We start from the raw sequence: 72089 nt of genomic DNA on the forward strand, positions 1-72089 counted from the left end.
GCTCCTCACACCACCTACAGCTAGCAAATTCAATCCATTTAACAGCTTTCCAAGAATGTATTGGGGGATGATTCCTTCAGGATCTAAGGAAAAAAGCAGTATCCTTTTCTTTATCTGCTCCTTTTTCTTCATCTTCATTAGTGAAGCATCTCTCCTAGAAAATAAAAAAAGAATTATTCTTTGTCTCAGTTCCCAACTCTACTGCTTCTAAGCCTGCCTGCAAACAATCCCACAGTTGTGGTACTATCCTGATTCCCACATTTTAGTATCGGTGATTGATATCTCTAGAAGGAAAAAAAAAATGTGTTCAAGTTCAGCTTGTTGAGACTTGAGACCTCTAAGACAGCCATCTCTTCCCACCACTCTACAACATTACTGGCTGAAATAAGAACCAGTCCTAACGACACATGAAGGCCACTAATTGCTCCAGGATTGGGTCAGTAGCAATTGCTAATCCTGTCTAGGTCCTGGTATTCATGCACAAGCAAGTATTAAGAGACAGGAGACAAGAATGAGGCACTTTTTTTGAACCAGCACCAAGTAATCAGTTTCTTTTAGGTAAGAAACTTTCCAGCCTTCAAACCCAAATGGTGATTTTATGTTAAGCATAGAATCATAGAATCCTTTAGGTTGAAAAAGACCTTTAAGATCATTGAGTCTAACCATAAACCTAACACTGCTAAGCTCACCACTAAACCACGTTCCTAAGTTCTACATCTACACGTCTTCTAAATACCTCCAGGGATGGGGAGTCAAGCACTTCCCTGGGCAGCCTGTTCCAATGCTTGACAACCTTTTCAGTGAAGAGATTTTTCCTAATATCCAACCTAAACCTCCCCTGGTGCAACTTGAGGCCATTTCCTCTTGTCCTATTGCTTGTTACTTGGGAAGAGAGACTGACACCCACCTCGCTACAACCTCCTTTCAGGTAGTTGTAGAGAGCAAGAAGGTCTCCCCTGAGTCTCCTTTTCCCCAGGATAAACAACCTCAGTTTAAACTGCTCCTTGTAAGACTTGTGCTCTAGACCCTTCACCAGCTTCCTTGCCCTTCTTTGGACACTCTCCAGCACCTAAATATCTTTCTTGTAGTAAGAGGCCCAAAACCAAACACAGTATTCAAGGTGTGGCCTCAGCAGTGCCAAGTACAGGGGGACAATCACTTCCCTAGTCCTACTGGTCACACTATTTCTGACACAAGCCAGGATGCTGTTGGCCTTCTTGGCCACCTGGGCACACTGCCAGCTCATATTCAGCTGGCTGTTGACCAACACCCCCAGGTCCTTTTCCACCAGGCAGCTTTCCAGGCACTCTTCCCCAAGCCTGTAGCGTTGCATGGGACTGTTGTGACCCAAGTGCAGAATCCAGAACTTAGCCTTGTTGAATCTCATACAATTGGCCTTGGCCCATCAATCCAGCTTGTCCAGATCCCACTGTTCCTACCCCCAAGCAGATCAACACTCCTGCACAACTTGGTGTTGTCTGCAAACTTACTGAGGGTGCACTCGATCCCCTCATCCAGATCACTATAAAGATTTTAAACAGAACTGGACCCAATACTGAGCCCCGGGGAACACCATTTGTGACCAGCCACCAACTGCATCCGTCATTCCATGTTCTGCTGGAACCGTTCTCAGTGAAAGGGAGCCAGGTCCGAGCACAACTCACCCACACTGTCATGCAAGCAACACCAGACCGGGAGCACCAACTTTCTGTAACCTACGTATTTCAACTTCCAAGTAGCTGTAGAAACTCTATTAGTTCTCTCCTGAACAGATTGAGAATCTCTTTCTTCTCGCTAGAAATCTTATCTGAATATAAAACATGTTAGTTATAGACTGGCCATTAATGCTCATTTATTCTGTCTTTGACTGAGTTACTTTTCTCCCTTCTACCTCCAAAATTATTTAACAGCAACAGTTATATCCTGTTTGAAATTTTATTTTACTAGGTTAAAAAAAAGGCACATGCCTTTGTCTTATTCTCCTAAACCAAACTTCTGCACCTCTGTCATCCTTTGGACTTTTTTCTGTTCTTGTTTCAATCTAAAGTAATCTGTATAAACAAGAAGGAAATAGAATTAAATACAGTATTTCAAAGAAGATCTCAGTAATGCTTTCTACACTGGCTGTAACACTTCACTAATCCTACCAGGAATTCTTGTCAGATAAACCCTCAGGTTATACTTACCCCTTCCATAGCTTCATCCCGTTGGCAGGATTTAAAATTAGAAGCTACTATTTTCTTAACACATATTGGTCTGGAAGTGCAGGGCAGAATACAGGAGACTCCTAATTGTTCTTACTGTCTCAAATATAGGTGCTAAATTTGCTATTCTTCAGTTATCTGGTATTCTTAACTTCATGAAGCTACTAAAAAATCCTTACTACTGGGCCCTCAATTACATCTGCTAGACATTGTTCTTGTATAGATTGAGAAAACTAATTGGTTCTATCCTTACAATTTCTGAACCTTGATTTTTCATTCTAACTTTGTAATTTCTGCTTCTTCATCTTTATTATCAATCTGCCAATGCTCCATCTCACTGCCTTTATTCAAAATTAGAGCAAAGTACTTTTTTCAGCCCTATTAATTTTTTATTTCTATCTCACCTTCATTGGTTGCTACTTTCATTTTTATCTGAAGGTAGAAAATCTTGACTGTTACTTTTTTTCCCATTTGACATATGCTCCTGATTTACAAGACACAGTTTATTAAACCAATCAGTTCCTTTTGCTCCGTTTCTCATGGAATCTTTATATTAATGATAATACACAATTGTACATTACATATTTGTACAATTATTTTGGAACCTTCTAAAATTTTTGCCCATTATTTCATTTAAAAATTCCAGACTGTTATAATTTGCATCTCTAATATATTGCCCACTCCTCGAGATTCACATGCCTAAATTCTGATTTCATGTAATGACATAGATTCCTCAGAGTAGTTTTATCCATCATTAGAAATCTCCCTTCATATCCAAATCTGCTGCTGGAGGCCCATACCAGATTCCTGGTATTCTCTGAAAAAGCCTCATAGTACTCTTCCTCAAGATGACTCTAAAGAAAAAAGTGAGAAGGAAAAGCAAAGAGAGCAATGCAATTCTTATAAAATGCTACTCAATACTCTTTATTCCAATGAATTTTTCAATATCCATGTTACCATGATTGCTATTTCATTATAGTTCTGTTCTTCAATAGAAGTTTTAGTTCTTTCATTTCTATTGAGATTTTCTGCATGATAGTACACCATCATGCAAATACAAGGAAACAAAACACATGCAAACCAAAATAGTTTATTTCAGCTACTTTTGGTGTTGGCCAGTAAGCATTATGTACAACCCTCTTCTATCTGCACTGATCATCTAAATGTATTCTTGCCACTTAAAAGCTTTACATCTGCATTCTGTTGACCTCTCTACTAGCAAAAGCACTTTCCCAATGATTTTGCTGCTTCATGCTAAGCAAAAAATATCAAGTTTTTCCTAAATGTCTTCCCTCACAAGAAAAGCTGTTATTGAACAAGTCTGCCTTGAGCCAGAAAAGCCAAAAGCCAGCAGAAAAGCATCACTAGTGGATGCTTTTTTGCAGATTTGTGACTACTTCCCCTGAAGCACAGCTACAGCACAATGTGTGCGCTGGAAGAACGTACTGCAGCCATGCATTTTTTTTCATGGGAGTCACAAGTGCCGCAGCTAGGATGGATGTGGATAGAAGAGGAGATGCTCATATCAGAGCACTGCTTGCTATCCTCTGCATCTTCTGAAGAGCAGGTGGCAAGCCAATCTGCTTGTGTCAGCTGAATCAAGACTCAAAAGTTTGGAGGGGGTCTAGCTGTTGAAAAATCCTCTTTGAGAATAAAACCTACTGGACAATTATTGCAAAGCCCCTTTTTACAGTGTTACTGAATATGCTCTCTTAGACCCCTAAGCATTTTCAAGTTTGGGTGAATCTTTCTTAAAGCAGTGTCATGCTGTGAACAGCAAGCAGTTGGTGGACAACTCCGCCTTCCTTCAGGACCTGTTTCAGTCCTGAATCGGTGTGGTGTATCCTGGAAGAGACAAACTCCAAGTTCTCTCTCAGAAGCCTTTTAATTCTTAAGAAGTTGACTGTAATCCATTAATACATACATTTTTCTGGTCTTCACCTAGGAAACTAGATTCTAGCTTTCTCTCCTCTTTATTGGCAAATTGCTGTTATTCCTCCATTTCTTGTTCCGTAGCAAATCAAATCAATGAAATTCTATCACCTGTCTTAGGTCAGATTAATCCTTGTCTGAACTTTAAAATTGGTACCTATTGGTCTTAACAGTCTAAATATGACCTTTGTCATATTAGCCATAGGGTGAAAATGTTTCAGGTATTAAACTAGGTATTACGTTTCAGGATTCCTCCACTTAATTTAGCCATAATAGCACGGTCTAGCTGCCTTCTATTTAATTATACCCCAATTATGTGTGTCACCCAGTTCTCCTAGGCTTTTTATGGGCATTCTTTCCTTTGCAAAACCACTGCACATTCCCAACTCCGTAGTCAACGCCGCTGCCTGAAAGCTTCCTTAACTAACATCCACACAAATTGACTGGAGGGATGTTCTGGGGGAGGCTTCTTTCTTCCACGCAGAGCGGGGGTACTCCTGCCTTGTGACCACCCATGGAGTCCGGGTGGGAAGTCGTGCAAATACAGAAATCCACTACCTGCAGCTGTTTTAAATCCCACCTACCCGTAGGACATACTGACTGAACCGCCTGTAATTTCGAAGTAGCTGGATAGAACACACTTCATCCCTCCAGGCTAAGCCCCAGACCTCCACCCGCAGCCCCAGCCGAAGCGGCAGCGCGCCCTTAAGTCCGGTCTTCCCGTGCCAGAGCCTCCTCCTTGTGAGGGGCCACCGCCGCCCCTCCCGCGATTTTTATCGTCGAAGAATTAAAAAGGGCGGTTTGGGCGCGGAACCCAGCGGGGCCGCCAGGCCCAGCCCCGCCCCCCGGTCGGGCGCGGGGGCGGCACCGCGCTTATCCCGGGCCGGGGCCGCGGCCGCGGGGTCCTTGTGCCGCCCGCCGCCGCCGCGGGCAGGTGAGCGGGGCCGGGGGGCGCGCGGCGGGGGCGGGGCGGGGGGCGGCCGTGACGTCACGCCGGTGGCGGGTGGCGGTGGGGGTGGCGGAGGCTGTTTCCCCCCCCGGGGAGCCGGCGGCGTTGCGGTACGCGTGTGCTTCAACAACGATCTTGTGTCCGGGCCCCTTAGCGCCAGGAACTGAGGAAGACCCCAGAGTTTTCGCAGTAATGACGTTTGAGAATGCTGATGACGTTTCCAGGTGAAGAAAGGGGAGAGATGTCGGTGTCGGGCACTCGCTGTGTTTCCCCGTGTATCTCACTTGTGCTTGACCGTGAGGGGTGCCACCACGGAGGGCGGGTCCCGCTCTCCATGGCCCCTCTTCCAGCTCTTACCTGCCGCGTTTCTGGAAGCCGAGCTGAGCGCTGATGTGCGGCCGCGGAGGGTTCCTCATTTCCACGTGGTGAAACAAACCCGAGTGGGAATTCAGTCAGTCGTATCTGCTGAGGCTGTAAGAGAATAAATGGGAAATAATACTTGGGGTTGGGTACCCTCGGTGTGTGCGAAAGGGGGAATAGCTACGGAAAGCTGGGGGACGGGGCGTGCTTACTCCATGAAGGTAGGGCAAGCTGTAGAAACATAGCACTGTACACGATGGGCGGATTTATGGAGGTGGTGACAGTGTGAGACCAGAAAGAAAGTAATTTTCTGTGAAAGTGCCACAAAAAAATCTGGGAAATGTAAAATTGGAATTTCATTTACATTGAAAGGCAAGATGCAGAGTTGTAACTGTTAGATCACTCCCCTTGTGAAACAGAGCAGTTGAATTTGACAGAAGAGAAAGTAGGAGCCAGCCACAAGAAAGCAGATGTCAAAAAATACTTTGTAGAAGAGTTTCCAGCTATTTTACACTCATCTTCCCACTATGCTAAACCTACTGCCAAGAACAAGCAGGTGAAAATCAAGACCAAGACTATCCACTCTTTAGTCACGGTTGAAAAGTCAACTACAAGGTTTGAGTTTTGATGCCATAGGTCTCTTGTGACAGTTTTTGTTGCACTTCCGTTCCCTGGAATTATAGTGTTGATAAGATTGTCCTTATCAACAAATGATGCTTCAGCAAGAGCTCAGGATCTGAGTGACTTGTAGTACAGGAGGCTTCTGTTGGAAGGGGAGCTCCCCTTTAACTAGGGAGACATTAGTTCTGTTTCCCTCTGACATCACCTGTAATTTTACACTGTAGATACACCTATTACTCTGGAATTCGATATGCTTTATAGGTGGAGCCCAAACAAACATTTCGCGTGTCAACACAGATGTTTCTGTAGAAGACCAATGAAATCACTCAGAACAGTAACGCTTCAAGTCCATCACTAGATGAGATGAGAAAAATATAGACAACTTAAAAAATGTTTGTTCACAAAACACTATGCTCGCTTGTTAACCTTTTATGGGATATTCAGTATTGAGGAACATGGGAGCTGCTCTTGGCTCAGATTTGATAAAAGCAGAAGAGAAATTTCTATCTTAAATTTTGAGACTTGGGGCAAACCAGAGCAATTAAGAGTAAACATGTTGCAGTAACACTCTTGCATTGTCTTCCGGCGCATAATCAAGCAGGGCCTTAGTAACAGCCTTACAATAGTCATTCAAATAGTTATGTAATAATTTTCTATACAGTGTTTGATAGAAAGGATGCTTCAAAATTGTGTTTGTGGTCTCAGCAAGGGCCTGGTGAGAGATAGCCAGTAGAACATGGCAAAAGTAGAAGTTCTGTTCTGTTGTAGTCAGTTGATGTTATACTGGCAGTACAGATGGATGCATTTACCGTGTTGGACTATTTTGGACTCATATGGTCCAAAAACCAGGGTCAGGGTTCAGTGATCAGAGTTCATTCTGTCCTTATGAAATGTTGGGGGTAGTGTATAACTGAACTGTGGGAGCAAGAACTGAAACCTGGGTGAGCACACAACTTCCAGAAAAAGCCATGCTGCTTCTAGTTTTTCCTCAATTGGTCGATCATTTACTCTTTCTCCATTCTGGCTTGGATTCAACTGCAGTGATGCTGAATTAGCTTGTATCCCACCCACTCCATGGGTACCCAATGACTTTCATATGTCCTTAGTCAAATCTGTACTGTTAATACCCGTTTTAGAGGTTTCTAAAAAAAATATTTTTGCGCATTTATGTATTTTAATTTCTTTCTAAAGCCTTTTTTTTAGTGTCTACATTGAACTTAAAATCAGAAATGAATAAGTTACTATATTTGTTTATACTGTAGTCTGTGAGCCAACAATGTTAAATGTAGTGGTTTTCCAGCCAGCAAATAATTTTCTGTTACATAAAAATGGGGATGGAGGAAGAGGTATCAGTGGGATGTTACAATGTTTACCTTGATCAATGTAAACATCCTATTAGGAGAAAATTCTGAATCATGTAGGACATAGACTCAGTTCTCATTTGACAGGGATTCCACCACTGATGGATACTTTTTTTGTCATGTCAGTTGATGACATCATTCATTTCATACGTGCTTCACTTTAAAGAGCTTTATTTTTTAATCAAAATGTTAAGTGGCATTGGTAATATACTTTCATAATCCCCGTGGGCCAACTTAAGTTTGGGCCAAGAATGTTTTTGCTTGTGCCAGAATTTTCACAGTCATTCTGTTAGCAGGGAGCCAGCTGATCCTCCCTGTTAGTGGGGAGCCACCTGGTCCTTGGAGACCAGGCTGGTGGTGAGAACATACGGTGAGGGGCTGGAGGAAGGGTAAATTCCAGATAGCAGCTCACACGTGGTTTAAAGTGACTCTTTGACAAGCCCTTAGTAAAACTGTATATGCATGACACCTGCACAAGCTATTAAGCCTCTATTTTCCTCAAAGAATGGAGATGCATTTGTTTACAAGGTCCATTTCCCACAGAATAATGAGTGGCATCAGTTACCTTAATCACATGTCAGCTTTTCAGTAATCTTGCCAGCAATTTATCTGGCTGCTGAGTGTGCAGTTGCTTGTGTTTGGGGAATTTGAATAATCTTAAATCTCTTCCAGTCCTCTGGATTTCCCTAGTCTTTCAAGAGTTACTGAAAATGACTATCCAGAGGCCAGAGGGAATTTCAGGTGTTTTTTTAAAGAATGTTAGGTACAAGGTGATATCTGGCTTGTTAACCTTAAAAATGTTGGTAGATGATACAATCTCTTGATCATCAGGTACCTGTCAGTGATCAATATATCCAAATTAATCCCCATATCATGTGGGGGTTATTATTGGCACATTTACTATGGGTATCGACATTTTATCTCTAATTTCAAACCAGTTTTTCTACTGGCTGTAGTAGTCTGTGTTCCCAGTCTGAAGCCCCCGTAATGATGCAAAATCCACTCATTTCCTTTACCCTGTGTTGGAGGCTGAACGAATTATTCCAAGTACTGCTCATTGTTTCTGATTCAGTAGCCTGAGGGAAGCCCTTAACATGGCCTTCTCCTGGCCTCTGTCAGCGCAGCATGCTTCTCAGGCATTGAGGATTTGTCGTCCTTGCTCTTATCAGCAACTTTTGACAATTAATAACTTTTTTATACAGACTAGCATGACACCATCAGCTTTGTCCTTCTTACGCACCTTCTAAGCAGGGATTTTAGTATCTGAATCGTGCAGACTATTTCTTTCATTTCTTTCATGTTATCAATAAAATCTCTTTTCAGTGACAATTTCCAGATTTCCCTGTATCTTAGTCAGGCACCAGTCATCAGGATATAAACAATTCTATATTAATTCTCATGATGTTCTTCGTCACATTGGTTTCGTTTGTGCCATGCTGAGCAACATTTAATACAGTGCTTGCTTCCTTTGAGCTCCTAGTTTACTATCCTTCCAGCTTGGGCTCCACCTATGAAACTGTCTTTATTTCAACCCATGAGTTTTTGCACTTTCACCCTTCCGATTCTCTCCTCCATCCCACTGCAGGGGGGAGTGAGCAAGCGGCTGTGTGGTGCTCAGCTGCCTACCGGGATTAAACCATGACAGTCCTTTTTGGTGCCCAGCATGGAGTTTGAAGGGTTTGAGATAAGGACAGATTTGACTGGAGTGTGTGAGACCAAATCTATACGTGTTACATCGGCAGAGCTTGCCATGGGGCCTGCTTGCCTTACTGCATGTTAGAGTCTAGTGCTTGCTCATGTCTGCTTTTGGCATTTGCTTTTTACTGTACTCCTTGTCATCCATAATTCTGAGCAGAGCTGTGCTTTACACCAGTCCACCCCTATATTCTACCCAGTGCTTCAAAGAAGGAAAACAAAAGTGTAGTGGGTAGTGTATAAAAGGTTTGCTCATATAAGTACACAGCTGAATATATAAAGTCAGAAAAGTCTGGACTTGCTGTACTTTATGATCTTGGCACTGACTATGGCAATTATGATTTGTTTCTTGTAGGTACTTGTTCTGGTGCTGGAGAAGAAAAATTTACTCATTAAACAAGTAGTAACCTGATTGAGGCCAATAAAAGCTGTATTCAGTTATGGATTACTGAATACTGATTTTAGCGTTTAAATCTCTGGCTAATGCTAAAAATCTTAAGATCAGCCAGCAATGCTGGAGTGCTCTTGCATTCCAGAGAAACCACTACTTGCTGTAGGCAGGCAGGGTCAGCTGTAGGAACAGACTAACTAGGGAGCTGCAGGTGGCAAACATATCACTAGGGCCATGAAGCCCACCTGGCCTTTGCCAGGGCTGGAAAATCTGAAAGAAACTTGTGTTGGCATGGCTGTGTAGATGAGGGGGGAAGAGTTGCTTTCCCCAGGCACCTCCAGGTCTCAGGAAGGAGCCATGGCTGCCCAGGTTTTGCTTGCCAGCTCTTCAGCTGCTCACTCCGCTGTTTGTTCTCCTCACTGCTGGCTGCTGCCAAACTGAGAGAGAGAGACCAGAAGCCCAGGTTGGACTCTCTGCAGAGGATCGGGAGAGCCCAGACCTCTGGTAGCAGTCTTCTTGGCTAATGCTGCCAAAAATACTTACCACTTACCCTTTTTTGAGCTTCTAAAAAGTAAGCCATACTTATACAGAGAAATCATCTGATCAGCCACGTTGCATGGATCCTGAGGCTTCCTTGGACTCCAGCGCTTGTCCTTTCAGCCCTAATTATCTGGCTGAATAACAAAGGTCCATAAATATGTAGGATAATCTCATCACCCCTTACAGGCAGTAGTGGATGGCAATTGCCAGCAGCTATCTTAGCATGACAGAGAGAGACAAAAATGTTTGACTCTGTGCTGTACCAAAATAGGCATCAGGTATATCTACAGAAAACTTTTTTCCTAAACTGAGAAATTGCCATGATTAGAGAAATCAGAGCTGTTTTTTTTTTTTTTCTCCTCCATGCAGGACATGATAGGTAGAAAAGATTTCTGCGCTTCAGGACAGATACTGATGACTGACCTAAGCTGCCTTGCCTATGTACTGGAAGAATGGACTGTTGTGGACTATCTGAAGAAATACTTTTTTCATATGGTCATTGTCTCACTGACAATGAGTGCAATATTAGTTTTTTTTATAGTTCCTTTAACAATCCTCTTTTTCATTTATCTTACTAATATTTTACTTTTAATATATCAGAGGAATGGTGAGGTAAAAGCAGATCCCTTGAGTGATGTCTGGGATAGTGCAAGGAAAACTATAGCAAGCTTTTGGGATATATATGCAAGAATATGGCATGGTAAGTATGACATGACTCGTCTGAAACTTTGAATTGTGATAAATAGTAAATACGCATAAGTTTTGTGGGGTTTTTTTACTTCTTTCAAATGGATTAAAAGAAATAACATTTACTATACTTTGTATGGCATCTAACCTAAAAGCTTCTGCCTCCAAGACTAACTGCAATATAGAATAAGCAGAATGAAAGGCAGAAATTAGTTTATATAGGTGCATTTATCTGTATATAGTATCAGAGTGAAGCGCAGTGTTAATGTTAGTTCTAGTAATGTAACTCCAAGAGAGATGTGTGTGGGGTTTTTTTGGTTTTTTTTAACTTTAGTAGCCGCTTAAAACCCACTTAGTAAAGGGTCAAAACACTACTAGCTGGAAATGTGATTAGTGTATTTTTAGTTGGCAAAACCTACATTGTGTTATGACAATCAAAATAATTTTAAGAGCTGTATGGACAAATAATTATTAGATACCCCATTTAAGTTTGTACTGTGGCAGAATTTAAAAGTAACCTGATTTTTTAGTTTTGTTACACTCAACCTTCAGATACTTCCAACACACCCTGCTCCCTAGGAAAATCCTCAGCCACATGCTAGGCTCTTGTTCTTCCCACAGATGTAGTTTAAGGCTACCAGCAAGGCTTAACTTTGCTGCCCTAAGGATGAAGAATAACAGGTTGTTATTTATGTTGCTATCCTTCCTCACAGCTTTTTCCTTTAATCTTTGAACATCCTGCAGTATAAAACTTTCTCCACCTCTTCCTAGGACTCTGCCTGCTCCATCCCCATCCTTCTCCCCAAACGGCTCATGATAGGAGCTGTAGCGGGGATGGAGGTGAAGGCAGACAAGGTGGAACAGAGCTCTTAGGTGGAATCTGTGGCTTTCCCAAGCCTTTGTATACATTAACCTCCTGGTCTGGCTCCACCTAAAAACCTAAATCAAATGTAGGAAGATCCAGGAGAGGGATTTACAGAAGTCCATGTCTGTGAGGAAATTCCCTTCTACTGTGAAGTGAATACATTTAACTCTTGTGGAGAACCTCTCTTTGGGATTCTTACAGATTCTGGTTTGGACTTAAACATCTCAACCAGAGAAACTTTTTATTCTGTAAAATCCCAAACTTTTCATTCTGCCTGACACAGAATGAAGATTCACACTTCCATATTTCAGGAAAGCATCCCGACTGCTTGTTTGTCCCATTCTGCTGATGAAGTGGTTTCACACCAGGATAGTAATTTTCTTTTAAGTTGTTGTACTTTGGACTGGGAAAAGTTCCTAATGGGAAATAATTAATTTAGTCCCCTCACTGGGGAAAATGTCAGGTTCAGGTTTGATCTAGTGATTAAACTGACCAACATATTAGTTTACTGATAACCTGTGGTGTTTGAGGGGCTTTCTCTTTGCTATTGACCAAAAGCTCCATCCAGAACTTAATTCTTTTAAAAGCTACTGCAGGGGCTTTCACAACTCTCTTTAACAAGGATAGTAAACAGTTTTCTTTAAATCGCTAGATGATTTACAGTTATCATTGTAGGTGTATTGCTTTCCATCCCAAACAGGTTATGAGCTTCATGGTGTGGAAAACCTACCAGAAGGACCGGGTATTCTTGTGTATTACCATGGAGCTATTCCTGTAGACTACCTTTACTTTTTGTCTAGGCTGTTTCTCTGGAAGAAAAGACTTTGTCTGTCAGTAGCTGATCATTTTGTCTTTCGTTTACCAGGTAAGAACATGTTCTCTTGTATTTAAGCATCCTGGATTCAGTCAACCTGTTGCTGGTGTTGGTGAAATTTACATTTATTACACTTTTGAGAGCGCTTTTAAACTAAAAGACTGATTTTAGACTTTTAAACTAAAAGCTGGTGGATGCAGAAGGGCAAACAGGGTAGTCTTTTAAGTGAAAGGTCATAAAAACACTGGTAGACCCTCCAAAGCCAACAAGCAGACATTATATAATCCCTTTGGGATGAAATGTCATGCCTCAATAGAAAGTGTAGGATAGGACTATATTGTTGACCTAGTGCTGGCTGGTCAGCAATGGGCTATCAGTGCAGAAGAGCCCAGTAAATGGATACCAGTTACCTACTTGACCTCTACACTGGGTAGCCATTGCAGTGGGGTATGACATCAAATCTATCTTTTGATCAAAGCCTGGAGTAGGACACAAAACTTCTTTGAAGATTCTACTGTTGCAGAGAGCTCTGTAATACAATACAATGAACACAGTGTAGACTGAGAAATAAATAATTCCCTTGTAAAAAGGAGAAGATATGGAAAAGCAAACCTCATTAATTTTAAGAAAAGCAAGGCATAAAGAAGGAGCATCCAGAAGGAATATCAGACAGATTATTTAAAGCACTTTTATACCACTTATATTAAAAATTATTATAATACTGAAGAGCAAAGGAAGCCATTTAAACGTTAAAGGACATTCTTCAGAAAAGGAAGTTGTATCCAAACACTGGAAACAAAGACCATAAACTCAAGCAAGTTTGATGCAAGAACATATTAAGGGGCCGCTAGAAAGATGACAAGGAAGAATTTGCTGAAGGCATACGTAATAAATACTGTGTAGTACTAAATACACCAGAAGCATGAAGTCATCAAGAAATGATTGGCTTTTAAGAGGACCCCTGAAGGAAGATAAAGCTTAGCAGAATGTTGCAAAGGAGCCTTCTTTTTTAAGAGGTAAATGAGAGGGTACTGTTTCAAATTGAAGTGTCCGTAGCACAGATTCTTATTACAAATGTATAGCAAGCTATTATCAGGACCAAGCAACACTCTCAGCTGTGCAATTTCTGGACTGCTGATGTGTACATAACATATTGCTTGAATTCTGTTCATGCTAGAGGAACAGAAAGTGACAAATATGGTGTCAACCTATAAAAAGGCTACCAACAAGGCATCTGGTAAAAAAGATCACAAATAATGGAGATTAGGCCTCTGCATTTGCTGCATTAGTAGAAAATGTGGCTAAAAGTAATTGAGTGAAACTTCTCCCTAGCCTTCTCCTGCTCTACCATACTTACCTGCTTTTTGCAGAGAAATGTTGCACTTCACAGATTGGTTCTTTAAAGAATGCTCATGAGCATATGCTGAACCTCAATCTGTTGGATTAATTACAGTTATGGGAGAAGTCTTCTTGTGAATGAATAACTGGATGAAAGGTAGGAAATAAAGGGTAGAAAGATATAGCTTATTTTCACAAAGAAGCAGAATTCACCAGGTATACCAATGAAGATCAGTGCTGGCACCTATACTGTTCAAAATAATCATAATCTAGATCAGTAGTGAGGTGACAAAGCTTTGTACTGGCCATTTGCTTTTCAAGGCAGTAAAAGCCCTCACAGAGAATACAGTTATCTACCAATACTGAATCACTGGCTGATTAAATTGCACATGAAACTCGGTATTAGTTATAATGCAGTGCAGAATGAAAGAAAAGCAAGTCTAAACACATAATCATGTAATTATGCTTCAAATTTTCTAGATTACTTTAGGAATATGTCAGTTTAAGTCTCAGCAGTTGCCATGAAGAAGAAACAGAAGATACCATTATGTACTCAAAATGCATATGGTGCCCACAGCTTGAATACTGCGTGGAATTCTCATCTCCCCATCTCAGAAAAGCTGCTAAGTAATAAAGATATAAAAAGGGACAAGGATGATCAGAAGCCTGGCATGGCTTCATTTGAAGAGCTAGTACATAGGACAGAAGTCTTGCATGACTGAGGGCTATAAAATTCTGTGACCTGGAAAAGGGGAATAAGAAGTTATAATATGTTCATGTGATAGATACATCAGAATTCTTAACAGGCAAAAGTTTTGAAGCCAAGCAAAGGAAGTACATATTCACTTAATAAGGATATGGCATTTCTGGCTGCAGGATAAAACAGGAATACGTGAGTTCACAAAGGGATTAAACAAAGTCAACATCTGTCTTTGACAGAAAGATCTATAAAGTATGATGCCTTGAATAAGATTAAATACAATTCAATTACAAGATGCGGCACTGTGTTTTCCACTGTCTTCCAAAGTTTCTGTTGCAGACCTTTGTCAAAGGTGCAGTGCTATACACCAGTTCTGGCAGTTCATAGTTGTTGTTTACATTTATTAATGTAAACAATTTATTTTCAAACCATGCTGTTGGAACAGTGAATTTGAAGATTGGGGAAACTCTCATTTGCTCTCTATGGGAGTTCTGAACTGATAGATTTAAAATGTGAAGATAATATAAGCAAGCATAGAGTGCTTCTGTGGTTCTCAATCTGTCTGTTGGAGAAATCCCAGTTACAGAAACAAAGGAAGAAGATTCACCTAACAGTTCATGCAGTGCTGAAACTGCCCTGCTAACTTCTGCCATTCATGCATCTTGAGTCATACAGCAGTCCAATTCGATCTATGTAGTTTGCAATTTAACCATAAAATACTCAATTTAACAAGCCAAAACCTCAACGTTTAAAATCTTAAACACCACATTTTAAAAGAATACTAAAAATAGTTGCTTGTCAACTATTTATTTTTGTAGTAATCTTTATTGTACTGAAATATTTTTTTTCTATATTTAAAAAGGAGGGAGGAATAGATGTTTATTTTCAGATTTCTAGCTATGATGCACAAGTTTCAGTTGCATGGCTGGTGTTTTGATAATTATGGAAAATAGCATGTAGAGGCATTAGTTTATTAAGATCCTCCTGATAAGCTGGTTCATCTTTGTAACATTTGGGCAGAAACACTGTCATGTACTTGTAATTTTGCTAATATTTACTCTGTAGGTATTTTACTTCCTTCATACAAATTTGCCTTAGTCTAAATATATAGCTATTAGATTTTCATTTAGCTGTAATCTTTTTCCTACATGCAAACAGTATTTGTGATACTTATTTATTACAGGACTTAAATTATTATTGGAAGTGACGGGTGTTATGCCAGGTACAAGGGAGGAGTGTCTCACTGCACTGAAGAATGGACACTTGGTGTCCATCTCACCAGGTGGAGTCAGAGAAGCACTATTCAGTGATGAAAGTTATCAACTCATGTGGGGAAATCGAAAAGGCTTTGCTCAGGTCGCTCTGGATGCAAAAGTGGTGAGTATTATATGTTACCATTCCCAGTTTATGCTTATTGCATACATGCTTCATTATAAAATGCAGTTTAGGAGTGTTTGTTGGAAAATCTTCCAGACAGAAGAAGAGGTTTGGGAGTAAAGTTTTCTTTTCCTTTTCCCACCATTTTTCGCAAGCACATTAATCCATAGGGAGCAAGGAACTGTACAGCTTTTTCTTGACTGTTGCAGGGTGTCCATATCTGCAGTTCCATGTCTACACTTCCATCATGCAGGCATCCAATTTCTTGTCTTGACTGTATTTCAGGAATCTTCACTGTGGTCCTTCTCCATATTGCCATAAGGTTTTATTCTTTTTTCTCATCCTACTAGACATATCTTTATCTTACTTCTACATACCCAGACATTTTCTTATGGCTCTTTAATGTATTATCCTCATCTTTCTTTCTTCTCATTTATTCTGGGAGTGTCCAGGATTTTGTTCTTACCCTTATTTTCTTCATGTTTGTGAAAGATTGCATCAACTAATACAAGGTGTGTCTACATCAGTGTCTGAGTTTGAATCATGTGTGCACTTTTGAAGCAGTTTTTACATCTCCCTCACTTACCATGCTTTCATTCACATCGTTGAATGTGTTAGAATACTTGAGCGGCATTCCTTTTGTCTGAAACTAAACCAAAAGTGGGACCTAATACTCTCCAGTTGCAAATGGGCGTTCGGTCAATGATACCAGACAAGAATTAGTTCTACATAAAAACAGAGCACTGAAATGTGTTGATGTCAGAGCCTCAGTATCCTCTAGGATTCTTCTATCCTTCTATTGGTTTGCACTCCATTAATATATACGTGGCCAGTTTCAGTTATATTTTCCATATGGATGATGATGTATAAATACAAACTTCTACTACTCGCTCTGACTTCTTCCATCTAATTCCAAATGTGAGACTGTTTCTCTGATACAGTCTCTAGGAAGTAATTTTATTTGGGATGGCATAGAGCTGAAAGAGCAGCAACCCTGTCCTTTTCCTAACTGCCACTTCTCATCATCATCACCACTAGAGCTGAGTTTTCTGTCTTCATTTAGACTTAGCATACGTAGCACTCTCTGTCTGACAATACTGGTACCCATCCAGGCTTCATGTTCTGCCATAAGCTTTCTGTTGCTTTCTCATGAATTACACAACCATCATTTTTCTTTAAATTCTTATGAATATCTCGTCAATTGCGGCGCTCTTCTTTGGCCTTCCACATAAACGTAATCCTCTTCTGTCTCTATAGGAGAATCTGTACAGGGAGTTGAGTTCTCCCCATGAAGCTTGAATTTCTTACCACACCTTTCAGGCTTTTGTGCAGTTCTGTCTCATCCAATTTTTGCTTCTCAGACTTTGCTTTGGTCTCCTGTGCTATAGCTCTTACTGTGAAGTACCTAGGGTTGCAAAATGCATGCTTTGGGTTAATATTTCTTCATAACTTTACTTATCTCTGAAATGTTGTGGGGAGATAACTAAACACTAGAATAAATTTAGGGGCATTTACCCAATAGATGAAGTAATTTTAGGCTGGGAATCCTATTTCTACCTCTTTGTTTGCCTTGTTATATGGCCTTTTAAAAGTCATGTTTTATGTGCTTCTGTTCCCTTTCCTGTCCTTTTTCTCAAAAGCATGGGCTGGTAGATGTTAGTCACAATACTTCATATATTGTGTGGGCCTGTACATCACCACTACTAGGAAAATATCAGAATGTGAATAGGATAAACCCAGTTGAATTCATATGGGCATTTTGAATTCCCTTATAGTCTTTCCTCTTATGTATTAATTTAATAATATATTCAAACAGCCAGAAAGAGGTGTCACTTTAACAACTTGAGTGATTTCTAATAATTTTGCTTTCATATCTGTCTTTCAAGCTACTTCAAACATTTGAACAATCTTTTGCCAGATGTTTTCTCTTCACTTGGAACTTTAGAGTGTAATTCTACAATGTAATAAGTTGTTTTTTTAAATAAAAATTGAATTGAAAAACTGAGTGTCCTTAATAGAAAGTGCCACCTTGATCAAAACACACCATGAAAATCTGCTAGTAATCCTCTTAATCCTTCCAGTCTTCCATAATTTAGAAGCATATGGAAATACCTAAAGTTGCTATCACCTTCTATTGACAGGGTTTGTGGGCTTTTTATTTAATGAATTGGGTATTCATTGAGGATAAGGTTCTTGCAGTGTGAAAGGTTTTTGTGGGCATTTGTATAACATGTTTGGTAAAACAGACACTACATAGGATTATCTGTTACCTTGAGGGCAGAAAGAATATTTTCTCCTTTGACACCTACTACCCTGAACTCACCTTTGCAGTGTTGCTGGCTCTTGTATCACTTATTATTGCACTCATTCAGTTTTGGGTTTTTTTTTTTTTATGATCAGGAAGTCTGACAGGATCCCAGTATAGTGGGGATCACTGTAATTAGCTTGCAGGCGCCACTGAATTTTTGGGCATCTTTGGTATTTCTCTGGAAATCCGTGAGCAGGCACACATTAGGTAACTAAACACTTAAAAAACAAGTGCTGTGCATTTAACAGTAGAGGGGGCAATATTAACCTTATATACCATTTCTTATATACAGTTAGACCTATAGTAGTAACTGTATTCCACCTTTTTACAAATTTGCACTTTGCTTGTTTATGTTTGTTCTTGCCGCATCCTTTTCAATACTGGCCAAACCAGCCTTGTCGGTTGACTGAAGACTGGGGGTAGACTCATCTAAACTATCAGAACTTGCTCTATAACATAGCAATTCATATACGTTTTGCTAATACTTATTTGCATCCTGGATGAAGGCAAAATAGATCTATGTGTGCCTTTTTTGAATTTATTCTACATACAGTGTAGCCATCAAACAAAGAACCACACACACTTTACAGTATTCAAAATGACTACATGGTGGTTCATAACCTGTCACAGATGACTTGAACGGGGATTCCAAGGCAAAAAGAACTTTATATATGAATAGATGTTCCCATTCTTCTTATAACGTTATGGAAGTTCAACCGTTCTTCCACTGAAAAAGTTGAAGAAAAGCAAACAAGGAACATAGTTTTCCCCTCAGTCCTTGCCTGCAGGTTTTGACATTCAGTTTGCACTTCATCTTGTATAACTACTCTGCTTACTTGGGGTCAGAGAAGGAGAGTGTTACTATTTAATGTTCTGACTCAATGAACTTCTGGGACATATATTTGTTTCAGTTGAATTTATTTATGCCAGGGACCTGAGCTTCGGAAATACCCTCTGCCTATGTCTGGAGTTTGACAGGCTAATGGGGAGGAATCATCGTTTTTGAAGATCCCTGCATTTTATCTGTGCTGAAAAATTGGTTCAAGTCTAGTTAGGTAAAAGATAAACAGGGACTACGGTTTATAAAATTCTTACGTATCTGCAAGGGGTTTGGACTAGATGATCTCCAGAGGCCCCCTCTAACCTCAACTATCCTGTGATTCTGTGATTTTTCAAGCTGACTGGGTGTGATCCAGCTCAGTTCCAGCACAGCAAATCTAAATCTGTGGGTTACTGCAGATCTGACTGTGCTGTTTTACGGGTGCAAGCTTTTATGTGTGTACCCATTTTTATCAGCTTAGGGAATGAACGCTGCTACCCACTCTGTACTTCATTGGCTGACCATTGTATGTGAGTAACTTTTGTAATTGCCAGATTTCTTTATAGGCTTAGATATGTTTCTCCTGCCCTATTCCTAAAATTTAAAGTGTTTTGTCTCTATGATAGGTGGGTTTCAAACATTTGAAATGTTAGACATACATTATTCAATCAATAGCTGAAGATGTGTGGTATTTGTAGTTATATGCTTTTAAAAGACGTTACTAATTACTTTTTATTTCTAACAATTTCCAATAATTTCTCATTCTGAAGGGTTTACTATTACAACTTTACGTGTTTGATATTTTTGTTATCTGTCAGGGTGTTTTTCCTTTAAATGGTTTCCGTCACTTTGAGTTCTTTCTTAGGCTCTAGTTAGGTTAGGTTCTTGCTTGTTTTTTTCTCATCCTGTGGTTTCTGTTCTGTGGTAGTGACTCTTAACAGCATAAATGTGTTCTGTTGTTACCTTGTGGACAAGTAATTCCAACAACAGGCTCAAAATATGGTTTCAAAAAAAATGAAAAGGGACAGTAGAGGGGAAAAAAGTCAGTGTATGTATGGATACAATCACTGTTAGTTTGTCTACAAACTGAAATCTTACCTCAGGCTGTAAGACATGACTGTTTCAGGTTCAGGTATCTCAAGTGTTTTTCTTTTTAGTCAGAATAATGAAGTGAACTTCAACAGCCTAAGGATCTGCCCTCCAGAAGGTGTGTAGTCCAGGTCAGTGAGGACATACAATTGCCTTATTTATCCAAGGGATCTGCAGTTTTTTCCAGTGGGGTATTACCCAAATATTACCACTTCAGTGAGACCTTACTTTGAGAAACAGATGAGATGAGCCAAATGTGAATGTCTACTTGTTTTCTGCAAGACTTCATGAACCGAATACTTTTCTATTCACCACACATGATGTAAGCTTTAGACAGAGAAACTGCAAAACTTTATGTTTCAGTCAGCGATATTGCAATAAATATTTAACATACAAGTTGGATTTTTTTAGAATCTCAGTTAACTTTTATAATGTACATTCAAAATGAAAGGTATAAACCTCTAATACAATGTCAGTCATTTTCCTTACAGATGAGGACTTTTTAAAGCAGCAATGTTTGTGGGAGCTGAGAAACAGAATTTTACTGATATTCTGAAGTTTATTTTTTATAACAAGATGCCTTGTTTTCTACTTAACTGATAATTATCCTCTATATTCAAGTGATTTCCTTATCATTATCTGCATTAACAGGCATTAAAACATAAATTCAAACCTGATATAACATTTCCACCTTTTTGGTTTTTTGTGATTCCATAGCCCATCATTCCAATGTATACTCAAAATGTCCGGGAAGGATATAGGATGTTTAAAGAAAGAAGTAAGAACTTTAAAATATATTTTAAGTACTTGTAGTGTTTTCTCCACTTTCCTCTCAGATTTCTCTCACTTTCCTCTTAGATTTTGCTTTTCAGACTTCTGCTTACTTTGGATTCTCTAACGTGCTTGCTGTGGGTCAGAGGTATCTCAGATATGGAAATAGCTTGTGTGTAACTGGTTTGTGCTGTGTGATTTGGTTCTTTAAAGCAGTCTTATTTCAGTGATCTATTAAGTCTATCAAGCTTTGTTTAGTGGACAGTTACCTAAATCCTGTAATTTCTTCTTGACTGTCAGATAAAGCATGCATTTTTAAGAAGTCTTCCATATTAATCAGATTTTAAGTTTGGATTATGTTTTCTGTGACTATAATCTCATTTTTTCCTCCCTCAAACTATTTCAGGATTTTTTAGACAGTTGTATGAAAGTACTCGATTGCCGTTTACTCCTCCATATGGAGGACTTCCAGTTAAATTTCGCACATACATTGGGGAGCCAATCCCTTATGATCCAAATATAACTACAGAGGAATTAGTTGAAAAGGTAAGTTAGCTCTCCTTGCAATATTGAACTACATACTTCACCCTCTATTATATATGCACTTGAAACTAGTTTTTTATATGCTTGGATAAAGACAAATATACTTTTGCTAGCTTGTTAAAGCAACGGACCGTTGAGCTCCAGGATTATTTAATGTACAAATACCTACAAGTAAGTACTGACATAGTAATAGTTGATTGGGATGCCCTCATCCTTTAAGAATATGTGAGCTCTGTCTTCTTGGGATGCTAACTTTTTCTTCCATGCCTTTGATAACTTTGATAACTGAAATGATGTAAACTATGTTTTAAGTTCAGTTTTCAGTAATTCAGAAAATAAATTTCATGTATAACAAATACCTTTGAGAATTTTCTCTAAATAACATAGGTCTCTAGAAACAAAATTCCACAAGAGCTTCAGTGTCATTGTCAAAAGGAAAATGTAAAAAAAATAATTTGCATCCAAAATATAAAAATATTTTTAGTACCTATAGTTTAGGGAAATCAGATGTGCCCAGGAGCATAAAATCGTTTATAGATCCAGGGATTAGGCATTTTTCAAAATACTAATCTATACAGAAAATGCACTTTTAAAAATTTTTCACAGAAGATGAAAGGAGAGCCTTATGGAAAAAAAAAAATCTGCTGTGGCCTAGGAATACAAAGATCAAAGCACTTAGGAATCACTGATGTAAAAAACACCTTGCTGCCCCCAAAAAGATGCAAGAAGGCTGGTTTTTCTTTCTTTTTATCTCCCTCCCCCCCCCCCCCCCCCCGACTTTTTTAAGGATCTACTGCAGATTGTTCTGGGCTTCACAGCAGTGAAACCAGAAAGACAGGTTTGGTCTGTTGCAAGAGAACTGCCCCAGCAAGCTGTGGAGTTTAGTCTTAGCAGGTTTAGGAGGCTGGAAGCACTATTAGTGCTAAGACTGCCCTTATGGTTATCCATATTCTTGTATTTTGGGAGAACAGTATCTTTTGTACCTGCAAAACTGAAATTGAAATTTCCCATGATTTGCTTTACTAAGTCAGGCCTTTGACCAGCCACTTCAGTGGGAGTATGGTTAGGTCTTCTGTGGCTCATATTAGTTAAAACCCAACTTACATGGGGTTTGAGATGAGCAGTGGCCTGGCTGACCTCTATCTAATCTTGCCCTGGAAGGGAGTCAGGATATGAATCTGTCAAGAAAGGTTTGGCTACTCTTTTCTTACATTCCCAGTGATATTCTGTCATCACTCTGGGGTAGATGACCAGAGTATGTAGCTACCCTTATTTCAAGTTTAAGTACATGAGGAAAAACTAAGGGAGATTATTTCTTATCCCTAGTAGAAATACAGATATTTTATGCATTCTCGTCACAAACCTGCATTTGAATGTCATGTAAAGTAAAAATGAACAGAATTTAGATACGAATATTCTTATTACGTGCATGCTGTATATGATACAATTATGGAAGAATTCATGTTGGGAAGGACCGATGGAGGTTCCTACTCCAAATTCCTGGTCCCAGCAAGGTCAGGACCAGATGAGATCAGACAAGGTTACTCGGGCTTTATCCAGTGCTTTTGATGAAAACCTTCAGGGACAGAGATCACACAAACTTAATGTTTGCACGTGTTAAAGGCTACTTTGACTTAGTAATGTCCAGGTTTGATAAATCTCAATAATTTGAGCCTATCCAAACTGCAATCAATGTTTCTATTCCTTTCGTCTCCAAGGAAAGTGTTGATAGGACAAGTAGCTGATACAAAAGACTACTTTTATTTTAAAGTAGAATTTATATATCAATTTCCTAATACCTCTTGAAGCTTTGAGTAGTCAGTGATTATACTGTTCTTCCTTGCATAAGCAGGTCTGTAAAGGCAACTTTCTCTTCTCTTTTCAGACAAAGACTGCTGTCCAGGCTCTCATAAGCAAGCACCAAACAATCCCAGGCAGCATATGGAAGGCTTTACTGGAGCGATTTGATAAACGTCGTAAAAGTGATTAGAATGCTTATCTTTATTTCATTGTTTTTACATACAGTAAAAAACAATGTCCTACGGCAATGATGACTAATAATTGGTGTTCAACCAGTTTAATTTACAAGTTCCTACAGATTCAACAGAAGAAAACAATTAACCTCCTGAAGGTTCCCCTGTGTCTTTGAGGATATTCTGAAGTCAGAAAGACTGAAGAAGAAAACTTATGTATAATAGCAATGCAACAGCTAAATTCCCCCAAAGGAAATCATGTAGATTTGCCTGGTTTCTAAACCAAGTATCTGAGAGCCTCAGTTTTGTCTAGCTCTGTGATTTTATGTTTTGAGCGGTTCACGGTCCAGTTTCACAGTAGAGCTTCAGAGTTGGTGTTGTCCCACCAGAGTCCACCCCTCAGTGGGCACCTTCCCTGTTGGACCCCACGCAAGACGTTGTCAGAAGAGAAACTGTCTTGCTTTAGCTAATGATCTGCTACTTAGGCCATTTTTCTAGAGAAAGTATACAAAGAGAAACAATCCCATTAAACCAGATATTCGAATCCTACAAACAGATCAGCTTAGTGGCTTGGTACCCTGGAAAGTAGGAATGCTACATCCAAGACTTTGCCCCAACAGAAAAAAGTCTCTTAGAGAGAAAAAGCTTTAGCTAAGTGTAGCACTATGCAAATACACGTAGAAAGTAGTTTCAAGTCTGAGCTGGTGCATTTGTTTATTATTGCACCATACAATACTGGTTTAGTGGGTGAGGCTACCCCCAGCCTGAGAATCCCTGCATCACAGTGTGTTTGCAGTATGGATGTGCTGTACTCACCCTGAACCTCCTGGTGAGCAGGGAGGGGGCTGGGGGGAGCCTTCTTAGGTAATGCAGCCCTGAGGCTTATCTTCACTGGTTGTTTGCCTAAAAATGCAGCAGTGCAACACTGCCGTCTCCATATGGATTTGAACCTAAATGTGTGTTTGGAAGGGTGGACATAGGCAGCGTTGTCTTCCTAATACAACTTGCAGAATACTGAAACTTGCTACAAAGCAGAATGTGTTTTTACAAGCTGTGGGATGTTGTTACTGGTAGGAGTGGGAGAATTTTGTGTGATCTGTCCAATATGCCATTAAATGCAACCAAGTCTGTTAACTTCAAACACCAAGAAAAGTGATTTTTGTGCCTCGTTTCTCCTTCTTGTACTTTCAGTACCTATATAATCTTTCCCCTCAACATCCTAAAACTTTAAGTAGCATCTAAGGAAATATATGCAATGTTTGCCCATTTTCACTAGAAAAATAAATCTAAACTAAAAGCTAAACTTTGAATTCAAATAAACTCTTCCTCTTCCCATGCTGCATCTCCACAAATCTTTTTTGCACATCTGAAGAAGGGAGCAGGATAGACAGGTGAGTTATTTCCCTGGAGCAAGAAGACAAGAATCCTGTCCTGAAAAAAATCTCAAATCTGTCCTAAGACATAGGAATGTTTACTTGAACACCTTAACTGTAATTGCTCTATACAGGCAGAAGGATTTTTCTCCCAGCAGAAGACTCAACATGAATAGGAGATGATAAACTAGAGCAAATCAAGATGCTGACTGATGTGCTTGAACATGAACAGGAATTCAAACCATGGTCTTGCATAGTGCACTCCAGCAATATAAGCTAAAACTCAAAGCCTGAGCTTAAGTCGAGTGAGAAAAGGAATTCATAGAAAGGGCCATGAAATACTTAAATGGACACAGATGAAGAAGAAATAGGAATTAAGAGTAACTAGGATCTGAAAGCATTCTTTGTATCGAAGAAACTATGTCGAAGGACTAGACAGCATCATTCTCTGACTATCCTATCCTATTTTTCAAGCACATTAGCATCATCATGGAGGGTGTCGAAAGAAGAGCAACAAAGCTGGTGAAGGGTCTAGAGAACAAGTCCTGTGAGGACCAGCTGAGGAAACCAGGGTTGTTTAGCCTGGAGAAAAGAAGCCTCAGGGGAGACCTTATTGCTGTCTACAACTACCTGAAAGGAGGTTGTAGCGAGGTGGGTGTCGGTCTCTTTTCCCAAGTAACAAGTGATAGGATGAGAGGAAATGGCCTCAAGTTGCACCAGGGGAGGTTTAGATTGGATATTAGGAAAAATCTCTTCACTGAAAGGGTTGTCAAGCATTGGAACAGGCTGCCCAGGGAAGTGGTGGAGTCCCCATCCCTGGAGGTATTTGAAAAATGTGTAGATGTGGTGCTTAGGGACATGGTGTAGTGGTGGACTTGGCAGTGTTAGGTTAATCGTTAGACTTGATGATCTTAAAGGTCTTTTCCAACCTAAACGGTTCTAAGATTCTATGATCAATTAAAACACTTTAGTCATCTGAATTTGCATGACCTTTTAAACCCCATGCCCTCTGATACCTGATTCTAGGGGTTGTGCTGCAACTCAGAACAAAGCACTAGCCTTGGATAGGGGATATGTAAGAAGAGCACTGCTTATCTTTCAAAGCAGAGATTTCGGCCTGTATCTCCTATATCTCAGACAGCTGTTAACAGTTTGCTAACAAAATTCAAAATTTTTTCTTGGGCTATTTCATCCTGCAGCAACATCCCTGTATTTTCTGCAGCTTAGCTGAAGTGAGCTGGAGTAAAAAATAATTTCTATTAGTTGTCTTCTGTTACGGTTGTCTTAAGAATATTTTCTAGGGCCTCAAGGTGATAGAAAAAACTATTATTGGGAGATGTGAGTGGTTTTGAATGATGTATAAGACAGTGATTTTTCTAACGAAGAAAATTTAAACCATTTTTTCCAGAAACATTATAATACTGCTCTAATAAAGAGCAGTTATTATAATATTATTTTAGAGGTCCCCTCTAAAGTTTTACTCTTTTTAGAGCAGTGTTATAGAAACTAGCAGAAACTAGTTTCTTTTCATACAAATAAAATTGTAATTGTGGATCAAATCACTCCATTGCTACACATACTTTCTAGCCTCTCCATCATACAACAAAAAAGAAATGAAGACCAGCAAATGCAAATGCCCCGTGCCTGCCTCAAAATATAAACAGCATTTATGAATCTTTTTGGGTATAGCTTGCCTAATGAACAATGCAAAGAAATCCTGTTTCTTGAACTTTTTGCATATAAGGTTTATCCAGCTCAAACTAAAAGATTTTGCATTGGGGAAAACCATTCTAGTGGAAAAATAAATTAATTGGAGAACAGTGCAAATATAGTTATACAAACGCACAACTGAACAACCACAGCAGTTGAACAGGCAGATTATGTAAATATAAAAGACAGCCTGAAAGAGCTTCCAGCCAGTTCTGGCTGGGTTGATCTCACCTGAGGTCAGGGGCATGGTTCATGGCGTTGTTACATTTCCTTCCAGCTGCTAGTGTAGCTACATGAACCGGGGTCTGGAGCCACGCCTGGTGTACCCGGAATACCCCTTATTTCTTAGATTGATTTTTATTTTTCTTCTTTACACATAGATCCAGGAATCATATCCGAGGCTGCAGGCCAGTCAGAAATACCGTAACAGTGCTCAGAATGTCATGTCCAAGTGGCAAAGCGTTGGGAACAACGCTAAACGCTGGTAGTGGCTGTGGCGCTGCTGGGCACAACTCAGCACTCGGGTACCAGAACTGGAGCAGTATTGTTGAAGGTTAAACTTTTAGAACAACATAGCAATATTATGCTTAAGTCAAGAAAGATGTTCTTTGTGTATGTTAAAGGCAAAAGCATCCCTAATCAAAAGAACAAGGGGATAGCCTTCTTTGAGCAAGGACATCCTGGAACAATTAGACCTCGAAGAGGATGTATTGCCAACTTGGCAAGCAAACTCAAGGTCCGTGTATCCTTAGCTGAACTATCCTCATTATAATACTAAAAATCACGCCTATAGGTCAAGAAGACCCTTGCCCAAGTGAAGTATTGTCAGCAGTGTTACATGTAAATTACTAAACAACTGTCATAGAGAGGATGGACTTGGAAAATTACTAACTCTGCAAGTTTTGTGTATAAATATAGCACAAAAAGTCCCGTTGGTATGCCTGATTTGTGGGAAACCACCGAGCACCTAGGCTCGCGCAGTCCTAAAACCAGTAAGCCACGTCTCTCCCGGGTGAGTGATTACTGACCTACTGCACACCCGGTGATGAATCCGCTTTTCGGACAAGAGTATGACTGCTGCTGCGGCCCTTGCAGGCATCTGGGGCGGCTGGAAAAGGGCAGCTAAACCCCGGGTGTAGCGCTTGCCGCTGGTGGGGAGGCGGTTCGGCGGTAACCGGCTGACAAAGGCAGCACCGGTGATTGCGGGGAGCCCGTCCGCCCCAAGCTGAGCGGCTGCGCACCGGGCGAGCGGCCGTGAAGGGCGCTGCTCCAGCGGAAGATTTAGGGCGGCAGACGAGGCAGGGACACCAAAGGGGGCCGGTCCTGCCGAGCCCGGCCCGGCCCGGCCCGCTCTGGGCCCGCGGCCGCTGCCAGCCCCCTGTCCAGCTGCGACCCCCACCCGGGCGGCGCCGGGCACCTCCCGCCAACCTGCCCCGCCCCGCCGGCGGGGAACGCGCGCCCCCTGGCGGCGCCCGCTGCTCCCCCGCCGGAAGCGCCGGGCGGTGCGTGCCGGACGCCGTCCGGGCGGCTCCCGCGCCCCCGGTGGCGCGGAGTTCCCCCTCCCCTCCGTCGCCGCCGCCGCCCTCGTTCTCTCCGCCGCCCCCGCCGCTCCCGCCCGCCGGCGGCACGGTGCCCTCCCACCTCCGCCCCGCTGCGGGGAGCCGCCCTATCCTGGCCGCCCCGCGGGCACCCGGCCTCCGCGGGGGCGGCGGGCGGAGAAGTAAAACCAGGCCCCGGCAGGGACGTGGGGCTGGAGCCGGAGCCGCCGCTGCCAGGGGAAGGTGAGCGGGCGCTGCCGGGCGGGCTGCGGGGCCCCCGTCCCGGACCTGGCCCCCGGGGAGCGTCCCCGTCCCGTCCCGGACCTGGCCTCCGCCGCGGCCCCGTAGGTCCCCGGGCGGGAGGTGGCTCCTGTCGGCCACCCCCGAGCTTGGGGCCTTGCCGTAGTTACCGTCGGGACGGGGACTGCGGCCGGGGCGCGGTGCGGGACGGTGCGAGGGCCGCCGCGGGAGGCGGGGAGGCCGGGGGGAGCCTGCCGGGGGCAGCCGGGCTGGGCTTGCGTCCCTTTCGTCAGAGGAAAGAAGCTCGACCCGCCTCCAGCCGCCTGCAGAAGGATGCACTGTCCTGCTGTCACGGAAACAAGAAGCAGGCCAGTTCTTGGTTCAAAACATGGACGAAAACACCCTCTGACTTGTAGGATCTCTCCAGTTGCAGATGGCATTAGCAGGACTATCAGGGTCTTCTGTTTTTTGGGTTTTTTTTTTTTTGTGTGTTTATGGTGGCATTGCTAATTCTGTTAGAAATAATCCCCATAACTGAGTGATGCAGCGTAAAGTGGTGTATTTCTGTTGGCAGGGGCACGTTGTGGCTGTTGCTCTGCAGTATTTGTGGAGATACTCGTATGTTCTCCAGAGGTTCCACTTACACATTTAATATACATGCTGAAATCATGCTGTGTGTGGTTTTACAGCGCTATAAGTTGCTTTCCGTAATTGCTTCTTCCAGCATGATCAGTAGGGTCTCAGTGAACCCCGTCTCTGCTGACTACAGCTGAAGACCACTGTTGTAGTTTAGCTAAAGACTTTTCTGGGTCATATGCTAGAACTCAGTGAAAGGAATTGTATGTTAACCTTGTTTCCATTTCACTGTCAACATAAAGCCTTACGCATAAGCATAAGTCAGCATACACTGTCATTAGTCAAATGAGAAATTGCATCTCTTTCATCTAGTGAAAATACATATATAAGGTGCTCTATTAGGAAGTCAGACAAATTAAAAATACCGAGTTTGAACTGCACAACAGGAAATGTGTTAGTGATGTTGGTTGAAATAAGAAGACCTTTAAGGGTATGCTCATATTACAGAGCGATTCTGCCTGTAAGTTGGTTAAGGGTGAGACTTAGTACTGTACCCCGTTGTAGTTTTTAGGTTTGGATGGTGGCAGATGTCAGAAAACCTCTGATAAGGAGGGCAGGATAGTCTCTGTTTGAATGGGGTCCTAATCAGAGTGACATTGCTGGTGTTTCTAGAAGACAGTGTGCTTTATCTTGTAATTTTAACTCCTCTGGGCAGTCACAGAGCAGAGAGCTGTAAAGTTGAAACAGACCAAAATTACATTATCCATTAGTAGCATATATGAGCTATGTTGGACCTTTATTCAGTGTGGAGCATCCTGTGCTTTTTTTGATCACGGAGACAGAATCTGTCTTCCCTTCTTCACTGCCATTGCCTTTGGCAGCGTGTTCAGTGTGGTGGTAATGTAAATCACACTTGGGCTTGGATACAGAGTATTTTTGTGGACGTACCATGTGTGATCAGAACAGATGCTGGACTTGTTACAGGGGGAGCAAAGTTACAGGAGATAAAGGCCTGGAGAAGGCCTTGATCTGGTGGATGTCAAGTATGAGTGAGGATGGCTGTCTACATTTTGGGCTATGTTAGCAAGGCCTTAGTCATTAAATCGAGTAGGTATTTGTTACCCTCTTTTCAGCACTTCTGAGACCACAAGTCCAGTTTAGAGCCCCACAACACAAAAAAGATGCCAGTGAACTGGAAGGGGTGCAGAGAAGGGCCACTGACATTGTTAGGCGGCTGGAGCATATGGAGTGTGTGGAGAGGCTAAGGGAGCTGCATGTGTTTAGCCTGAAGAAGAGAGGGGCTTAAAGGGGATCTTACTGCTGCTCTTAATGAGTGGTTATAGAGAGGGGAGAGGTTGACTCTTCTCAGCAAAGACACAGGAGGCAACAGGCATGAATTGCAGCAAGGGGAATTCTAAGTACAATAAGGAAAAACATTTTTACCATGAGCGTGGTCAGGCACTGGATTAGGGGCTCCAGAGAAGCAGTGGGATCTCCATTCATGGAGATACTACAAACCGGACTGGACACAGCCCTGAGCAACCTGATCTAACTCCTTAGCAAGAGTTGTACAAGTGCTGTCCAATGAGTCTTTCCAATATAAATTATTCTGTGATTGTTCTCAAGATGAGGAAACAACATTGTTCAGAGTACAGTTGACTGTCCCTAAGAGAAGGCAGTACTTTAGATGTTAAGCTCTGCAGCTGGAAGCAGAGATGTCAGATTTTAATTTCTGTTACAGGATAGTGCATGGATCTGCAAGTAAATTTATAAAACTGCAGTGATTGCATCTGAGATATTACATCTAACATTACAGGCAAAAATCCAAGTAATACTTTGCGAGGCTGACCTGTGGACAGGACTTTAAATTCACTTGAGGGTTTTGTGTCTGGAGAAAGCCATAAACAATAAAAAATATAATAGGTGGGAGAGTATAACTTAAGTAATCTTTAAAGCTATATAATCACCTCTTGAGTTTTGAAAAATGTGCCATAACCCATGCACCGTATTGTTCTCTAGCTAATAGGTGAAACTACTGGAGAAGTTCAGGCATAACAATCTGATAGTGTTGAATGCTACTCCTAAATCCTGCTTGGTCTCACAAGTTGTGTTTCTTGTACTTGCTGTGGGTGTTTGCTGCCTGACAGGTTCTGGAGTTCGGCTCTGGTATCTGGAATGAGAAAGAGCTTTCTCTTGCTCTCCCACATGTGCTCTCTCTCTTCTCTCCTTTCTCCCTAATTCACACCCCCAAACACACATGCATGAAATCAGGAAAGTGCATGTCACTAATGCTACGTGCTTATACATCGCTGAAGAGGAATGAGCTGCTTGTCACATTGCCCTCAAGAACATGCTGAGGAGCAAAATGTTGTAAGCCTGAATTAGTGGAACAGGTATGGATCATGAGAGCAAAGTCCTTGTCATGAGATCAGCTTTCTTCTTGTTAATAGGAATTATCTTGAGCAATGTGGGTAGAGACCAATTTCAAAACAGAAGGAAAAGGAACATCCTTGCTTTATCAGAATGGGAGGAAAATTTGAGACCAGGAAATAAGTGAGATAAGCTCTGTTCTAGTACACGTTTCAACATCTCAGCAAATGTGGAGTAAAACTGGTCTGTTTCATAGTTTTCATTGTTATTGGGGTTCTGTTAGTATTAGCAAAATTATCTTATGAATTTCACTCACTTGTTGCTTGCAAAAACAGAGGAAGCGTAAAGGAGACGTATATCTATCTAGGCATAGGAACTCTGCAATCATACATGCTGTAAGTCACATTTTGATAAAAAAACCCCAAGCTTAGATTCTTTCACAAATTATTGTTCTTAATCTGTTTCTCTCTACAAGTCTACATTATACTTGCAACATGTTTTTCTTCTTGGTCCTGACTAACAATTGCTTCAAGCCTTGACCAAAACTTTATATTCCAGACAAGGATAACTTTTCCCCCAAGTATTATTTATGTTGTTCTAGAACTGTAGCTAGGGTAGCCAAGCATACAGCTTGTCTCATGTTTGTAAGATGAAGTGAATAGCAAGTTTTTCCCTAAATCGTACAAAACTAAGAAAAAAACGTTGCACCAGAGTTTATAGAAAGCCTGAAATATCAGCCCAGAGAGGTCTAGCCCTGAAACTTCTTAGGAGCTGGCACTGGAGAAGAGAGATTCTTATATATAGACACAGTAAAGCCAGAACAGCTAAAACTTTTAGAGGACTTTTTGCAATCTTTTTTCCTTGTCCTTTCTCTGCCTCTCTGGAACTTGGTGTTTCACAATCTGTAAATTTCCAGGTACAGTTAAAGGTCTCTACAGGAGTGAGACTTGCTTATTTGAGACCGTCTTTTTCCTGAGTCATCGTATGCTTGTGGATAGTGGGAGTGTTCAGTAGGTTTTTTTAATACCACTGAAGTTGAGATTGTGCTGTTGCCTGTTGTAATAAGTGCTTGGGAGAAGGTTTTGAGTGTACTGGGTATTGTGTAGAACAATAAATTAGACTAATACATACAGCTTTCTGAAAATTTAAAATACAGTATAAATTGATATTGGTAACAGTATAAATATTTTGGATCTGCATACGTTGAACGGTTTTTAATGAGATAAAATCTTAGCCTGACATTAAGGACTATCTTTCTCCATTAGAATTGTCAGCATTTTGACTACACGAAAGAAAAGGACTGAAAAAATTAAGTAAAAGTTTTGCTGTATGAACCATTATGTTTCTAATGGGTGCTGCTGGGATGTAGGGTAAATGGTATATGAATAAAATGCATCAGAGCGTTTTTTTGTGTGTGATTAAACAGTATAGGCAGGTCTACCTTTTTGAGGATTTATTCATCTGCCTTTATTTTTTAATTAAACAGGAGATGATAGGTGGAAATGAATCCTGTACTGCAGGACCGATTCCTATTTCCTACTTAACCTGCCTGACTTACATTCTGGGAGAATGGACTGGCGTGGAGCATATTGAAGATTATCTGAGTTATGCAGTCTACCTTTTATGGGTGCTTTTTCCACTCGCAGTAGTTTTTCTACTTCCGGGAGTTATCGTCATCCTCTTCTATGTTTCCATTCTCCTTCTTCATATTTATAAAAGGAAGAATGAACTAAAGGAAGCTTATTCCAATGATTTTTGGGATGGTGCAAAACAAATGTTGGCTACCCTGTGGGATGGACATGGAAGAATATGGCATGGTAAGTGAGATCTGACCTCTCATTAACAAGTGTTGAAGCTCTTATTCCTGGTTTACCTTTCATGATTATCAATATATATGTGATTGTTTCTGCTGTTGCATGAAATCTAAAATTCAGGCCAATTTTTTTTCCTGTTTGATCAATGATTGCCAGTGGTGCTTGGGGAGAAAAAAAAAGCCATTGAGACTTTTTTTGGATGTAAAATTTTATGTCTTATACATTTATTCCTTTGCTGCTACAAAATGAGATCTTTCATCCAGTTGAATATATGCGCAATTTTTAAAAATGGTTTAATTTTTTTTTATTTGTACTTTTTATAACTACTCCTGGGTTTCCTCATTCCGGAAGGACCTATGTTAAAAATTAGATCAATTAACTATATTATTTAAGCGTCAGTATATGAACGCTGGAAGTTAAATACCAGTTCCCTGATAGCTAGTATGTCAGCATGTTAGCATAATTTAATTGCACTTAACCGGTCTTTTACATGTAATGCCAAATGATGGCTAAAAGGAGCACTTAGTGTCAGTTCACTCACTTGTTGCTACTTCAGATTGACTTTAGAGCCCAGAAGTGTTACGGAACCCTACTTTTTAAATTTTCTGTGTATTTTTGACAACTACTTTCGCTACTAGAATGTCAAAACTAAGGGCTCTGTTCCTTGTCCTTCTACTCTTATTTCTTTTATAAAGACAGACTTAATAAATGATTTGGCTTTTCTTTCTAAGGAAATCATAAGCCTCTTTCAGAACCATTCAGTCTAGATGCAGCTAAAGGAGAAAGAGACGTTTAAGAGCAATTTACATAAAGAACAAATCCTCCTTGAAAATCATCTCTATTTGTTCTCTAGTCAAAGGGAAGCGGGTTTTCAAGGCATTGATAACCAGATGGTGCAGCGGCTGTATCAGATAGGCTTTGTAAGACTAAGATGTAACTTTCAAATCTAGGAAAGTACACTAGATCAAAATCAACAGCTACATCAAAGAGCTTAAAATGCTCACTTCACAATAAAAAGCTATTTACTTTTTTTCATAAGAAAATGATTTTTTTAAGGCCTTGGCTTCTTTCATCCTCAGTAACTTTTTATAAGGTCTAACTTTTTATTTGCGCAGAAAAGATTCTTATTCAGTCTGTCATTGACCATTGTGACTTTTTTCTGTCCTGCCAACTGCTTCCATGTTCTCTATACACTTCTCTTGCTAAAGAATGAAATGTTTTGGGGTTATTTTTTTCCCTCACTTGATTAATCAATATATCATGGGAAGAACTTGTCATCCTGAAATCTCACAGCATTGGAAGAAAAACAAACCAAAAAACCAACCCCACAACCAAAACCACCAAGACCAAAACCCAAAACTGGCGCGTGATACCTGTAACTTTACATATATTATGCAAATGCTAGATGTAGGTATCATTTTGGTTATGACTGGCTGGCATGGAGCACAGTTAGTGGTCCCTTGGGATGGTACAGATGATATGTTTCCAATATGTTGCAGCTTCACAGCTGTAAAAGTAAAATAGAGGGAGAAGAGCCAAGAGTACCTTCAGAATTAAACCAAGAATTAATAGTATGGGAATTGCAGACCTGATTAACTTTGGAAGAAGTGACAGGGTTTGGGTTTTTGTTGGTTGTTTGCTTTTTAAAAAAAAACACAAAAAAGCTACTGTAACAATACTACTCAGTATTAACTGAAATGTGTTTTGATACTTTGTGTTAACTGAATATATTCTGCACTGTTAAATTAATTAGAAATGTAAGTTCAGTAGCAAACTTGTGTGTGTTTATGTATGTTTGAATTAAGCATATAAAGGCCCAAATAGCTTTTAGTACTTAGTGATGGAAAAATGGAGCAAGTATAATTGAGAGAAATAACAAAGATAAGTTTCATACCCTCGAGTAAAAGGACACATGTAAATGGATGTTGTCACATCAAATCTTCTTAAACAGTTACTGGTGGCAGTGAACTTTGAAATGTAAATAATAGCTTGAAATAGTTGTTTCACCACTCCTATGCAATCCTTATTGTGATTTATCGTGAATGATTGATTCAGAGGCCTCTGCAGCCTTGAAGACAGTGAACTGAAAAAGTAAGGAAAAATTATATAGTTCATTACAGTGAGACTGGGTGTTTTGTTTCCAGGGTGCGTGTTTTGTTGTTTTTTCTTTCTTAAATGTGGCTCTTTTGCTTTAATGAAACTTCTGTTTCCTGTGAAAGCAACTTCGTAAATACTGCAAGTCACCTCTTGACTTTTTAGCAGTCACTTTGCTCTTACAACTTCTCAATGCCTATTGGTTTCAGTTTGCCAACTTGCCACAAGGTAGTTTCTTTGAATAGAATTGTATCAGACTTTGACATCTGTTGTGCCTTTAACTCCTGACAGGTTATGAGCTTCATGGTGCCGAAAATATTCCTGAAGGACCAGGGCTTATTGTGTTCTATCATGGAGCTACTCCTGCTGACTATGTCTACTTCATGGCTAGACTTCTTATACAAAGGAAGAGATACTGCCACGTAGTAGCTGATCATTTTGTCTTTAGATTGCCAGGTAACATACTTCATTATAAACAATCAGTTTGAGAACTCTAATTTTTTTTTTTTTTTAGGTGTAATTAATAAATATTGTGCCACAGGAACACAGCTCTCAGAACAGACTTCAGACAAATTTAGTGAAAGTGTTGAAGTACAGCTGTCTCTAACATGTTCTTTACAAACACGAATGAGTTTGAGACTGGCCTATGCAAGGATGGGTCATATTTCTGGCTGGGCAACACCTTCCAAAGACTCTAGGGTATTTAGAAACAAAGAGAAGGAGATCATAGGAGAAACAGATGTCTCTATTAATCAGTATCAAAGACTTCAATAAGACGTTTCTCATTTTGTTAATATAGGTAGAATGAGTGGTGTAACATAAGCAGTGCCCTTGAAGTTGACAGTATTAGTCTGGGGAGACCGTGTATTTTCGTATCCCACCCAGTTTAGTATGGTGGGCAGTGGAGCCTGTCCACAGCAAGACAGTTCCAAATAGAATCTCTTTTTGAGAAAAGCTGTAGGAATGTCCAACAAATTTGTGTGAAACATGAGGTGAAGCATGAAGAAAATGAAAAATACATTTAGGGCAAGATTTTGGCTGGACAGCGTAGTGAAAAACAGTGCTGATTTGTGAAACCACATGAATGGTTTGGTTTTTGTGTGTGTGAAGTACAGTAGTACCCAGTTCTTTTCTCAAGTTCAGTTTGTGACTATAAACCTCGTAATTAATTTTGTGAATTTACAATAGTGTTCTGTAGTGTACTGATGCTTTTAGCAGAAACAGCTTGTATCAGAAAACTTTCTTTTTGCCAGTATAGTTTTATTTCAGCCTTAATCCCTGAAAACGGAACTTTTTCATACTGATAACAACATGGCTTTGCCTCTGCAACTGCTTTTGCCCACAGAGTAGGATTTGTCAGTTGATTATCAAATCTTCTGCATACAGCTGACTAATGTAACTTATTTTGTAATTTAGATTTAGCTCCATATTATATCTATTAATACTTATGCACAGTTGTTTATCAAATGGGAGATTATTTTGTTTTTCTCCATTTATGCTTTAAAATAAGGTTCTAAATGTGAGTATACTTATGAGTGCCCCAGATATGATTTAGTAGCACTGCAGAGATATCTGGCTGAATGGCTGGTCTCAACGAATTGGGTTCAGCAGTACGATGTCTAGCTAACAGCTGGTTTCTACAGGCATTCTTCAGGGATTGATATGTGGACTAGCACTGCCTGATGTTTTTATTGCACACCTACATGAGGGGTTGGAGCACGCTCATGGGAAGTTCACTGACGATACCAGACTGGGAGAGCAGTCGATACACTGGGGGTTAGAGCTGGTATTCAGAATGCCTTCACAAAAATGAACTGGGAGAAACATCACGAAGTTCAGCAAAGGCAAATGTAAAGTTGTGCATCTAGGATGGAGCAATCCCATGCAACAGTACCCTGGGTAGAAGGTGGCTTTGCAGGAAAAGACTTTGGCATTCTAGTGGACAACAAGCTGAACGTGAGTCAGTGGTGTGCCCTTGCAGCAAAGATGAACTGCATGCTGACCTTTTTTTAGCAAGCATGCAGCTAGCAGGTTGAGTCAAGAGTTTTTTTCCCTTGGCTTGGCACCTGTGCCAGCACATCTTGCAATATGGTGTCCAGTTTTGGACTCCCCAGTACGAGACAGATATTGACACACTAGAGCGTGTTCAGTGGATGATGGGGGCCTGGAGCACACAGTGCTCGAGGAGAGTCTGAGAGAACTGGATTTGTTTGGTCCGTACCAGGCAAGAGTGGGGGAAGATATTGCTGTCTTCAGTGACCTAATGAGAGGGTGCAGAGAAGAACAAGTCACACTCTTCTCACAGGTGCCCGGTGATAGAATGAGAAGCAACAGAGACAAGTTGCAACACAGGAAATTTAGATTAGATGTGTGGAAAGGTATTTTACCATGAGGGTGATCAGACACTTGAGCAGATTGCCTGGACAAGTTAGGGAATCTCCATTCCTGGGACTTTCAAAACTCTGCTGGGTGAGGCTCTGAGCAGCCTGGTATAGTTGGACCTGCTTTGAGTGGGAGGTTGGCCTAGATGACCTTCAGAGGTCCCTTCCAACCTACATAATTCTCTGGTTCTGTGAATGAATTAAGGCTATTCAGGGAAGACAAACCCAAAGAGCCCAGATAATGTTTCGGATTATGTTTCAAAATCTGCACAATAATCTATGACTGGCAACCCAGATAGATGCCACTTCTCTTGTGAATCAAACCAGAAAGACTGCTGTATTTTTATCCTAGTACTAAGATCTTGATTAAGTCTTCAGATTAAATTGGTTGCCTTTTCAGAAGATGTTTTAGTTAACCAAAAGTCATTATCCTCAATGCAGGAGAAATGTCAGGGTGGGTGGGGGGTGTGTTTGAGGAGTCTGTAGGCTGTTAGACACACTTAGATTAGATGATTTAATGATCCTTCTGTTTTTATGATTACTGAACTTACTATGAATAGCTGTGAGGAATGGCTTGTCCCGTGAATCTGCATCTCAGGTCCATGCCAGTATGCAGTTGCCAGTACGCAGGCTCATTGCATCCTCTGTGTTTGGGCACTGCTGTCCTGGATTAACTGCAATTAACTGGAGTGTGTTTGTAAAATGTTGCTGTGCCTCTTAAGGGATGCATGAGCCTGCAAGGGGTCAAATGTGCCTCTCCCTACTGCTTAGTCTTGAAAGATACAGCTTGATAACTTATGGAAGGGAATCTAACCTAATAGGAGTTCTACAGATATCAGGAGATTCCTACTGAACATTGCCTAATGCATCTTTCTTTCACATCAGTGCAAAAGGAAATTGTTTCACTGTCTCAATTTATACTGTATCAATACTATGTATGCTTCTGTTGCTTGCATTTTGGGGCAGAAGCATATGAAATGTAGTCCTGTGGCTTCTTTTTTTCCTTTTTCTTTCAATTAAGAGAGGTTAGTCTCAACATTCCAATGGTTTCTGGTTCTTTTAGATTCTTAGCTGTGTAATGCTCAGGTATACATTGATTTCTCTCAGGTTGAATTAAGAGAAAATCTTTTCTCAAAAAGTGCAGTGAGGACTGAGATTTCACTTGTGTTCTTCTCCATCAACCTCTCCTATATAGTATAGGCCATGTCTGCTTCCTAGTGTCATCTGGGACTCCTCTTTAAAAGGTTGCCTGCTATTTTAGGGATCTAAGACAGTCCATCTCCTGTAACGCCCCAGAGGAAAGGAGCTGTGGCTTCTTGTCTGTTACGTACAAAAGGCGTTGCAGAGTGTCTTGTGGACTAGATGTTCTGCAGATACAGATACCTACATAACATACATATTACCTAGCATACAGTTACCTACAATTGTGGAAGGTTGGATTCAGTGGTCTAAAATTATTCCTCTCTGGTCCTAAAGGTCAACCATAGGAAAAAGATGACATCCTTGCCATCTTGCTACCTGGTAGCTGACAGCCTCTATATTACAGTCACTGGGACTAAGTTAGAGAAATGTATATAGAGCACTTATTGAGATAAGTGTTAAATGCATTACTGGGTACTCTCCATTTTCAAACATTGTTGTGGACACATTGTGGAAAATAGAAAAGAGTGTTCTGGGGCAAAGGGCAGAGTTCAGATTGAACTGTGGAATAAAATTAGTTTTGGACTTCTTGGTATTTGGAAAAATTAGCATTCCTTCATGGTCTGGAAGGTGAAAAACCTGTGTTTAGGTAGTTTTGAGAGTTGTTTTGTTGTTTAAAGTGGAAAAATAGATTCTTGGTCATTTCATGCATCAGTCAGGTACTACCCCAGTGTTTCTTTTGACTCCATGATGATATTTGCCTTGAGCACAGAGTACCTTGGCTGTCCCTTCAGGACCACTACACTAGTTCCTGTCTCTCTGCTGCTCCATCGGAGCCAGATTCTTCCTCTTTACTACTGGATTAGAGATATTGATAGTAATGTGTGATCTGCTGGCTAGGATATGAGATACAGCTCAGAATATCAGACTTATACTAAAAGTCAAGGGGGGAAATATGGCTGAGAAATTTTGTGAAGACTTGAAACCCCACCACTATTCTGTATTACAAATTTTTGCCTGTATGCTGTCTATAGTCTGTTCTTTTTTTTTTTTTTTTCTGACCTATGAACTGGACTTATGGTGTTGCTCTGTCACACACTCCCCCCTTCCTCAGCATCTCAAACGCAGAAAGGAAAACTACTTTAACAGCTTCTGCTTCCTTCAAGTCTCTTTTCCTGCTTGGCTCAACCCCTCTCATGACTCTTGTCTCTCTCTCTCCTGAACTCACTGACAGAAAGGTCTTAGAGACAGGCAGCTTCCTACCACCAGGTACATTACAGAGAGCTTTAATTAGTTTGGGAATGTAAAACGTAAAAACCAGCTATTGAAGATCCCACAAAGCACATAACAGAAATTAAATTACTTTAGGAAAACTCTATTTCAGCTGTCCTCTGTGCAAATGCTACTAGATGAAGACTGCTAGGGTTGTCAGCAGTGTGCAAGGCAGGCACAGCAGAATGAGACAGGTGTAAGGCAGCTTGTGTTCTGTTGTCATGTTTATGGACAGATCCTTATTGTGTATAGATACAAATCAGGAGTAATTATACTCACACCACCTACAAAGACTAGTTAGAAATCAGAGTTTAGTCAAGAATAAACTAATGATAGGCTGTCTCATGCTCTCCTTCCCAAGACCTTAGTTTATGCGGGCTGTAAGAGAAGACAGATCTCTGTCGTCTTGATTATATTTGGACACCTCTTCTGTGTGTGTGTGTGTGCGTGCGTGTATGTAACAAATGTGTGTTCATAGTAACAACTATTCATTTGTTAATCTGAGGTTAAAATATTAAGATCTGTTATTCAGGGGCAAACTTCACTAGAGCAGTTCTGTGTCCTTGTCTATGACTGATAAGGTTGTTTGCCTCAATGGGAAACTTCAGGAAAGAGAAGTAATCTTTCCCATACTGCTCAGTCATCTAAAGTTCCTATTTTGGTATGCAGTATTCATAAATACTGTATAAATTTAAGATTTATTGAATCAAGTGAACATGATCGATTTCCTGCAAACGGAGGTTTATGCTAGTTATGTTCTTTCATATTAGACTAGTTGGCTAAATGGATCGGATACGCGGCCATTTGGTGCTCGTAAGCAAATTTTTGATGTTCTGCTGTTTCTTGAAGAGTAGGGTCAGTGTGACATTTCAAATTCAAGTTGATATGAGGAGTTTACATAACTTTACAGTTAAAAACTTCAGTAAATGAAAAATCTTAACCGAAGATGAATATACCCAATCCAGTCTTTCCTGATGATTCTCTGTGTGAAAGCTGTCCAGGTACTCACAGACTGAACCAGGGAGTCAATTCCTGCAGTGATCTGTAACACAGAGAATGCTGCATTTTCTTTGTCATTCTCCTTCTTGTGCACAGACTGCTCTTTGTTTGCCAATCACAACAATTTGCTGGTATTTTCTCTTGTTGCCCTTTATTAGGACTGTACTACATTTGAAAAGTAGAGCTTGGGCAAAGAGCCAGTGTCCTGGGGCCGACTTGACAACTCCTTTGAAGGGACACATGTCACAGAGTGCTTGCCAGTTTTTTCCAGTTTAGTCCTGATTGTGAGATAGCACCTGACTTTACTATGACAAAAAGCCACTGAAAACCCTAAATCTTCAACTACTTAGACGAAAATTTATAAGCAGGACTTAATGCTTCAGTCTCTCTAGAAACATCTTTGATTTGGGGTTACAGGTTATTAAACAAGTAAGTTTTAGCCATTCTGTTCTGTGTTGGGAATCTGTACTCAGTGGTAGTATGAATTAACATTTTCTCATTTAATATTATCTTACCCTACAGGTTTTAAAATATTGCTTGATGTACATGGAGTTATGCATGGACCAAAAGAAGAATGTGTCACGGCTCTGAAGAAGGGCTACCTGATAGCCATTGCCCCGGGTGGAGTTCGGGAAGCACTCTTTAGTGATGAAATGTATACAATTATCTGGGGTAATCGGAAGGGCTTTGCTCAGGTGGCCATTGATGCAAAAGTGGTAAGTATGACAGATCACAGAAGAGAAACAAAGAATGCTAACTTATTAGTACTTTCTTCCAGGGAAATCTGTTTTGGTTATTATGTATTTGGTGTTACATTGGTGAATGTTGTGAGTGTGGTCTACTTGCTCTCATACCTACATTTCAAGACTCTTTTTGTTGCTTTCGATAAGAAGGCTTTGGAGTCAGCTAAGAATAGTGTGGTCAGAAAATCCAGCGTTTAAAAGAATGAGAGGTGAAATCCAGGATGGTTTCTATATTACAAGCTTGTGCTGTTTTGCACATACCTGGTCAGGATTGTGATGGCCCAACCCCTGATCAGAATGGTTCAGAAGCAACCGTGCATCAATATTTCTGTTTCCCCTATCGCTCAAGTATCCAGCACAGTATAGTCTCACTGGCAATATGTACTGCATTGGCATTTTATGGTAGTAAGGAATGCCTGGGGCATACAGCAGCAGCAGGAGATGCTGTTCACTAGTGTGAACTGTCTCTTCAATTCTAATATATATCATTGTGCTTGGTCAGCAGGCAGGTAATTATTGAAAGGTGCATAAGTGTATGATATATTTGAATTGTAACTATTTTAATAATCATTTCAGAGTCCCTCTCATTCTATATTTGTACTTGAAAGATGTGTGCATATGTCCATAGGTCTGCATATACCTCATTTGAAGGGAAGTCTTACACCAAGAGTTTTATATTTAGGTACTGTCAAAGACTAGTTAAAAATCTCTGATTTTATACAGAAATAGAATGCTTTTAAGACCCAATTTTAAGTGTACGTCACTTTTCTCAAGAGGAAAATAACACTGTTCAAACAGGATATTTTTGACAGGTTTAGATTTTACTAATGTATTGTAATAGCATATGAAAGGCCATACTTGGGATTCAACGATGGTTGTACTAATTATATTTATTTTATTGAATGTGTGTTCAGTTCCCTTTACGCACTCACACAGGTCTTGCAGGTTCATCCCCCCCTTCAAAAAAAACCTGAGAGGTGCAGTAGAAAAGGAATAGTGTCCTAGGCAGTCTGAAAGTGGGGAAAATCTCTTTAGATTAAAGATTACCTTTAAGTCACCTTTAATCATGAGCAGAACTCCTCATGGAAAGAAAAATGTATCTAAAACTGGGACTTTCAACTTCTTGAAGTTGTCTCATTTCAGCAGTTTGCCAGAATTTTTGTCATATAAATCAACTCGGTACATGCAAAAATCTCTACCTCTATGTCAAAAGTAAGATGTTCCAAATAAGATGGTTCTAAAATAAAAAAGTTTGTTGCCATTCAGTTTAGGCAACTGCACTTCTTTTCATTCTCTGTAGTTGCACTGGATTATTTACAGACTCCCCACCCCAGCCCCCAAAACCTAAAACTTGATACCTGTCTGAAAAGTTTCATTTACTAGGTCATCTCCATGCTTGTTTAAAAAAAAAAAAAAAAAAAAATCTGAACGTTTGAAAATCCCATGAAGAGTTCTGTATTTCTGATGGATGCTCTGTGCAGTGAGTACATACTATAGAGTGATATTAAAAAGCTTTATGTAGTAGTCAACCCCCGACAGCTGTTTGCAAGTTCAAACACAGCAATAAAAACTTGAAATATTCGACACCGTTCCAAATATTCATCAGCAGAAATAAATCATGGACATGTATTGAATATGACCCATCATGTGTGAACTAATACAATCAGCATAGCAGAGACGAATCAGATGAGTTTAGTGTCCCAATCCTGTGAATTCTTCCCTTTAAGCATAACTACAAATTAGCTAAGAGGTTTAATAGCTTAAGTCACAACTGTGCAAACGCTGCTAGTTGAGGGGAGGCTTAAATGCTCCATAGGTTATGAAATCCTGGACTGTTTTGAGGAAAATGGACTTGCTAAAACAGTGATACTGAAGTTTCATGGTATTCTCCAGCTTAAAACCTTATAGCAGGCGTTTGCAGAAGAACTTAAGAATACTTGTTTTGCTCTCTATATGTCCTTGTCTGAGAAACACTTCTGAAATTAATTGTTGGATTTAAGTGAGGTAGAAGTTTTTTAGATAGTGCTATCTTCATTAAATTCTTAATTATTTTTTTTCCCTCCTAGCCCATCATTCCTATGTTTACACAAAATGTTCGAGAAGGCATTAGGACATTAGGAGGAATAAGTAAGATATTTTCTATTTTTTTGTAGTTTATTTTTCCATATGTGTTTAGCCTATCTCTGTAGAAATAATCCCCATATAAATTTGAGATTTGACACAGCGTTATTTCTGGAGCTTTGTTCTCCAGTAAAGTTCAGAGATGTTATGAGGATTTAATATCAGCATTAGATGTGGTAGTGGCTCGTCTAAGTTATTCTCCACATGACAGTGTGCCTTCACAGAAGCAGTAGGAGAAAGGAGCCAGAAAAAGGCAGATAGATTTAGAGCACTTTTTTTCTCTGCTTATATCTGCTAGGCCAACTCTAGGTTTTCTGTCTGTTAAGAAGCAAAGTACCACAGAGGTTTGCAACTGACATGTAATTTCTTTAAATGTCCTCCTAAAACTCTGTGCTTACACCTTTACCTGTACATAAACTTCGAATAGTTTGAAATATATTTAATCTGTAGTTGGTTTACTATTCAGCACTAAACCTGTGGTTCTTCACAGTACCTTGCATTTGCCTGGTCTCTTTCCTCATCTTTGTGGGACTCGGAGCCAGCACATGAATAGATGGGGGTATGCCTGAAGGGTCCACCTCTGGGTGGACCACATTTCCGCTGATCTGCTAGTGTTAAACCCCCTTTTTTTATATTCTCCAATTTACTATCTAGCAGAAAGGGCCTGAAGAGTCTTCTCCATGCTGCATGTTCTGCCTCAAGTATGGCATCATCATCTTCATCAGAGGATTGCAGGCAAAACAATTGTGTTTCTCTCCCCCTCTGATTAAAAGCTATATATTGCACTGAGAAAACCAAGGCATCTGATGTAGACACGCAGAATAATTCACACATTCGTCAGGTTGTACAAAAATAAACAGCAATTAATTGGTGCTGTGTTCAGGAGAATCTTCCCAAACAAGCAGAAATTTAAGCCAAAATCATTCATGCTACTTATATTCTACAGCAGAGCTGCTAGAGGAATTGAATTCTGTTGATCACTGGAGGTGTTACTCTAATTTCAATAGTTTTGGAATATTCTTTGTTCTTACAGGTTGTGTACAGAAAATTCCATATCTTGGTCAGTAAGGATTTTCTTATGCCCACACCTCAATTAAAGGAATTTCTTGTCTAAAATTGAGAGAGAGAATATTAGCACCCATTCTGCAAGGAATTTTTCTGGTTGCGTTTGGGCTAGATGCTTAGAAGGTGGCATGTGGGGAAGATGAGTCCTCTTAGAGCTGATAGAAATAGCTGGTTTTTCTCTCTCTTCATACCGTTTCACTGCAACCAGTGTGTGATCTGAAAGAGCAATTCAGTGTTTTAGTTTTATCTGTCTAAAGGCCAGTCATGCTATTTCTGATCCTCCAGACCTCAGCAGGACTGAACAGAACAGTCTTCCGGTACTAGTTTCTTATGCTAACCTGTAAAATTAGCTGAACTATAACCTGTATTGTGTAGCATTCCCTTCCTCTCCAGAGAGGCAGCTACTGGATTTTTTTCCTCTTCTTCCTTCTCTTTGCAGCTACTCTTTGGAGGAGAGATTTCACACCAAGTTAGGGTGGAAACAAGTCTGATGTTAGCATTAACACAGCTTTTAGGAAATGAAAGTTGAGGGTAGAATAGCACTTGAGATGACACATTGTTTGAGAATCTGGGTCAGGGGCTGGATTACTTAACAAGATAGTTTTAGTTTTAAGACTTAGTGGTGAAAAAAAATTTACAGAATAATCTCAGTCTCTCTTTTTTTTTTTCTCTTTCTCTCCTCCCCACCCTCCCTCTCCTTCTGCTGCTTTCCCCTTTCCCCCTAAATTTTTTCACATTAGAAATATTTAGGTCACTATATGAACGTATTAGGTTGCCAGTAGTTCCTATGTACGGTGGATTTCCAGTTAAGCTTCGTACATTTATTGGAGAACCCATTCCATACGAACCAAATATAACTGCTGAGGAACTAACTGCAAAGGTAAGATAGATATTCATATATATATTTAATATATTGACTGTTGTGATAGAAAACACTGGAATATTCTTATTAAGTGATTTCTGCCTTGGGGCTAGTTACAGAAGTTGGTGGAATCATGGTAAGCTTTGGACTTGCTTAACTGAATGCCCTTCTTAAATGCTGTCTTTTTATTACTACTTGCAGATGTTCTAGGCCTTTCAAAGTCAGTACTACACCCTATTATTTGCTTTAGGGACTGAAGAAATTCAGTCAGATAAGACTGCCCTGGGTTGATAAAGACATAAGCACTTCACCCAGAGAAATTGTTCTGGTTCTTGGTCTTTTCAGAAAGATACTAATGAAGCCTTTCAAATATAGCACATCTGTGTTTACAAACTATTGAAATTCCATACCATAAAAAAATAAGGTAAATCATTTCACTGCTTTGTACAGTGTGTTTCCATTTCTATTTCCTCTAGCTTCTCACCCAACAAATTAACTTCTGAATGTTCCCCTAGTTCAGATTTAGGTGGTTTATCGAAAGGATTGTCAGGTCCTCATGTTCATTCAGTTTATTAATAGGTTTCACAGTGCAGAGACATAAAACAGTTAAGTGATGGAGCAGTCAGATGGAGGGAGCTGAAATAGCCATTTCTGAAAGCTCCACAGATGGTCACTTCTAGCATTCTGAAAACTTCACTTGAGAGAAAGACATTTTTCTTCTTGACCGTACAGGTGTCATTTTGGTTGTCTCTCCTCATCTGTTTACCTTCTGATTAGATCTCTGCAAAATGACATCTTAAAATGTTGATCTGCATTTTCTTATGCCCTGGTTATGGAAAACTGATTGTTTCTTTTGGGGGTTCAGTCTGCCAGGACTTCAGAACTGTTTGCTTTCAGGAGAGAATGTCTGTTTAAATGACTTTCAAACATGCTTTGGCATCTACATTAGTGCCAACCCTCACTTGCTTCTGGCTTAAGTGCAAATTCTGCTAGATAAAGGCTCTAGAATGTGAATCCCCTAGAATCCTAGTTAGAGTGATTTTAAAGTTGTATCTCATGTTTCGGCCTATGGCACAGTATGCATTTTCCCATTGAAATTAATTAAAAATGAAGCTCAAATTTTTTACCTAATAGAAATTTTAGATCTGTAGAGACACTTAGGACTAGATCTATAAAGAGATGTGGGCAGGAACCTTCTTCCAGGACTTAACAATTAATCACACTTCATATAAACAGTGGGAACTGAACCAAGAATCACGTTTCCCCTTGCTGACCACTGGTTTACAAAGGCAAATAGTTCTGTGTTCTGTCTCTGGCCTTAAGAATTCAGCAGCCTGTGCTTCTCTAGGCAGAATAGCAAGGTTACAGCATGTCCTCACCATAGCTTTTGCATATTGCTCTGGTTTTGAATGTTCCCCAAAGAGCTTTTATATAATAAGAATGGCTGCTATTAACTTCTTGGCCTGCTGTGTTTTTGAGTGAAAGTGAATGCTGCTGTCATATGCAGTATTTTAGGTGTGGTCTAAGTGTGCTTTACAGGACCAGATCCTTCAGGGGACTTGGGTGCCCGGATAATTACTTTGTACGAGCCAAACGTGCTGAGACACAATTGTGTTGTTCCAGTGTTGCTTCTGAGCATGTGTAGAAGCAAAGCTCTTGCGTGCTGGAAGAGTGTTACTGATGCAAACCTGGGCATAGGCAGAAGTTTCTGAGTTGCAGTACAGTGTGCAGGCGCTGACATGCTTTATAGATCTAGGTCTCTTCATTAATTTACTCCATTGTCATTTTACTATTGCGTATCACTAATAGAGCTTGTGAACACAGCTACCAGAGATAAAAGATACTAGTTTATTGGTCTGTTTCTTGGCAGTGATCCCACAAACACTCCTGTGGGCTTAAACATGGGAAAATAGTAGTTTGAACTTGCAGTAGTTCTGCAACATTTTAAAAGGATGAAAAAGAGCCTAGAAATTGTGTTAATGTATGAACAATATAAAGATGACTTAATCTGACCAAAAACTTTTCTCTTTCCCTACAGACAAAAGCAGCACTCCAAGCTCTAATAGAAAAACATCAGAAAATACCAGGAAATATATTTAGGGCTTTAATGGAACGATTTCAAACACAAAAGAAAGAAGATTAAGGTCTTCTGAATAAACTACTATTTAGTTACAATATTCTTAAAGTCATGTTTGTAATTTATTAATTCTTCTAATAATAGGTTTTTAAATACGGTCCTAATGATACTGCTGTGTAATTTAAGACACTTTCCCTTGCCCTTCCCCCTGTCCAGTATCAAGCTCAGGAACCCATACTTCAAATAATCCATGATGGGGCAAAGCTTAGTTTTTGATAAATGCATTCCTACCTTGAAAGTGTGGTTTTTTTTTTTTTTCAAAAAATGACACTGCAAGTGTTTATGTACATGGTCTCTTGTTTGTTTGTTTGTTTGTTTGTTTGTTTTGTTCTTCCTACCCCCACTACCCCCTGGTTGCTCTTTAACCTGAATGTTAGAGCTAGAGTCTTACTGTCTTGATCATCATCGCTGTAACTAGATTTTGCAGGCGAGATTAATGCTGTTCAGCATTTATGAAAGCTTTCTTTAGGTTGTTACTCTTGCCCTGCTGGAAAACACATTCTGTGGCCTGCAGAACCTCCAGCTATGCCTGCAAAACCTATGGTGTTTAGTTTTACTGAGTAAGCTCAGAAGAAGTTTGGAGGAGTCAAAATTTATTAGAGAACTGCAGTGAACCAAGGAAGTTTGTTATGGAAACCACTCTGATGCCCTACAACACAGCTGCTATGCCAAGCCAAGCCATTTTGCGTATCTGCCCTTGAGTAGAAAGCTGTCCCGTATACTTCTCAGTGAATCTGCAAATTTCCTTTAAAAGTATTAGCCAAGCATTTGAACTTTAAGATGTGGAAATGAAAGTATTGTTTTAGTAATGAGCTCATAAAGGTTTATTTTGAAGGAAAGAAAAAAAAAAATAGTACAACACTCCTTTTAAAAGTAGTAGTTCTTTTGAAAAACAGGATAGACATTCCCAAATACCCTTTAAATCTAGTATATGTGTAAACTGTTAAACATCCATATTCTTCAAACACAGTTATTTACGTAAGTTACTAAATTGGGGGTGAGAGGGAAATCCTATATGCTTTCCTTAAGTGAAAATGATTGAATGAACAGGAAAGAGTTGCAGGATTGGGCTTTTGTGCACTTACAGTAAATTATATTCTTATATTTTTTCTGAACTAAAGCCTATGCTTTTATTGTCCAAATAGGAAATGTCTGAAATATTTCTTCTGAATGCCAGCAAGTTTAATCTACAGTTCTTAAATTAACATCTGGGACCTCTTTAGTTTTGGGATGAGGACAAATTCCTTAAGGAAAGACAAAAGAGGTTTTTGCTGTATTATGTGATCTCCTTTCAGTATTGTTGGGGTTTGACCTTTAAAAAAACCCCCAAAACAACAAACCCCCCCCAACTTTTGAAGGAGCAGTTTTATTTAATTTAGTATCCATTTCTCCCACTGTTTAAGCACATGCTTTGCTTTATACTCTTTTAAATGTGTAAATTAGTGAGATTATGTAAATGAATGTGGATGATTCCCTATGTTAGAAAAATATCACTTTATGGGAAAGAGTCTATAAATTATGGCTTGCAAAAAGCTCATTTTATGATATTTTATATCAAAAGCATTTTATGTGGTGTTGAATTAAATCTTTTAAAGCTTGGGGAAGAAACATATAAAAGCAAATTCCCATTCTGAAGTTTTTTTAAATTACTTGGGTTTTATTTCAAGGCAAGATTGTGTTCTTTTTAATTTATCAAAATGTTTTTAAAAAATATTATGTTAACACTATGTCATTAAAAGCGATAATGCCAAATTCTTACATTGGAGTATTAACTTAAGTATGGCTTTGTTTTTACTGTCCATTGTGAGGAAAATGTGCATCAGTCTATATTGTGACATTCTCAAAGGCAGCTGAACATATTTTGTGTTGAGGTTGCGTATATGTAAAAGAAAACTCAGTCTAAAAGTGTTCGTTAAAAATGTTCGTTAAACATGAACAGACATTTGTGATCTGAGAGTTTGTAAAATTTATTTTACTAAATATGTGGGCTGTTTGATGCAGTTTTGTCCCTTTAAGTATTGAAAGATGAGTATAAAAAAAAAATGAAGGGCAGTGTTGGTATTCTTCAAGTGTTCATATTTGTATAGGCCTTTCATATTTATTTCTCTATATAAAACAATGTATAGAAGACACCTTTAGAATAAAATTGACAACTGGAACAGGCTTCTGAAGTTTTGTGTTGTGTTTGAGCTAAATGAAATTATACATGGCCTGCCCTGCTGAACCTTCAGTGGTTTTGAGCAGCACATAATACCCTTGAGAAGCTCTTGCCTAGTGTCTGAATAGGAGTGGAAGGATCAAAGCCCCAGAAGGAATGAATTAAAGGAAAAATAATTCAGACAACAGTGGAATAGAGGACAAAAGTCACATAAACCATAAGGTCCAAGTTTTAAGAGTTGTAATCAGCGCTGCAGGAGGCCTTAACAAGCACTGCAATACCACTTCAGTTACATTTAAGATTCCACAACAGAAAATATGTCTGACTAGTAAGGTTTATACATATTTGGTGTGTAAATGATTACCTACTTTGTTTCATTGAAAAAGGGGGCAGGCCTGGAGAGAGACTATTACAAGTAAGGCTATAGACCAGGCTTTAGCTGATTTGGTTTACCGTGCATCAAACAGAAGTATTTAAAGGAAATTTTAGCGGCATTAGACTAGACCACTGATTAATCCAAAGGTTAGCCTTTGGGTTTGCTGAAGACATTCCAGGTTTCTCCATGCGAAGAGCATAACCAGGATATGCAATTTTAGGTTGTTTGGAAGTAGAAATGGACCGACTGCTGTACTGACAGATATTTGTCATTATCTCTCAGCAAGACCCAAACCTCCTACTGGCCAATTTACTGTCCTGTTGTGTAATAGCAGAGCTCAGTCTGAACATCTATTATTAGGATGCTTTCATATGAAATTAATCACTGCAAATGCAAGGTAGAGCAGTTAATCAGCATTGTCAACACAATTGTGTGGTTCATCCGGTATTGAGTTTGCTGTACAAGTATGCCATTATGTTGCTTCATCCTATTACTGTAGAGAAAGATACAGCTATGGTGACACTTAATGTGTTAGCTCTACAGTGCTTAATCCCTATTAAGCCCGTCATAGACACTAGACTGCTTTTTTGTGTGTTATTTTTGCACCAAAAAATTACGGTACCAGAAGTAAACACGGAAGTGCATGGAATTGCTACATGAGTGTAGTAGCATGGAAAATACATGTTAAGTAAGATAATCCTCTAAAACATGTCTGCTGAAACTTTATGAGGCAATCTGATGTCACTTTCTTAGTTCTATCCACTTCACTTCATGTCTGTGAAGGTCCTTGCCAGCAACAAAATGTGTTTCTACAATACAGATCAATGATGCTAATGCCTGTTTGTGTATATATATATATTAATTCACAGATAGGCAAAATGAATGTTAGTCTCAACACAAATTATGAAGATGATCAGGGGGCTGGAGCACCTCTCCTGTGAGGACAGGCTGAGAGAGTTGGGGTTGTTCAGCCTGGAGAAGAGAAGGCTCTGAGGACATCCTATAGCGGCTTCCAGTACTTAAAGGGGTCCTACCCTTAAGGAAAGGTGGGGAGGGACTCTTTATCAGGGAGTGTAGTGATAGGACAAGGAGTAATGGTTTTAAACTGAAAGAGTAGATTTAGATTAGATACAAGGAAGAAATTCTTCACTGTGAGGGTGGTGAGGCACTGCCACAGGTTGCCCAGAGAAGCTGTGGCTGCCCCCTCCCTGGAAGTGTTCAAGGCCAGGTTGGATGGGGCTTTGAGAAACCTGGTCTAGTGGAAGGTGTCCCTGCCCATGGCAGGGGTGGGGTTAGAATGAGATGATCTTTAAGATCCCTTCCAACGCAAACCATTCTATGATCCTATGATACTGTTCTCATCATGGGTTATTTGCAGTATTTGCTTGTCTGCTTTTTTTGAGTAATTTTGTTCTGCACAGATGGTTGCAAATTTACCACTTACTACCTTGAATTTTGTCACAACATACAGTGAGTGCATACCCATATGTTGCTTCCTGAAACATTTTTAAATTGTTATAATCTCTTCATGTCAGAAGATTGGTTACAAAAGTGTAATAAACTTTTGAACTGTAGGGATAATTTTTTTAAAAACAGAAGTGTTTGCTCATACTTCTCGCTTGTGTGTGTGTATGTGTCTGAAACCTTACAAGAAGGTAAGATACCATTTGGAGTTAACATTATGCTGCTTATATAAGGCAGACCCAATATTTTTTTCCCCACCATAGAGCTGAGTCAGCTATTGTAAAGCAGATCATATTCTACCAGGTCTTGTGTTGCAGCCATCACACGAGAGAAAGCCCACCACTCCCTGCTGTCCATACTAGTTACTATAATGAGAGAGCGCAGCATGATTCTTCAAATCACCTTTGGCTCCTGTTTTCTAGCTAAACCCACTGTGTGCTCTGTAAACATGAGATGCCAAAGTTCTAACAAAATACAGAGGGAAGTATTGTATTGTTCAGAGAAGATCTTTAAAAAAAAAAAAGGGAAGAAATGGAACCATTTTTACCTAATTCCTTTTAATGGAAAACAGAATATGCATCAGGGAGAGTAGGAACTTACAATTTTGTGTCATCTTTACAGGGAATTTGTGGCAGATGAATAGGGATGAATCCTGTTGTAGATGTGGCTGATCTTCATATATTCCAGACTGGGGTTTGCTTTTCTTTTTCTTCCAATGGTGTTTTCTTATGGTCAGGTCTACACTGTGCTCAAAGCAGCTCCAGTCTTCCTTCAGTTACTTCTTAAGTTGTAACAGAAATGGAGACTCCAATAAACATTGATTCTCTTTGATCGATTTGAAGTCTACCAAAGCTACCTAGAAACATTTCTGAGCTCCTATTTCAACTGCTGTGATGGAGCTGCCACCTCTGCAGACACTTCTTTAATGATCAGATTTCTCCTTACCATATAAAATCTACTCTCCTGACAGATCCACCAAAGATTTTGAAGTGTCCTGTCCATTTGGAAGTGGATTAATTTTCTTTTGCCCATCATGCAGTGGATTAATTTTCTTAACTAGCTGGCACAGCAGTTGCAGACTTTCCTGGTTGATTTTTTGCCATAGATTTCCACATTCCGGACAGAGTTTTTGGTATCTTGATCTTGCTTTATGCGAACAAGATTGAGGGAAAAGGCTGCCTGCAACTTGACTCAGTCCCTGAGGGCATTAATAAAAATATAAACCAAGCCCCACAACCAAAACAAGCACACACAAACCTCAAACTAGTTTTGGAATCCTAGTTCTGGACAATCTTGAGTCATGTTTTTAGAAACAAAAAAACTTCCTGGCTCCTTTTTCTCCTTGCAAAGACCTAGCACCAGTGCAGAAGCATAGCAGCTCTGATGGTGTTTCCAGGACCAAAGTTGCCATCTGAGTTGGGCAGCGGCGGGGCGCTTGTTTGCGCGCAGCAGCCTCAGAAGGCCTCAACAGCCTTTGGGGCTTGTCTGTAGCAAACTATAAGCCAGTAGACTAGTGGAAGGTATCTAGTAGTCAACTCTAGTAGACTTGCTCATCAGGGAGCAGCACATCAAGGGTTGCTATTTCCTTTCAAAAGCAAGTTAGCAATCATGCTTGCTACCCAATTCCTCTCTCTGTCACTAGTCTTGTCTGTATTCTTTCCTGCAGACTCCCCTGGTCCCCATAATGATACCCAGGATCGTTCAGGACAAGGCTTTAATCACAGCAAAGCTTTGCCTTTGCAGGGGAGTGAAGCAAGCTCGAGCACCTGCAGATGCAATGCTGAGGTTCACCGTGCAGTAAGGGCAGTGCTTGGTGCTGCGCTGCGGCAGGGCTGCCTTTGCAGGGCAGGCAGAGGAAGGAGCAGCAGTCGGGCTGGCCCAGCCACCCTGTTTTCAGTGCCTCAAGTGCCCTGAAATATCTTGTTCAGCCCAGGGCTGTCTCAGGCATGGCCAGAGACACAAGAAGTTAGAGCTGAGGAGCTAACATGATTAAGTTCTGGTCTTTGTGCACATCTGACCACCACCTTTAAGATCCCTATAGAGAGCAAACTTTATAAGGAAGACTGCTGTTCTAACAGGTGAGAAAGCTTTATATAAAGAGCCTCTGGTATTTTTCTGTCATATGTACAGTATCCACAAATACCATTTCTGGGAGGCAATAAGCTTTCTGCATAGCAGCTGTAATAAATGAACCAACAGACACTCTTATACTATGCAATTTATTCCACCCTTCTGGTGCAGCAACTGGGTCGTACATAGGTCCGAAGTTGTGGTTGAACACACCACTTCCAAGTTGCTTTGGTTACTCCATGCCCAGTGCCTCATTTGCAAAGCTCTCCTCATGAGCCAGTGGATGTACAGTTTGGCAAGCATTTAAAATTGGAGGATGGCTTTTGTTGCTGTCTGCAGCAAGGTGAGTCAGGAGAACTTGGCATGTGCGTGGCTAAGCACCCATGAGTGCCCAAAAACACTCCAAGGAGCAATAGGAGTAGAGAGCTGACCTAAAAAGGCAACTGGAAAATCTCAGTCGTTGGAATGCATTAATCCATCTTTCTTTAGTTTCTTAACACCTTCTGACCATTAATGGCTACAGGACCAGATACCATCTGACTATTATTTACACAGCAGCATAGGTGTGTGTACGTGTGTGTATGCATGATGCCGTTTCTTTGCCATAAACAGGAGCATGGAACCTACTTCAGCAGCTGTTGCAAGGCAAATAGCAGACCATTATTATTCAATACACCTGAGCTTTATAAATGTCAAGATGATATCGTTCATGCTTGCTTTGTCATTATTATGCTTAATCATTTTTTATTAGCTGGTGAACCAAGTAGTTTCCGTAGATGTGCTGATTTCTAACAGATCGTGTCTTCAAATCATGAAGTAAAACATGGACAGAAAGCAAATAATGATTTCCGGAGCTCGAGCTCCTGATTTTAATGCAGATTTCTCTAAATGTAGGAACTAAGTCAATAGGAACATTTTAATCAATGAGGAATTTGCCCACCTCTGAGGATTTCTAATGCCTAAAATAGGAGACACCATCTGTGTTAGCAGCATGCTCACATAGGGGCAAATAAAGCCAGAAAGCTCAAGTTCTAGAATAGCATTGCCACCTGAACAAATATTTGCAAACCAATATTCCTGAGCTCCAGAGTAAAACACAGAGGACTAGCAGGTTTGATGATGAGGGAAACTGATACACTCAAATATAAAGGTGGAATTTCACCTGTAGAGGGGGGACCTCCTGAAAAAGACTGAAATATTGGGGCTGTCCTTCGGAAGGAGTTTTATTTTTTGGCAAGCTGTCCTGTTTCGACAGTCCCTCCACCTGTCCTGGCAGCTCGCCAGGCAAGAGACACATAAGCCTGTAGTATTGGCTCTTTTGGGACAGAATGAAGACCTGCTTCCATCAAATTTAATCAGATTTAATACTCAGGTGCTGGCAACAGCTACTATTTTGCAACTGGGGAGAGGAAAAGACATTTGGCTGAGCACAGGCAGGCTGCGTAGGGAGAAGGTGGTGGTGATTCATCCCAAGGTAAATGTGCCACTGCTGGGGTGGGGCAAAGTCAATTTTAAGAGGTGCAGCAAGTGTTGGCATCTGGGTGAAAGAAATGAATAAATCAGATGAAGAAAACATGACTGGCTCCAGGTAATTCATAGGCCCAGGACACAAGTTTTCCTTCCTGGCATCCCATACTTCTCTGTGTGTGTGCTAGATTTACCTTATATTTCAGGAGAAAAGCTGAAGGTTTATTTCTCCCAGGAATCCACTTCTTTTATAACAGCCCATCTGGAATGGAAACATTTGATCCTGCACAGGGTGCTGGGCTGTTTTCTTTTTTTCCCTTTTCATTATACACATTTTGCCCCTTTGTTTAGTGAGCAGTGCTGCTCCATTACAACCATCCTAATTAAAAAAATCACCAATTTAACTGCCTTCAGGACAGAGATGGATTAATATTTAGCAAGGCAGATTGTCTTAAGTTAGAAAAGCTGTCAAAATGCAAGGTGGCTCAGCATGGCTCAGATAGTGCAGTTATTCCCATTTTTAAGATGAAAAGAAAATTTTTTAGATGCCTGATCCCCAAGGATGTTTGCCCTGGCCAGCCTGAAAGGAGCCCTGCCTGCCCACCCCTTGGAGTTAGGTCTGCTTGTTTTATGCTTACAGATGCCATAGCACATAGCGTGGAAAAAGTCAAATATTGCATCACCTCTGCTGGCATCTGAGGGCAAGTGAAGGAAGGATCTTTGCATGGGGAAATTACAGTGTGGAAAGGGATGGTTTGCTAACATTTTGGCCTGTGTTTTTCATTTCCCCCCCCCAGGCATATTGGCTGGAAGTTTGAAGCCAGTGTTTCTGATGTCAGAATCAATAAGGGCATAGGGAATTCAAAAGCACTGCTGCCTTGGCACAAGTGGAAAACCACATTGCTGAAGCAGAGGTGGTACCTCTGAACACTTCAGCTGAGCATCTCTGAGCACTCACACCAAATCCTGCATCCACATCCTGACAGCCTGCAGGCAGAGCTCAGCTCAGCGCTGTGTACTGTCTAAAACAGCAGCAATGCAAGACAGCACATAGGGAGCGAGTTATTCATGTAGCCTGATGTGGGCAGAAAAAGCCAGTATGAAAAAGTCCTCTTTGCAGCCTCTGCTTATAAAGTAGACATGTGGGACCTGGAAAGTGCCAGGATGTGAAGCGCTGCCCTACCATGGATAAAAGCTCAGCTCCGGCAAGGCAGCAGGCAACAGTGCCCGGCTCCGTTACTCGCTGTCCCTACCATGTCTGACTGTCTGTATCTTCTCACTGGCTCTGCCTGCTCCTGCTACACGATCTGATGTGTACACTTACACCTTGACACCTAGGCACAGCATCTTTCTATATTTGTCCCAGGCAGTTGCAAGATAACTGAGCCCAGAAGCTTCTCTGCTTTCTTCCCCTTATACCGGCTGCCTTCATAAGAGGCAGAGCATCTCCCTTGAGATCTGGCTTCCTGTATGAATTCCAATGGCACCTCTTTAGTACTTCTTTTGAATTGAGGTAGTAGATAATGCAGAGCAAATTACTGCTTCTGATAACTCAGGTTTCAGAGAAATGTCAGATAAAGTCTTCAAGGCACACTGTAATGAACACAAGGCTTTTATGTTCTTCCAAGATTTTTTGTTTTTCTCTAAGGCCGCCCTGTTTTTTCCTCCTCTTCCTTTAGGAAATATGAGAGCTATGATCTCAAAAGATGTTGCACGTGTGCACACAAGTAAAAGTACTCCGAAGGATAAAAGTGCAACCAAACACTTCCCTTCCTATTTTAATTCTGCTTCAGGCAGAAATAGAAAAAGCATATATCATCTCTACGCACAGTCAGAAGCATCCTGTGGCATAGGATGCTGGCAAAAATGAATTATCTGTGCAGGAAAAGTTAATTAAAGAAAAAGTTTTATAAGATCTGTATTCAAAACAATGGTGAAAGAAATTAAATTTAAAATTGAGGTTTCTCATGTCCTACTTGCATGCACTGTCGGGGGAATGGCATACCTGATTGGAAATACAGTGCAGTTACTTCTCAGCCACCACTCAGTGAGAGGATGTGCCATACTGGATCAGATCATTAGCCCATATTGCCATCTAAACCAAAGCATGCACTGGTGAGGCTGGCAAATTTCTGCCAGCTTGCCCTTGTGCAAATCCACAGGGCTATGTGACGGGTGAGACCAATCCAGACCAAGCGGCAATGCCCCTGTACTGAGAAGGAGGCACAAGAAACTTTTAAATGGGCAGAAGCCACAGGTGACATCATGTAGATGGCTGGGTAACAGGATTGGGCAGGAGCAGAAATGGTCCTTTCAGTTCCCTGCTCCTCAGCTCACGTTTTAAAGTCTCACCATGATGAGGAAAAGCAAATGGTGTGTCAGAGGTCCAGCTCAGCACAGAGAATGAATCATGAGGAGAGCAGTCTTTGGATCCCCAAATTTCCAAGAACATTTCTCATTTAATTGCATATTTTCTGAAGATGTCTGATTCTAGAAACCTGTACATGGAAATCAAAGACAGAAGTTTCATTCTGTAATTCTTTCTGAAACAAAACCTCACAAAGGTGCCCTATAGGCAAGGTAAATTAATTTTATAAGCTAGATAATACACGACTTTAATGAAATCTTGTCCCATTAGGGAGCTGAAGAAGCCATTAACACTAAAATCTCATGACTTACCATCATGGAGTAACAGTTTGGGATAAGGTGACATGCCCAAATGTAAAATACTGCTAACTACATAAATAGAATAGAGTTGGATAATTATAACTTTAAAGATCAGATGGATCAGATACAGAAGCAAAAGTCCATCTAAAGGCAAAACTTGATTCATTATTAGTTACAAGTTACATGTAGGAGTTCATGTCACTTTAAAGAAAGATATAACCATGAGGCATATTTATTCTTAATTGCCAATAATGTCCTGCTTGCTATCAGTTGGGGCAGAGAGGGGGGAGCTGTAACACCTGTGTGAGCACCAGTGCTTCTCATGGCAGGCAAACCAGCCCATTTCTGTCTTTATACCGTAACACGGAACTTAAGCTTCAACCTCATTTTTCCTTTATAAACACAGAATACACTGCACCATGTATGCTGCTCACATGAGTGTGGTATTTGGAGATGTTCATTAAAGGAAATGATTAAGGCATGCTATATGCTTTATGCTAGAGCAGAGTTTAAGCACATGGCAATTATTTGCATTCCTTGGAAATGATGAGTGCTCTGGGACATTATGGCCCAGCTAAGGCAGGGTGTCCTTATTTTGGGGGGGGAAGGTGTGTGTTTAGATTTTAAAATATGGGCTAGGTGGAGTCACACATAGAAGTCAAAGAAATTCCAAGTCAGCACAATGGATCCTGGGGTGAAACTGTAGGCAGGAGATGGCACAGGGTACCTAACAGAACACTTATCAGTCAGAGACCTTGAGAGATGAGTTAATTTTCCTGCTTTTACCAGGGTATTGTTAGGACATTCCTCAGGACATCAGACCTCTGACAAAATGTCACATACCTGTAACGTAACCACACAGCTTGTCTCCCACTGCTGCACCAACATGGTTGGCTGGAATCAAAACTGGCACAAAAAGGTGACAGAATTTGAAATGTAGCCTCAAACATCACAGATAGCAAGCACAGCCTAAAGCAAAAACAAATCCCCAAAGGAAAGCACAAAAACAAGTATCAGAGACAAATGGGTGTTTAAAATAAATGCACAAATAAACACAAAAAGAAAATGCCTTAAAGGGAGACTCTTGGAAGAGTTACAAAATCATCAGACAAGAGAAAAAAACATCAGTAGGGACAAATGTGCAATAAGGAAGGGCTGAGTTGCATAATGCTGCCTCCTCAGTCAGAAGGAGCCTCCAGATATTCCCGCTTACTCTCATGCAACTACATGTTGTGAAATAGCTGGTTTGCAGTAGGTGACTAAGCTGAAGCTGATCATGGCGCCTCTTGTCTCACACTGGCCCAGGAAAGATAAACTGTATTCATCTCACTCTAATGGTGGATCCACTGACATGGCAAAAGAGTGCACAAAGCTAACAGATGGGATAAAGTAGGGCCAATGCTAGTGAAGATACGGAGGAACTGCTAATAGTGAATACTGCCAGAACCCCACTAGTCACAGATGTTAAAAATGAAGTTAGGTCAGCACCTAAATGACCTTTGGAGTTTAATGAATTGATCAAATTCCAAATCTGGACTGCTATAGTCTTTACAGGCACAGGAAATTTAAAGTTAATATGAGATTAACTTGTTTAAAACTATGAGATATGTTGGAGATGATCTGCAGCAGTCCACAATATCAGTAATAATCCATTAGCTCAATTCCAATATTTATAATGGTAATGTACTTAAGCTTATCTTTCCATGTGGTGAGACCCCACCTGGAGTACTGCATTCAGCTTTGGAGCCCCCAACATAAGAAGGACACGGACCTGTTGGAGCAAGTGAAGAGGAGGGCCACAAAGATGATCAGGGGGCTGGATCACCTCCCTTATGAGGACAGGCTGAGAGAGTTGGGGTTGTTCAGCCTGGAGAAGAGAAGGCTCCAGGGAGACCTTATAGCGGCCTTCCAGTACTTAAAAGGGACCTACAGGAAAGTTGGGGAGGGACTTTTTACAAGGGCACGCAGTGATAGAACAAGGAGTAATGGTTTTAAACTGAAAGAGTAGATTTAGATTAGATACAAGGAAGAAATTCTTTACTGTGAGGGTGATGAGACACTGGAACAGTTTACCCAAAGAGGTTGTGGATACTCCCTCCCTGGACATGTTCAAGACCAAGTTAGATTGAGCTTTGGGCAACGTGATCTAGTGGAAGGTATCCCTGCCCATGGCAGGGGGGTAGGAACTAGGTGATCTTTAAGGTCCCTTCCAACCTGAACCATTCTATGATTCTGTGATTCTATGTTTTGGGACATTATCAGTGATCTTGCTTTCCATAAACTGGTCTACTTGGTTAATAATGTGAGTCCTATGAGCGCATGTAACAGCCACACAGCAGCAGGAAACACCGTGTATTTCTTGGGTGTGATCATGGCAGAACAGTTCATGCTCACAGCAGTTAACAAGAACCCAATTAAAAATAAATTACTTGGTTACTGGAAGACACAATAAGTATGAGCATCCCTTCCTTAGTTTTTTTGTGTAGCCTCCTGTGAATGAGAAATCTTTCCATCTTGGAAAAACCTACTGCTTAAGAACAGATGTGAAGCCTATGATATGCATGGCCCCGTGTGCTAGGTGACAGCAAAAGCAGCTAAAACCACTTCTTCCAGTCAGTCTGGCTCTACATACTCTGGAACTTTTGTCAGCAAATTGAGCTCTCTCCCCCTTGCCCGCTGAAAAGAAGAGCACATGAGCACATGAGAATAACGTTAATGTAAACTGGTTAAAATATTCATTATTCTGTGGACAACATAGTGTACTTTACAGTTCACTCAGCCAAAAACATGCAAGAGCGAAGGTTTCCAACCCATCTTCACATCAAATTCACCTGTGGTTTTGTCCTTGACCATGGGTCTGAAATGCTCCCACAGCAAAAATACTATACAATACTTTCCTACTTTTCAGCTTCATTTCTGAAGTCACTGAACAAATGCATTTTTATACCTGTGCCACATTCAGGAGAAGAGGAATAACTTCTCATCTCTAATCTCCCTTTCCAAGTTTCCCATTGCTGTGGAAGGAAGACACTGCTCCTTCCCATGCACACAGGTCTCTAGGTGCATTATTAGCAGTATTAAGTCAAGCCTCTTACCAGCTCCCAAGCTAAGTAAAGTAGGAGAAAAACCCTGCTTGAATAATTTTGCCAAGACACTTGGGGCTTCTATTACCAAGTCCCTGTATTTAGTTTTTCAGCATGTTTTTTCTGGAACTATACATATTTCTGTCTTCTTTTAAAGCAAGAGAGACAAGAAGTGCTCTGACAAGAAACACTTTTCAAGCCACTTGCAAAAATTTTCTCTCACTCCTTTGTTAAGAATCTAATTAAACTGCCTGCTGCCTTTGTTCAGACTAAAAGGAAACTGCTTTGTTTCTTTCATGCAGAAGGTTTACATTAAAAGCCTCCTGAAGAAAGCTTTTGTTCCAGAGGTTAATAATTTGCCTAAAAACGTGCAAAGTAAATCCCTTTTACCCCAAGATAGCTAGTCCCACACTGTGGTAGGTACCCACCCAGTTTATGTGTCCCATGAACCTACACATTCGGGGAGAGGAGTAGGAAGCCGTGTTAGAAGTCTCCAGCTCCTTTCAGAGATACCTAAACGCAAGGACAAGACCTTAAGGTGGAGACTCCTGGCTTCGGAAAGGCTGGTCACCCCAGTCGTCCCATTTTGCTCAAAGCAAGTGTTCCTCTAGGGGTATGGGACTGTCCAGCTCAGCAAAGATCAGAAATGCTCCTTGTGCTGCCTTTCTGGGCGATGATGTTTCACCTCACAGATTATCTACTTATGGGGTGTCATCAAATGACTTTATCGTGCTCAAGATTGTGGCTTTGATATCTTCTGTTCCCTGATTCACATGAATGATTAAGAAAATTAGAGTGCTTCTGTCACTTGCTTTTTGGTTTCTGAGCCTTTGCTGGGGAGTCACAGGGTTACAGGGACTGAGGATTTACGACTCATGTTGCTGGGCTGCTGCTCCCTCTATTATGCTTTGTCAAGCTACAATAACAAACTTCTCCTGTCGTTCCCTTAGCCAAAGAACAAGATACATGTGAAATACAAAATTTTGAAGAATCTATCAGTCACGTATCATTCCTATTTGCAGTCAAATTCACTTAGCCAAGATATATAGATATATATTCTTTCCTCTCTTTGAACTCACGCTAATTATTTAGTTGTTTGGGGTGTTGTTTTCCCCTTTCTTGGTCACCTGAGAGAGGCCAAGAAGCAACATCTAAGAAGAAGTGGAAGCATGGCTATGGGACAGAAAGGCTGAGAGATCTGGGCACTGGTCTTCGTTGCACAAACTTTGGGTGCTGCTTGGAGTGACATTGCACACACAAATGTGCCAATGCAGTCCAAGAGGGCTACTAAGGCCACTGGAGATGCTGCCAAAGACAGCAACATCTTGTGTAATAGTTTAATGATTAAAGCACTTGCCCAGGAGGCAGAAGTAGAAGAAACAAAACCCTCCTCAACCAGAGAGGTATTGAACACAGTACGATCAAAGAAGCAGCTGCATCTTCCCTGGAGTTTTTCCTAATTATTGGGCTCAGGACAAGACTGGGGTGAGGCTCAGCTCTTCCTTCCCCACTACTCAGTGGGGATCACTGAATGGAGATGTTTTCAGGAGTCTGAAGGGGGAAAAGCAACAAAGCACCTTCTTCTGTCCCCTGCGAGCAGGGTCCTTCTCAGGTGATGGAGGAGTGCTGGGCTTCTGCACTCCCCTTACAGCCCTGAGAGCAGAGCCCAGAAAACCCACTTTCTGGTGGCAGGGTCAGGCTCCTCTTGCTTCTGCTCTCCTTGGTGCTGTGTGCTGGCTGTGTGGGCAGATGGGGAGTGTGGCCCCATGTCAGAGAGCGCTTTGGCTCTGAGGGCCAAGTAGCAGGGAGGATCTGCTGGCCTGCTCCATGGGCAAAGGCAGCTTTTTTGGAGGTCTCCATTCAAGACAGCACTCAGGGCCTCAGCCATGGTGGCCAGAGCACCCTGTTCTGCTGTTCTGGGTGAGGTGCCTGTTGGGGTATCTGGTGGTTTCCTGGTGGTCCCTACAGGGACAACACTTGTAAGGTTGTTCAAGTCCCAGGTCAAGTCTTCTCCCAGTCACAGGGGTAGCCTGGGAGGCACTTGCATCACTCCTGTGCTTGAGGATGGGAGCTCCTGTGATAATACTGCCTAGAATCATAAAATGGTGGAAAGGATCTCTGGAGATCATCTGTCCCAAACTGCTGTCTAAGATGGGCAACTTTTGCCTTGTTCAATAATAATTTCAGAAGCTCAAAAGTTAACATCTTTTGCTGATCCACCAGAATAAAAGAGTTTTAGAAAAAACTCTAGAGCCATGGTAAAATGACCACAGTGTACTTTATTTAATGATTTTGGTACCTTGTGTTGCAATAAAATAAAAAAAATCTACAAAATCCAAATATATAAAATTTTCAAGTTTTCCTTTTAAGTTTTACAAGAAAAATCAAGTTGTAACCAAGGAAATTTGTTAGTATGAAGCACTACTTTCAACTTCATTTCATCACAAATTGCAACTTACTTAACAGACCAAAAGAACTATGGTACTGCAGTACATCAAATACTTCACACACTGTGTTCTTTACTATAGCACATGTAACCTCTGCCGCGGGAGGCAGCGGTCTCTAGCCAATAAAGACACTCTTCACAATCTGAACTCTAAAGGAATGTTTGTATACATGGATTCAGAATATATATATTTACAGGAAGATTTCTTTTTTTTAATAACTATTTTGATTCTTCATTTTAAATAAAATACCAAATACATTTTTACAATGTTTACAAGTCAAAGCACAAGTTCTGCAATGATTATCATTCACCTCAAGTCACTGTGCTTGTACTGGGGGGATATCTACACTGTTCCATAAACACAAATGTGACCTTCCATCACTTTATTTCTGCAATGGTGACTAAGGAGTATAAGCACAGTAACAATTATTTTAGCACAATCAGTGTATAATGCAACAGTTTACAACAGAGAACTGAGAAACTATTGGTCCATTCTGTTCAATTTGCTGTTTAACTGCCAACTGTTACGTTAGTCTTTGTCACATAAATTGTGTACAAGAGAAGAGTTAAATAACACAACTTGAATAGGAAAGAGCACACATTTTTTAAGGCAAATTAATAAGCAGCTTATGGTGTTTTTTGTTAAACTGTACCCCAACAGAACCTAAAAATAAAATGTATGTTCTGCAACTGTCAACAATTATGTCTTGTTAAATTGATCTCCTCTATAAATTGATCAACATGGCTTTGAACCTGGTTATTCAAAATGGAAAGAACCCCCCCTCAAATCCCCAAATATAGAAAGTGCATGACTTCATATGCGCCAAAACAAAACAAAAGGCAGCTGAGGTAGTTAGATGTAAAATGTATTTATGAAAAATAACTGAAAAACTAAACCCAGGACATATACAGTAAAAATCCACTTGTTTGGAATTAATTTCATATCATGCAACAACTTAAAGCAGGAAACTTTATGATTTCTGAAAAAAAAAAAATTAATAACAATAACATAGGAATCAACACAGAATATACTACTGGAATTTGAATTTCAAGTATTTGAGTCTATTTGCATGTGCATTTTTTTACAGACTTTTTATAGTATTAGGAAGTCATTTATTTTTTGTCAGGCATCACATGAGATATGGTTGCCCTCTGGGACTGCAGCTCCTAGAAGGCAGAAATACACTGCAAGTGCCTGAAGATGCACCATCACGTGTGCCCAGAGGCACCACCATCTCCGCTTGGGTGAACTTCTACACACCCATCCTCCCCCAAGGCCACCTGAGAGTCACAGGGCCAGAGGTCCTGTGCCTATGTCTCCCGGGGACTGATTGGACAGATGTCCTGGGGGCCAACCTGGGATGTACCCACACATCTTGATCCATGCGGGATGTGCCCATGTGGTGGGGATCCCCCACATGATGTTCCTGTAGAGCCTGTGTGTACACACCCAGCCCAGGCATAGGCTCTGCATACTGAGCAGTCCCCAAAGAGAGGATCAGCCTCCACCTTGGACCACAGAGACACAGCTCCTCTTGGGCCTTCCTGCCTGCACCCAGCACCATTGCATTTCAGACCTCAGGTGACCTTTTCTCATCTGGAGAGAGGGATGATGTTCCTCCTCCTGCAGACAGGGCAGTCTCCAAGAAAGTGTTGGCTTGAGTCCACTCAGGATGAGCTGGGATTTGGGCTCATATCATGGTCCCAGAGCTCCAGCTAACAGCCCCTGGCACAGAGGCAGCCCCAGCTTTCCCTTCCATTCCTGCCTAGGAAGAGGAGCAGGCATTTTATTCTATCAAAATGCACAACTTGAGTACGCAGGTGCAATAAAAGACTTCAGGTTCTGGAATGAATTCCACAAAAAAAGCCTACTCCTAGGAGACAGACAAATTTGGAGATGTGCTCCTGTCCTCAGTAGCAACAACCTAATACATCCCATTACTGAATGTGCAATGTGCTGGCTCTTCTGACTCCTACTGTTAGATCCCACTACTGATGGTCACAACATGAGTACATGCAATTTGGTATCATGACTTCTTCACTAGACACGTGGCTTGAAGAAATCACAGCAGGGAGCATCACAAACTGAAATGGTTTTGGTGATTTGGTTTTTTTGATTGGCCTGTGAAAACATAGGTTTTGTACTTCTGAAGTGTGTGCATATGTTTTACATATAATTTATGAAAGAGAAAAATGTATTTGTGCCTTCTTTCAGTTTTGTTTTCTATCAAACAAGGAAATCCTGAAGTTCTTTTTTTTTTTTTTTTTTTTTCTTAATTTTACCTTTTTAAGCTCCTTGTATTTTGATTATGATCTTCAAAAGTTATGTGTGGTTTCGACCAACTTCATCTCTGGCAGCCTAAAATGAGGAGTCACTCATATTCAGAGTGTGCTGAATCTATGGTGGCAGAGCCACTGGTAATTGCCAATTGCACTTGCACATCCTGCATGCCGTGGTCTTTAATTTTTCCTGCTCTTGCCACAGAACTAAGTGGAAAACTAGAAAACTGGAGTGTAAGATTTCTTGGCATGGTGCAGTATTGCAGCTTTCCCCAAAATACTTGTCTGGGCAGGGAGGGAGTGGGGCTGTGAGAATCTCAGTTTCTCAGAGAAGTCAAGGCTTTATAGTTTTATGTAAACCTAAGCAGAAAAAGATATTCTGATTTTGATGGGGAGAGAAGTATTTTTCAGGCCTTATTTCATAAAACACAAAGATGCTAAAAGGCACACCTTTGAAATGGATGTAAAAACCTTTTTCTTCATGTGAAACAACAGTAAAGGCAATCCTTTGTTTTTCCCTATGCATATCAGTTTGCAAAGGACAGAAAACTACAAACTGCATCTCTGAGGACAGCACTGCACCAGCTAATAAACTTGTATGTGTTCATAGCAGTAACCTCCATGGCCTACGCATCCAGCTTGATGTTTCAGTGTTTTGGCATTGTGGGTATTTGACATACGTAGGCGTCCTCTTCACCACATCATAACTTTTATTCGCCACCTTTTCTTTTCACAGAGGCACGCTACAAATAATACCCCCGAGTCTCAGTACTCACAGACAACATCTGCCCCAAGAAGAAGCAGTCCCTCTCCTCATCACCAGTTCAGCTGTGTCAGTGGTAGCCATTGGAGGAACTGGAAGAAAAGATGTACCTGCACCTGCATGATCCTCCCCTTGTGCCATCGAGGTGCCTCCACCCCCTTCCTGTGTGACCCAGCACTAAATACTGAGATGAGGTTTCTCAGGATCCAAATCCTAGATCCATTTTCAGGGGTTTCAGTGGTGAAGCATGGCAGGCAAGTATCATGGAGGGCTGGGGTGGCAGGCTAGCAGGGAAAGCAGGAGGACTCTTGCTTGAGCTTAGTGTAAAATTTCACCTCCTCAACTTGTCCAATTTTTCCCCTGCTGCCCTAGAGCCCAGTAACTTAGGCTTTATAGAGAGATGTGGATTTTTCTTGAAATTGAAATGTATCACTTAAAGGATACTTTTTGCAATAGAAAATATTAAGATATAATTAATATATTAAGTCATCTAAAGATTTAAACAGCTAATTTAATTCATCCTGCAATCTAGCCTGCTATCTTGGCCTCATCCAGTGACTAACAGAACTGGAAGACCTAGAAACGCTTTAGTATTGTTTCCAGTGGACTGTTTTTTGATACAAAGCCTGATATTCCTTCTGCAGACATTTTCATTGACTTAGCCTAATCGGTATTGGGTGCACAATGACTGACAGTTTCTCTTGATAGTAATGTTCAAGTGAGCTGTAAAATAGTTATTAAAGAGATTCCTTAAAAATAAATTTTACTTAGAGAGGCATTGTGAAATTTAAAAGCAAAATGCCCACATGCTTACTCCTGGGGCCTATTGGACTCCATTAAAGTCAAAAGAAAATAATCCATTTGCTACGGTGGACCTTCAGGGAAGCCCTTTATGATTATAAACTGCCTGTAATCAAAGCAAATCCCAGTATAATAAACGCTTCTGTCCAGAGTGCTGGTGTAAGTATGACTTATTGACACGTTCACCACGCAGAATTTCTCTATCAGCCTTTTAAGAGTGTCTTTTGGTTTGTTATTTTTTTTTTTTTTTTTTTGCTTAGCTGTAGATCATTCAAGAAGGTTTGGTAAGCATGACTGTTATCAAGTCTGTATTTTAGGATCGCTTGCCTCACATGAAGTTGCTTTGGAAGGCTCATCTGTTTTACTAATAGCCTAGAAACACTTTTGCACACATTTCCCAAAAAGAAATCAAATTCACCAGTCAATCTGAAAACAAACTTTGAGTTCTTTATTTTAAGAGATGAAGGGTGGAAGCACACAGAAATTAGTTAACCTTATCTGAGTATACATTTTGCTGTAATGATTGGAGAATATGCTCTTTTTAATTACTATTGGGTTTATCAATAGTTTTTGTAGGAATCCATCCATTTGGAATGTCCAATGTGAATTAACTGACATGCTCCCTGCACATCGCAAATTTCAAGAGAACAATGTATACTGAGGAAGAACAATTAAAGTTGATTTTATTGTCTCTTTTTCTTTCCCTTTTTTTTTTTTTTTAATACAAGAAGATTACAGAGAGCTGCACAAAGTTTTAAAGCACAGCTGTACTCTGGAAAATTACTATAAAATCAGCATGGTAAGGAACCATGGTTATTGCGTCCCAGTGGGTACCATTTTCAATGCACTCAGCTTACAGTGAGAAGATGAGTCTCCCATTTGCTAGTGCTACGGGTCAAATCCAGAAGTCAAACTGGGTTTTGCATGGCTCTGCAGCATAAGAAATAGCAATCGTTAAGTTAGCACTTGATTAAAGAGGAAGGTAAGCAAGCATGGAAAGAAGAACAGAGCCAGGTTCCACTGTTGAGACAGCCTTATGCATGGAATGGCACCTGCAGGAAAATAGTGATGCTCATTTGTTAGAATAAACATTAGCTTGTTAATAATACACAACTCAAAGAATAGACAGCAAAATATCTGTCCCCTCAAGTAGAACAAATTATGCAGGGGACAGTTTCTGCCCTTGAGAATCAAATGGAAATTGATTTAAAGGATCTGCAGTCCTGTTAAAGAACTGCAGTGGGATGGTGGGTCTTTGCTTGCTAATGCCATGTGATCTCCAGTTAGTGGCTGTTCTGGGAATCAGAAATAATCTCAGAAACAAAAGATAGCTATTTCTTGGTTGTTATAGGCATATAACAAATCTTTGGAATTATGAAGTAAGATCAGTTAAGCAGCAAAATATGACAACTATCTTTAAAAATGTTCCTGCTTTGCACTAGATAAAATTACTTCAGTATTTGCATCTTTAACTTGTTTTTCCTTCTCTAACCATAGAGATTATCTCAATAGCCAGGTGTTACGCAAAGGAATTTTTGAGTTTTATACTATGAGGTGAGAAAAGAAAGTCTGTCAGATAACCCGAGTGTTGTCTTCTCTCATTTGTGGGGTTTGCATATGAGACTCAAGCACAGAAGGAAAATGTAAGCAAAGAAAAAGATCAGAACAGTATCTAGTAAATTTTCCAAACTTGTTTGAGCGAATCTTTGAAGAAAACAGACCTGTCATGACATGCTACACTTAACAGATCATGCATGAGGCTATGGATGACTCCATAGTGATTTCTGCTGACATCAGGATGATACTGTTCTTGCTTCTAAACGAGCAAGAATTGATGATAACTTCTAATACACTGGAAAGTCCTTCAGCATTAGTTTCCATGATGAGCTGAATGACAGAATACCTGAGCATGGACAAATACTATGAGGGCTCACTTACTCTAAAGATTCACAGCTGTTCCCTAATTATAAAAAGGCTTCTACCACATAATCTACTGATCTTCATCTTCTCTATTTTTTTCCTGCTCTACACCTTTACAAGTGCACACCTCCTCGTGTATGTGCTCTTCAGCTGTGCATGAACAAGTTGATGTGAGGACTATTAGCACTAAAGGATCATGTACCTGCAGATCCACTATTTGCTTATGGATGTACTGCATGAGAAACTGAGAGCATGAGAAAATGCACAAGCACTTGAACAACACCAAGCCTATAATATTTCATATACAGAAAAGCCCATCTACTGAGCCATTTTAAACCTTATGTTTTCTGTGGAAGCCATTTGAGATTTATCCTCTGTAAAGAAAATAATAAAAAAACAGTTCTTTGATCTATAATATATTATAAAGATCTATGATTTCAAAATGTAACAATCACTGGCATAACAGCCATACAAAATCCTTGTCTCCCAGGCCTTAGTTTGAGACACCTTTGTATCTTATTGCTAATAAACAACTCCTGTCAATAGCAACGAAGTTATATCTAAGAAGTATCTTTCACTGTCTCCCTGTGTGTTCCAGTTAGTTTGTAACATATCTAGAATTTTCTCAGTCAACATCTTTCCTAGAGGAGAGAGTGATTGCACCATAAATAGTATTTTGGCATTAAGGTTTGTTGCTTTTTTTTTTTTTTTTTGCTGTTAAAAGACTCTGCTCCTCCCTTTATCCACTGAAACAGCAGGGGCAGCTTTTCCACAGTGTTTCACAAACATGTCTTAATCCTGACTAGAGGAATCATTTCTTTGCTTTCATGTGTTTTTGATCTCTGGCCTCCCTGCTAAGGTTACCAGTGGAGATGCTTCCACAATAAGACGTATGTACAGATTACTCATTGACGCACATACATGTGCACCCTGTGCAGATGGTCCGGAGGGGGCTGTGACAGCACCCTGCTTGAAAACTCTGTACCAGGAGGGGATACAGACAAGCTGTGAGCTCTTGCTGAGTCCCATGTTGCTGTGACTGTGTTCCTCCAAGTACCAGACTTAGGTTAAATATTAAACCACCCACTCATTCCTACTGATTTTTGTAAACTGCAAGTGTACTAACCTACATCCTTCCTGCTTATGAAAGGACTTAAATGCTTTGCTGATCACAAGCCTTTCTTTATTCAGAGATCAGGTTCGATATGGGCAATATTATATTTTTTTTTCCCTTTTGCTTCATGTCAAAGTAGCTAGAGTCCACCGGTGTGTTAAAAGCAATGAATAAAATATTTTCTCCACTCATTCACGCAGTTCTTAGTACTGTTGCTAAATGCAGTATGTGTTTTGTTACAGTCATTTCTCCAGGATAAACTGTTCCACAACCAAAAATGAATTTGCACTGCTGCTGGGTAGAATGACTTTTTGGTTAATAAGGAAATAGAGGACCAGAAGGAAATCTGGCCAGTTCTCCACTGACAGTAACTAGTGCTGTCTCAATCCCAGCAATCCTCTTTTAAATACAACTCCTTGCACGTACAAAACGAATCAAATAGATGAATGATTCATAAGATGAATGATGAAAGCTTAGCTAGGATGAATTTACTAATGTTGCATTTCTTCTAAATCTCTCTTTCCAGTGTGGGCACCATGCAGAACACAGCTAACAACGGCTTTCTTTTTTTCTCCCTAACTGATTAATGTTTGCTCACGGGAGCTTGATTACTGTATTACAAGTCACAAATTTGCAAGATTAAAAATGTCTGTTGAATTAATTAGCTGCAAATCAACCTAAGCAAAGCTTGACAAGTTCCAAGCTGTTCCAATAAAATAAAAAAGGAGGAATCGATAGCAGCCACAAATACATGACAATATGCTGGCACTTTGTGACTATAAATAGTGACAGCTGCCCTCTCTGCTGACAAAGGAAAATTTTTCATTGTCCATACAGTGTTGTTTAAAGGCTAAATTCTGCGCAGATTGGTGTGGCAGTCTCACTGATGGCTAAAGTATTCTCAGAGAAATATCTGCTGTGGGCTAGCCCGATAACCCAGGGGAAACTGGGGCTGGAAACGAACTGCCTACTTTGTCTTCCCTTTAAGCAAGAGTGAATGCCCACTAAGCTGGCACCGGGACCGATCCGCAGCATGTGCAGATGCTGGCCAACAGGAAGGGCTATGTGTGTCCCAAAATGGAAATGCAGGGAACGATGTTAGGAGTCATTAGTGACTACTTTTGAATTTTAGCTTCTGTAGCTACTGCTGTTGTCTGACCTAATCACTGCAACAATATATATCTGTCCATCAGTCAGATCCTGTTGGAAAGTTACTATATTTTTCAAACATTATCCTTAATGCCAAATGGTGACTCAGGTCAGGAACTCAAGACATATACCTGAAATTCAGTGCAGCAAGTGTCTTCACTGGCTAGTAATCTTTTCCTCAACTTCATAAAATTTAAAATGAATTCTTATCAAACATTGTCTAACAAACAATCTGGGATACACAGATAATAATGCAGAACACATACTGAAAAAAGCAGCAGTAGTTAAAATTTCAGAAATAGCTACTGTGTTTGCATGGTACATTTAAATTGACAAGGGTATTGTTTTCACATACATGCATTCGAAATTTATCTTCAGTACATAATCCATGAACTGGCAAATCTTTCCTGTATCAGGCAACCACATATGTGTTTGATAATACTCTAGTGTTCTTCAGTCAAAATTCAAGTAAACCATCCTAATTATTGCAGGCTATTTCCTTCATAAACTACTGACATTGATAACTGATAGTCAGTGAAACAAATACAAACAACATTA

At 40.4% G+C, this 72089-nt stretch overlaps 2 protein-coding genes across 3 annotated transcripts; both read left to right on the forward strand.

Annotated features, from left to right (window-relative positions):
- The first annotated feature begins 10428 nt into the window (after positions 1–10428).
- Positions 10429–23682, forward strand: LOC141933085 (DGAT1/2-independent enzyme synthesizing storage lipids-like). Its single transcript, XM_074847416.1, has 6 exons — positions 10429–10753; positions 12306–12470; positions 15641–15834; positions 20769–20829; positions 21229–21368; positions 23251–23682. Exons 1-6 carry the CDS (start codon positions 10468–10470, stop codon positions 23353–23355), a joined length of 951 nt encoding a protein of 316 aa, XP_074703517.1. The 5' UTR covers positions 10429–10467; the 3' UTR covers positions 23356–23682.
- Positions 23683–27949: 4267 nt separating this feature from the next.
- On the forward strand, positions 27950–49936 carry LOC141921099 (DGAT1/2-independent enzyme synthesizing storage lipids-like). Of its 2 annotated transcripts, none has more exons than XM_074819099.1 (7): positions 27950–28202; positions 32632–32962; positions 35345–35509; positions 41368–41561; positions 43655–43715; positions 45515–45654; positions 47675–49936. In XM_074819099.1, exons 2-7 carry the CDS (start codon positions 32635–32637, stop codon positions 47777–47779), a joined length of 993 nt encoding a protein of 330 aa, XP_074675200.1. In that variant the 5' UTR covers positions 27950–28202; positions 32632–32634; the 3' UTR covers positions 47780–49936. The 2 variants fall into 2 exon arrangements, with proteins under 2 accessions (XP_074675200.1, XP_074675210.1); XM_074819109.1 differs by lacking the exon at positions 27950–28202 and adding an exon at positions 28752–31168.
- Positions 49937–72089: the final 22153 nt, after the last annotated feature.

Source organism: Strix aluco, chromosome 1 (assembly GCF_031877795.1).
Source record: "Strix aluco isolate bStrAlu1 chromosome 1, bStrAlu1.hap1, whole genome shotgun sequence".
NCBI lineage: Eukaryota > Metazoa > Chordata > Aves > Strigiformes > Strigidae > Strix > Strix aluco.

Excerpts from the sequence above, each read along its gene's own strand:
- LOC141933085 (XM_074847416.1), top strand. The coding sequence starts at position 10,468 with ATGACTGACCTAAGCTGCCTTGCCTATGTACTGGAAGAATGGACTGTT. Across the intron at positions 10,754-12,305 it reads ATATGCAAGAATATGGCATG|GTTATGAGCTTCATGGTGTG; the intron begins GTAAGTATGACA and ends CATCCCAAACAG. Across the intron at positions 21,369-23,250 it reads CAGAGGAATTAGTTGAAAAG|ACAAAGACTGCTGTCCAGGC; the intron begins GTAAGTTAGCTC and ends TTCTCTTTTCAG.
- LOC141921099 (XM_074819099.1), top strand. The coding sequence starts at position 32,635 with ATGATAGGTGGAAATGAATCCTGTACTGCAGGACCGATTCCTATTTCC. Across the intron at positions 32,963-35,344 it reads ACATGGAAGAATATGGCATG|GTTATGAGCTTCATGGTGCC; the intron begins GTAAGTGAGATC and ends AACTCCTGACAG. Across the intron at positions 41,562-43,654 it reads TGGCCATTGATGCAAAAGTG|CCCATCATTCCTATGTTTAC; the intron begins GTAAGTATGACA and ends TTTCCCTCCTAG.